This window comes from Scyliorhinus canicula, chromosome 7 (assembly GCF_902713615.1).
Source record: "Scyliorhinus canicula chromosome 7, sScyCan1.1, whole genome shotgun sequence".
In the NCBI taxonomy this organism is placed as follows: domain Eukaryota; kingdom Metazoa; phylum Chordata; class Chondrichthyes; order Carcharhiniformes; family Scyliorhinidae; genus Scyliorhinus; species Scyliorhinus canicula.
In genome coordinates this window covers 166,941,677-167,013,765 of record NC_052152.1, presented here as the reverse complement: position 1 = coordinate 167,013,765, position 72,089 = coordinate 166,941,677, and positions in this window count along the sequence as shown.

Genomic DNA, 72,089 nt, shown 5'->3' with positions numbered 1-72,089 from the left:
TGCTCCAGTTTCCTCTCACAGTCCAAACACGTCAGGTTCGGTGGATTGGCCATGATAAATTGCCCTTAGTGTCCCAAAAAGGTTAAGAGGGGTTATTGGGTTACGGGGATAGGGTGGAAGTGAGGGCTTAAGTGGGTCGGTGCAGACTCGGTGGGCCGAATGGCCTCCTTCTGCACTGTATGTTCTATGTTCTAATAAAAGTCAAATAACAACTCGAGTCCAAATTCAACTGAGCCTAGACTATAGCACCATCTATGTGTGACTGGAGTATCAAATAATATAAGATTCCCATCAACACTTAAGCCATGATATCAGTTGGGCCTAATTCTAAATAGTAACTATTTAGATGCCTTTGCCCTAGATATTTGTCAGCACCCATTTTTATGCTATCTCATCTCGAGAATGCTAAGAGGATACTAACCTGCAAATGGGCCAAAGATCTACCTCAAAATATCATGGAAGGGAAAAGGAGGGGAATTTTTCACCCCTGTTTTTGGCAGGTGGAAATGGCGGTGGGGGCGTAAGTTAGAAGGGGCGTCCAAAAACTTTCTTGTATTCATGTTTGTTCATAGTTGGAACACGGTTACTTTAAGAGTCCAATCATGTGACTAATTGATGATGTCATTGGCGGTTTGGGTAGGCTCACAGTCAGTTTATCTTTACAGCCTGTTGAATAAACACCTTATCAATAAAACCATTTTGTTTGTTTGTACTTTTGTGGCCTGCAGGCCTATCCTTTAAAAATACAACACAAATGGCTTTCACCTCGGTGGAATTTCCCTGCTCAATTATCCCCTCACCCTGGCAGTGATAAAACGTGGTTCCCGCCACGCAATGATGGGAACCACATTATAGTACATTAACAGATATTTAGTGGGCCTCCCTGCTGCATCAACCCACTCATAAGAAAGTGCCCTGTACCCCGGAAATTCCCCTGGCGGTAACCTCCCCCATCCTAGGGAGCAGTGCTAGAAGGCAGTGTCGGGGAGGGGGAGGCTTCCATTGCGGAGGTTTGGTTAGGTGGTGGGTTGGAGGGGGAGGGGTGGAGTCCTGTGTTCATGGGGAGATTCCCTCGGAAGAAGGTTTCCTGGTTGGCGGGCTGGGAGGTTCCTATGCCTGTAGTGGCATTCTGAATTCTCCCTTAGTCTACCCAAACAGGCGCTAAAGTGTGGCGATTAGGGGATTTTCATGGTAACTTCATTTCAGTGTTAATGTAAGCATACTTGTGATACTAATAAAGATTATTATTATATTATTATTATTGTTGTTACTTGGTCAAATGCAGCCTTGATGTCAAGGGCAGTCACTCTCACCTCACCTGTGGCATTCAGCTCTTTTATCCATTTTGACACAGTGGTTAGCACTGCTGCCTCACAGCACTAGGGACTTGGTTCAATTCAGGCCTTGGTGATTGTGTGGAGTTTGCACTTTCTCCCTGTGTCTGCGTGGGTTTCCTCTGGGTGCTCGGGTTTCCACAGTCCAAAGATGTGCAGGATTAGATGATTAGCCATGTTAAATTGCCCCTTAGCATCCAGGGATGTACAGGTTAGGTTATGGGGATAGGGTGGGGGAGTGGGCCTAGGTAGCGTGCTCTTTCAGAGGGTTGGTGCAAACACGATAGGCCGAATGGCCTCCTTCTGCACGACAGAGATTCTATGGTTAACCCTCTCAGGTGTCCTGATTCAAACCCAGATCCCCAGAACATTAACCTGGAGTTAATATCATGACCTGAGTGACGCTGGCGGAAACCAAACTGAGCGCCCGTGATAAGGTTATTGCTGAGTAAGATAACACTTGATGATTCCTTCCATTACTTTGCTGATGATGGAGAGTAGACTGATGGAGCAGTAATTGGCTGGGTTGGATTTGTCCTGTTTCTTGTGTACAGGACACGCAGGAATCGCTTAGCTCTGTCTATTACTTGCTGCTTATGCTGCTTGGTACACAAGTAGTCTTGTGTTGCAGGTTCACCAGGTTAACATGTCATTTTTCGGTATGCCTGGTGTTGCTCCTGGCATGCTCTCCTGCAGCCTTCATTGAACCAGGGTTGATCCCCTGGCTTGGTGGTAATGGTAGAATGGGGGATATGCGGGCCATCGGATTGCAGATTGTGGTTGAATACAATTCTGCTGCAGCTGATGGCCCACAGATCCTCATGGATGCCCAGTCTTGAGTTGCTAGATCTATTCGAAGTCTATCCTATTTAGCACGCTGATAGTACCACACAACATGATGGAAGGTGTCCTCAATGTGAAGTCAGGACTTTGTCTCCAGAAGGACTGTGCAGTGGTCACTTCTACCAATACTGTATCTGTAGCAGGCAGGTTGGTGAGGATGAAGTCAAGGATGTTTTTCTCTTGTGTTGGTTCCCTCACCACCTGCTGCAGTACCAGTAGGGCAGCTACGTCCTTTACTACTCGGCCAGCTTGGCTTGTGGTGGCACTACTAAACCACTCTTGGTGATCAACTTTGAAGCCCCCCACCCAGAGCATATCTGTGTCCTTGCCATCCTCAGTGCTTCTTCCAAGGAGCACTGATTCATCAGCTGATGGTGGTCGGTATGTGGTAATCAGCAGGAGGTTTCCTTGCCCATGTTTGACCTGAAGGCGTGAGACTGAATTGAATGATTCTTACATGTAAGGGAATATTCCTGATGTCTTGTCAAATTGTGGCTGGAATATTATGGGTCCTCAGGGAGTGCAGTGGGAGTTGGGGTGGTGGGTTTGGGGGGAGGTGGTTGGTGTGGGAAAGGGAAGCAAGTGGAATGCTCAGCATCTCCTTGTCACTGCTGGCATGTTACCAATGGTGGAGAAAGTGGTGGATGACCCTCTTGCATTTAGACTAATTGATCAAATTGTGGTCAATTAAGGGCCATTTAAGGGAATCTTCCGGCAACTGCTTGTATTTAGCCAATGATGGGTGGGCCCTCAATCATGCGAGGAAATTGGACACCCTGTCCACAGACTGGCCCCTGATGACAAGGCTGCCCTCTTGGAAGAACCCCCCCCTTTTCTCTCCCTCATGGTTCATCTCACACCCAGGGCCTGCCTGACTGATTGCACACAGCCAACCCCATTCACCTCCATTCTGAGGCTTACTCCAGCATTGCTACTCCTGTCTGGTTGCAGTACCAGCTGGGGTCATCCTTTCCAGTGGCTCTGCTTGAACTGCTGAAGAGCCAGCCCCTCAATTGTCTGACAGCTCTTGGAGGCAGAAATGTGTCTCTTCAAGGGGTGGACGCCCTGACTCTAGGTAGTTAAGGTTCACTAGACTTGTTCCGGGGATGGCAGAACTGTCTTATGAAGAGAGATTGGGAAAATTAGCCTATATGCTCTCAAGTTTCAAAGAATGAGAGGTGATCTCTTTGAAACCTACAAAATACTTAAAGGAATAGACAGTGATGATGCAGGCAAGATGTTTCCCTTGATTGGGGAGTTTAGAACCAGGGAGCACAATTTCAAAATAAGAGGGATGCCACTTAGGAGATGAGGCAAAATTTATTTACACAGAGGGGTTGTAAATCTTCACAATTCTCTACCCCAAAGGGCTGTGGAAGCTTAGTCATTGTGCATGTTTAAGGTAGAGATTGATAAATTTCTGATTAACATTAATGTTTAAGAGTATGGGGATAGTGTGTGTTAAAGGCATTGTAGTGTCCAATCAGCCATAATCATGTTGAACGGCAGGGCAGGCTTGATGGGCTGAATGGCAAACTGCTGTTCCAATGTTCCGAATAACTGCCTACTACAAATAAAATCAGGTTGAGTTTTCAGAACCAGCCCTTGACTTTCCAGCCATTTCTACCTTGTTAACTCACTGGCCTGCATGTCTGATAGTTTTCTGAGAACATTTTTTAATGAAAAACGTAAAGTTAAGCTTAATGATGTATTCTTTGGACACGATCTACCGGCCACGCTGTGTCTGAAAAGCAGCGTGCTGTGGTGCAACGTGGCCGGTAAATGACGGGAGACCCCCGATCCCGGGATAAACCCGGCACGCTATGCCTCAGAAGATCTAAAGCGATCTTGCGAGACGTCATGATGTGAAGCCCACCCATTGAGGGTGGCATCACTTTGTGAGAAGTCCGCATATTAGAACAAGACAGCTAGTCTCACTTGAATATGCAGTTCCCTAAGGTAACCAAAGCGTTGGGATCGAGCCCCGTTGCCTTGGAGACCTCGGACGAGTGCCGTTCAGTGTTGGCCCCCACAAACGGGGACCAGATGGAAGGCACTCGTGGGGGGTCTCCCATGGGATCGGAGGCCCCAAGGTGCTTGCTCTCTGGACAGGGTTGTACCCTGGCACTGGTGGTGCCCCTGGCACTGCCAGCCTGGCACTTTGGTACTGTCACCTGGGCACCCTGGCAGTGTCACATGGCGCCAGCCTGGCACTGCCAAAGTGCCCAGGTGGCATTGCCAAACTGGCATTTTTTGCACGGCGGTGATTAGGCTGGGGGTTGCACTACACAGGTAAGCAATAAGTTGGGGCATGGGGGGGTGGTGGCTGGGGGCCGTGTCGGTAGCTCGAGAGATTGGGAGCCCATTTTAAAATAGTGTCCCGAACTCTCGCTGCACCGAGGAGCAATGCAGGAAATGGAGCTGAGTGCAACCTCAGGTGCATGTTGCCCACTGAGGTCCCTTATCTAACCGGATGGGCGTTAGATAGCGGGGTGTTTATCGCGCTGCGAGCAGCGGGAAACACACAGCTTTACATACTCGCTGTGGGATTCTGTTCCCATTTGTTTAGATTGGGCCCTTCTTGTGAGCTTCTCTGGACTATCTCTTTAAACAACAAAATTGGTAGAATTATTTTTCGAAATCCCATAAATTCACATGTTTAATTCTTCGAGAATATGTAAAAAGGAGGCTGGAATGACTTTGTTCTGAAAGCATTACCAAATGCCAGTGTTAGCACATCTACATCACAGCACACTTTTCTAACCAAAGAAAGACATGTATCGTACGTATATTTAGTATCCTTTGCCATGAGGCTACTCTAGTGACATCACTAACAGAAAGCACCTTTAGATCATAAGACGTAGGAGCAGAAGTAGGCCTGTCAAGGCTGCGCTGCGCTGCCATTCAATGAGATCATATCTGATCTGAAATGATAATCTCATAACTCCACTCTGCCTCTTTGAAGCAGCTCCGTTGGAAACAGGGGAGGATGGAAGGAGGTGCAGCTCCTAATCAGCTTTTACATTTTCTCCAACCTTCGCGCTGAGAAATCATGGGCTGGATTATCCATCTGGTCCATGCTACTAGCTATGGGTTTCTAGCCAGTACCATGGGTTCCCGGAGTGAGGTGACTCCCTCTACCACCTCTCCCCCATCAGTACCAATGAAAGCGTTGAAGTGAACACTGGAATACCAGTCACTGTGCAAGTAAGAATCTTGAAATAAAATCAATAAAATTGCAGTTAAGATTAATATTATCTTCTATGAAAAGAGGATGTACCGATACTCCATGAACCTTAATTTCCCAATAGTCTCATGTGGTGAACTTAAAAATCCAAATAAACTACATATAATTGATTATCCGCTCAAAATGTTCTTGTATGTGTGCAAAGAATGACATTTTATTACATTACATTCAATAAAAGGATGCTGATTGCTCATGAAAATGTCATTTAAACGTTCATGATATGGAGATGCCTGCATTGGACTGGGGTGAGCACAGTAAGAAGTCTTACAACACTAGGTTAAAGTCCAACAGGTTTGTTTCGAATCACTAGCTTTCGGAGCACTACTCCTTCCTCAGATGAATGAAGAGATAGGCCCAGAAACATATATATAGACAAAGTCAAAGATGCAAGACGATACTTTGAATGTGAGTCTTTGCAGGTAATTAAGTCTTTACAGTTCCAGATGGAGCAACTGGAGAGAGGGATAATCACAGGTTAAAGAGGTGTGATTTGTCTCAGTTGGTAGGATTTCACAAGCCCAGGTCAGATGGTGGGGGTGGATGTATTGCGACATGAATCCAAGGTACCACTTGAGGCCATACTCAAGTGCGCGGAACTTGTCTATAAGTTTCTGCTCGGCGATTCTGTGTTGTCCTGAAGGCCGCCTTGGAGAACACTAACCCGGAGATCAGAGTTTGAATGCCCTTGACTGCTGAAGTGTTCCCCGACTGGAAGGGAACATTCCTGCCTGGTGATTGTCAATGCTTTTAAGTTTGGTTCAGCGTTTTAAATTAATGTGGTGAGTGAGGCCTGACGACTAGAGGAGCAGTGGTAAGAGAGGCTGCTGGGTCGGGTGGGGGGAAGTGAAGTTGTGGGGAAGCAAGGCCAGCGATAGCAAGGCAGGACAGGAGATGAGGCCAAGGGAAGGCAAGGTCGGGTGGGAAGCTTTATCAGACACGAAGCGAGGCTGGTGGAATGTGAGGCTGGGTGGGGGGGGGGGGGGGGGGGGAGGGGAGAGAGAGGGGCTGCAATGTGCGAGAGAAGCTGCAAGGCTAATTAATGCTTCCAATGGCTAATAACGCTTTTGACGCTAATGAATGTTTCTGAATTATAATTATCATTTCAAAAAGTTGATGATCGCTTTCATAAATTTACCAAAGCTATAATGGCCTTTGAACACTTCTGACTGTTTTCATGAATCCATTTTCTGTCAATTGAGAGCATATTTATTGGTAAGAGTGCGGGAGGAGATAGAATTCTTTCAAAATGTTGTTCCAGAACTGTTGCCTCTTTAAGCAGGTTTCTTCCGAAACATCATTAAGACCGCAGTCTGTAGATTGGTTCAACGCCACCTCCTATCTAGTCACTTTCGCCTTTAGTGTAGCCTGTGGTGTCTGTCTCTCTTACCTCCCCTTCTACCTGCCCCTGCACTGCCTCAATCAAAAAGACGTCTTCAGATTCTCCTGGAGAATGCCACGGTAAGAACACTAGGATCAGAACTAACAAAGTCAAAGGGCGGGATTCTCCGTTAGTCAATGCCAAAATCGGGAAATTGCGATTGGGCGGAGAATGGCTTCCGAAGTCAAAATCATGGCAGGCGCCTATTTGACACCAAATTGCGATTCTCCATCACTTCGAAAATGGAGTCAATGTGTTTCACTCCACACGTACAGTAGACACCGTTTGCATAACATTAGTGGGCCCAATCCGATACTCTCCAGGGCCTCTGCAATTCTCCGCCTCGACTGGGCTGAGTTCCCGATGGCGTAGTTCACTTGTGTTTTTAAAAATCATGAAATCGGTGTAGCGGCTGAGGAAGGGAGAGGGCATTTGAAAGGTGTCCAACATCGCCATAGTTTGCTGACAGTTATGCTGCTGGCCAGGGGACTTCTTCGAGGGCTGGGGGAGTAGCAGGATTGCCCAGGAGGTGGGCTGTGGGTTCGGGGTGGTCGGGAATGGAACATCATTGACGCAGTTGGCAAGGCAGCCATGTCTTGAACCTAGGGCCGCAGGTCGTATAGGTGACCCCACCAGGGGAACCCCTTGGGTGCCCTCTGGCCCCCGCCGACCCATCAGCTGTATGGGCGTGCTCCAGCACAACCAGCACCACCTTGTTGGCTGGGATAAGGGTGTGTAAGGAGTGTAATGTGATTGTGTGGCTGCACCTTGTCAGCCTCCTGAGTGTCGATCGCGGACCCGGCGAATCCCGCACCTTTTTTCATTGGAATCGATTGTGTTCCACGTGGCATCGGTGCTAGCCCTCAACTGTAGCAGGATCAATCCAGATGCGGCGCTGGTTTCTCTGTCAAAGTCCACAAATTCTGCATTGGCGTCATCACTTTAGTCTAAGTAACAGAGAATCCAGCCCATTATTTCTGAAAAGCAGTTTGCTGAATCCTTTCTTAATTCCACAGCAAAGACTATCGAATCACTTCTGTTTCATACAAAATGTGAGGGTTATCAAGGTGTGTTTCCTTGTTTGACAAATCACTTACCTTCTTTTACTTTTTAGCCAGCTGTAATACTGATGTAAAAGGTAAAAACTTTGGACAGCAGTTTTTGTATTAATTATTCTGGCATTTGCAGATATCCACCACTTTGGGGGACAAGCATATCTTCTGTCATTATTAAACAAGTCTAAGGGAATTTACAGGTGTCTTTTGAAACAGATATAACTCAAGAATATCGGATACGCCCAAAATCTAGTCCCTTATGTCAATGCCGCCTCACATTCACATGAAAGTTATTCAAACTTTGTGCCAAAATGTTTCTTGGTCTTAAGTATACTGCAGTTTACAATAAAGAAATACAGTTTTGCTGTCTGATTGCTTTTGGGACTTTTGCTGAATCCAAATCAGATTAATAAGATGAAGTTTTATGTTAATTTTAGCACCTTACACTAGTGTGTGGACACAATTGAATCAATTTCCCCAGATGTTTTCCTAATTGTCTGTCATAACCTCAGCAGAGGAACAGTGGAAACTCTGGAAAGGCAGCGTGGACATCAAGTATGCCTGACTTTCCAGGGTCCTCACTCCACCTCCCCAGCTTTGGGAACCTGCCTTTTCAAAATGGCTGCCCCAAAGTCAGAATTTCAGTCCAGGGAAGGCAGGCTATATTAGAAGTCGGGTGAGAGACCGCTGAAGTAGTGAGGAGGATGGCCATTGTGGAGGTCAGCTGAGTGGAAGGCACTGTGTCCAAATTTTTTGTTTACAACATCCCTCCATCCCTCACCCCCTACAACTCTTCATGCTCCATCCATGCTAATCCATGGCCTAATATACCCTGCACATAACCTATGATTCCTCATACCCTCAATGCCCTTGTACCTCCCATGGTGTCTTATAGACGCCATGTCAATTAATGTCTTTGTACCCACTATGATCCTTTAATAGTTTGAATACCAACTTGATAACACCACCCTTTATTCTCACACTTAGCATGACAAATCACGCATATCCATCCTGGGAAAACCTCAGGACCCATGCTGAGAGGAAATAAAATAATGTTTTCAAAAATAAAGTTTTATGTGCCTATTGTAGGATTCATTATATTGAAAAACACTCCTATTCATAAAAACCCATTTACTATGCTTACATCCCTTCAACTGCATAAAGCTGTTTAACAACGAACATTTGAAACAATTTCATAACTTCTTATAACAACAAGCACGGGTATTCATAATCCCACTTCATTGAGTCTATAACCACTTGCTGCTTTCAATCAAACTGTGAAATGGCAGACACCCTACTGTGACAACGAATGGTTACGAAATCAGTTTGAAAACTAATGCAGCACTGATCCAGTAAAATAAAGCCTCAGTTTTATGTCAACCAACAGTGAAATTGCAAGAAATAATTTGTTTAACACTCCAGACATTTTTTTTTCAAAGATTTAACAGGCAGGACTTTTAAATGTCATAATAGTTTGACAGCCGCAGTGGTTTAGCCCTGCTGCCTCACGGCGCCGAGGTCCCAGGTTCGATCCCGGCTCTGGGTCACTGTCCGTGTGGAGTTTGCATATTCTCCCCGTGTTTGTGTGGGTTTCACCGCCACAACCCAAAGATGTGCAGGGTAGGTGGATTGGCCTCGATAAATTGCCCCTTAATTGGAAAAAATGAATTGGGTACTCTAAATTTATAAAAACTAAATAAATAATAGTTTGACAACTGCTTTTGACAGTTCTGCTTGTCAAGCCCTTATGACAGTTTTTGACAGGACTGTTGACAGTACCAATGGGCTTGACAGTTAATGGATTTATGCACTTCTTAGACACATTCACATCTACTTTTAACAATTCTAAAGAGACATCTTACCTCCCCAAAGGGCATCTGACCTGTTGCAAAGATCTCCCAAGACCAGATCCAAAGAACAGACCTCTACAAAGGGATAAACTGGCTGTCCAAAGAAATGTAAAAAGGTCAGACCTGTTCTTACCAGGCCCGCCCTGCACACATTGCGTTTCACACTCCTGGGATACAAAACTCCAACTTCAGTGGAGGTAGCTGGTGAATTAAATGGCAAGATGACTCCGTGAACCGCACATGCGTGAAATAGGAACTATCCCTATCCCCACCACTCCAGGAGTGGGGAGTGCTGCATTTGGCCATGGCACTTCCGGTTTTTGGGCACTTCTGCCATTCTCACCACCATGGGGAGGCAATGGCGAAATTCCATGCCAATATTTTCACTTACGTTCCACAATTATCTTAGTTCGCACATCCTGTTTATGAATACAGTTAACACTTTAACTTTTAGGTGTTAAATGCTCTGAGTGGAATGTCAGCCTCAGCACTTTGAAAAGGCTAAAATGGCAAATTATAAACTAGGACTGAAATGACAAAACCTCTTTGAGAAATGCCTCAAGCAGAACCTCTGACTGTGCTGATGAAATCCAAAAAGGTTCAAGGGTAAGTTATACATTCCTGGCACTAAGTAGAAAGACTAGAGAAAGTGAACTCAGCTGCTTACTGAACTTCCACCAGAGTGACCTTGCAGGATTTTCTATGGACATCTCTTAGTAAGTATCCAAAATTAGCTGCACACTGGACACTCATTGCATATTGTGGCGAAAAGAACTGTTTCAGTCTAATGGAAGGCTGGAAATATTTTAAAGGTACTTTCAGCTTTTCCAAAAGGCAGTGTGAGGGAAACTGAAGTTTCAGGCAAAACTGTGGAGGCAGGAAATGCAGTCCATCAGCCAAAGTAACAAAATGCTTGGGTGCAAGGAAAGTTTCCACATTTGGAAGTCCAGGCCTTCCTCGCTGGAGGACAGTACTGTAGCATGTCAGCCACATAATGTGTGCACTGTACATATGATCCAATAACTGATGCACAGGATGGCAGGAATTGCCAAGTTAAAACTACTCATCTACTCACTGAAGTGACAATGGCAAACCCAATATAATTTACCAAATCTGTGCCTGAGGCTTGCATGTCTCAATATGCTGTCTTTGACCTGTTCAGCCCGTTTACTACTCACCCAATCATAACCTTGTCGCCCTTTCATTGTTTCTCGTGCATATCCATATTCCAGCAGGACACGTAATCAAGTGTAAGCTACAATGGAAAGCCTTAACATTTTTCCATTTTTCAAAGACTTCATGCATAAACCCAACCTAGCTACATAATATAATGCTGCTCATTGACTCATGGATGGCCACCAGATTGGGAAGTGAATATGCACCATTTCAGTTTAGAAGATGTCAAAACTACACCTCTGTTTGCACAAAGGAGGCACAGTGACATACTGGCAATGTCTCAGGACCAGTAACCCAGAGAACCAGGCTAATTCTCGGGGGACGTGTGTTTAAATCCCACCACAGGAGCTGGTGGAATTTAAATTCAGTTAATAAATCTGGAATTAAAAGTTAGTCTCGGTAATAGTGACCAGGAAACATATCTAATAATAATAAGAAGAATCTTTATTGTCACAAGTAGGCTTACAGTCAATGAAGTTAGTGTGAAAAGCCCCCAGTCGCCATATTCTGGCACCTCTCCGGGTACACAAAGGGAGAATTCAGAATGTCCAATTCACCTAACGGCATGTCTTTTGGGACTTGTGGGAGGAAACCGGAGGTCCCGGAGGAAACCCATGCAGACACGGGGAGAACGTGCAGACTCCGCACAGACAGTGACCCAGCGGGGAATCGAACTTGGGACCCTGGCGCTGTGAAGCAACAATGCTACCCTGTACTGCCCATTTTACTAATCTGTTTTATCTGTTTTACTAATACCATTTAGGAAAGGAAATCTGCCATCCTTACCTGGTCTGGGCTACATATGACTCTCGGCCCTCAGCAATATGGTTGACTCTTAAGTTACCTAGGAAGCTGCACATTTATATCAAAACTGCTACATAAAGGAATGAAACTGGAAGGATCATGCTGCAATGACCCAGGCACTGTAATGACAACGGCAAACCCAGCCCTGACAATCCTGCAAAGTCTTCCTACTAACACTTTGGGGGCTGCGCCAAAATTGGGAGAGCTGTCTCACAGATTAGTCAAGCAACAGCCTGATGTAGTTGAAATCATGGAATCATATCACATAATGACCCTGACATCATCATCAGCATCCCTGGGTATGTCCTGTTCCACCGGGACTGACCCAGCAGAGGTGGCATCACAGTGGTATACAGTTGGGGAGGCAATTGTCCTGGGCGTTCTCAGAGGTTAGAAATCCTGCGGCGAGGAACTCACCTACTGACTCCCCAAAACCTGTCCACCATCTACAATGCGCAAGTCAGGAGTATGTTGGAATACTCTCCACTTGCCTAACTGAGTGCAGCTCCAAAAACACTTAAGAAGCTTGCCACCAACCAGGACAAAACAGCCTCCTTGTTTGGCACTCCTTCCACAAACATTCACTCCCTTCACCAGCAACACACGGTAACAGCCGTGTGTACCATGTTCAAGGTGCACTGCAGGAACTCACCAAGGCTCCTTCGGCAGCACCTTCCAAATCCATGACTACTGCTATCTAGAAGGACACGGGCAGCAATACATGGGAACAGCAATACATGGGAGCACCACTACCTGGAAGTTCCCCTCCAAGTCACTCACCATCCTGACTTGGAAATATATCACCGCTCCTTTACTGTCACTAGGACAAAATTCCTAGAACTCTCTCCCTAACAGCACTGTGGGTGTACTTACATAACATATAGTCTGCAGCAGTTCAAGTAGGCAGCTCACCACCTCCTCCTCAAGGGCAATTAGGAATGGGCAACAAATGCTGGCCTAGCCAGTAAAACCCACGTCCTGTAAAAATAAATCAATTCTGAACTCCATGAAGCCAAACATGGGCAAGGAAAGCTCCTGCTGATTACCACACACACCCTCCTCAACTGATGAATCAGAACTCCTCCATGTTGAACACTCCTTGGAAGAAGAATTGAGGTGGGATAGGGTGCAGGACTGCAATGTCCATAACCAAGAGAAACTTGACTGAACTGGCTGAATTCTAAAATATATAGCTGCTGGATTGAGTCTGCTGCAGGTAGTAAGGAAACCACCTAGGATGAAAAAACCTACTTGAACTTGTCTTCACCTATTGCAGGTGCACCTGTCCATGACAGTTTTGTTCGGAGTGACCGCCACACCCTCCAAAATGTGTGGCACTACCACCGTGCTAAATGGGATAGATGTCAAACCAATCTCAAGACTGGGCATCCATGAAGTGCTGTGGGCCATCAAGAGCAGCAGAATTGGAGACAACCACAACCTGTAACGTCATGGCACGGCATATCCTCTATTTCACCATTATCATCAAGCCAAGGGGAAAACCCTGGTTCAATGAAGAGTGCAGGAGGGCATGACAGGCGCAATATCAGGCATACCCGAATATGAGATATCAACCTGGTGGCGTTATAACACAGGGCTACTAGCATGTCAAACAGTGAAAGGAACATTCAAGAGACAGAGCTAAGCGATCCTAAAACCAATGGATCAGAACTAAGCTCTGAAATCCTGTCACATCCAGTATTGAACGGTTGTGAACAATTAGACAACTCACTGGAGGAGGAGGCTCCACAAATATCCCCATCCTCAATGATGGGGGAGCCCAGCACATTGGTGCAAAAGGCAAGGTTGTAGGATTTTGTAATCTTTTTGTAATCTTAAGCAAGAAGTGCTGAGTGGATGATCCATCTTGGTCTCCTGCTGAGGTTCCTTGTATCACAGATGTAAGTCTTCAGCCAATTCGATTCACTCCAGGTGATATCAAGAAATGGCAAAAGGCATTGGATACTGCAAAGGCTATGAACCTTGAAAAAAATCCAGCAATAGTACCGAAGTACAGAACCAGTTGCACACTTCGCCAAGATATTCCAATACAGCTACAACACTGGCATTTACCTGGCATTGTGATGGATAGTGTCATCAACAGGATTTTCAAGTGGCATTTACTCAGTAATAACTTACTGACTGACACTCAGTTTGGGTTCCAGCTCACTACCTCATTATAGTCGTAATTCAAAAATAGATAAAAGAACTAAACTCAAGAGAGTGAGAAATACTGGGCGGGATTCTCCCATATGGGGAGAAATCGTAAGGCTGGCGTCAAACCCGGGTGGGTTTGACGCCAGCCCCCCCCTTCTCGACCGGGAACCGATTCTGGTCCCCGGTCGGGGCTAGCAGCCCGACGCCGTAAGCTCCGGCATCACGGGCTTAACGAATTTCGTTAAGCCCGCTTGCCGGAGTTAGCGCCGGCTGACGCGTCATATGACGTCATCGCGCATTTGCGCGAAACCCGCGCATGCGCGGGCCGGGTTGCCCCTCAGCCGCCCCGCGAATGGATACTGCGGGGCGGCGGAAGGAGAAATAGTGCGCGGGCATCGGGCCCGCTGCCCGCGATCGGTGCCCACCGATCGCGGGCCCATGGCACCCTTGGCACGGCCATGGTACTGCCGTGCCAATCGGTGCCATGGTTATAAAATGCAAGTGTTTACGGCCGTTTTTACGAACGGCCAGACCAGGTGTGTTTGCCGTTCGTAAAAACAGCCGTAAAGGGCTGGGAACTCGGCCCATCTATCAGCTGTGAATCGCTGCCGGCTGTAAAAAAACGGCGGCAGCGATTCGAGTCGGGAGTTGGGCGTGGGGGGGGGGGGAGAATAGCGGGAGGGCGTCGGAACAGCGTGGCCGTAAAATTTTACGAGCCACGCTATTCTCCGCACCGTCGGGAGTGCGGAGAATCTCACCCACTGTCTTTGGCATCAAGTTAGCATTTGGCTGCATATGACATCAAGGAACCCTAGCAAAACTGGGGTCAATGGGAATTAGGGAGAAAACTCTCCACTGGTTGGAGTCATACCTAGGACAAAGGAAGATGGTTGTTGAAGGTCAATCATCTCAGAGATATTGTTTCACGAGTTCCTCAGGGTAGAGTCCTAGGCCCAACTATCTTGAGCTGTTCTGTCAATGACATTCCCTCCATCATAAGATCAGGGGCAAAATTCTTCCCTACCTGGCGGGGCGGGGGGTCCCGGCGTAGCGGAGTGGCGTTGGGCCTCCCCAAAGGTGCGGAATTCTCCGCACCTTTAGGGGATAGGCCCGCGCCGGAGTGGTTCCCGCTCCGCCGATGGTGCCAAAATGGCAGCAATGGCCTTTGGCGCTACGCTGCCCGGCATCGGGGCTGGCCGAAAGGCCTTAGCCGGTCCGGGCATGCGCCGGAGCTTCAGCGGCCGCTGACGTCACCACCGGCACATGCGCGGTGTAGGGCTCTCTTCTGCCTCCGCCATGGTGGAGGCCGTGGCCGCGGCGGAAGAAAAAGAGTGCCCCCACGGCACTAGCCCGCCCGCCGATCGGTGGGCCCCGATCACGGGCCAGGCCACCGTGAGGGCACCCCCCGGGGTCCGATTGCCCCGCGCCCTCCCCCAGGACCCCGGGGGCCCGCTCGCGCCGCCAATCCCGCCAGCACAGAGGTGGTTTAAACCACGTCGGCGGGGTTGGTCTGTCAGCGGCAGGACTTCGGCCCATCGCGGACCGGAGAATCGCCGCGGGGGGCACACCGATCGGCGCGGGGGGGCACGCCGATCGGCGGGGCGTGATTCCCATTCCTGCTGATTCCCGGGTAGCGGAGAATTCCAGCCAAGGCGGGGGCGAGATTTACGCCGGCCCCGGGCGATTCCCTGACCCTGCGGGCGGTCGGAGAATTCCGCCCCAGAAGTGGGGATGTTTGCTGATGATTGTTCAGTACCAATAACGACTCCTCAGTTACTGAGCAATCAATGCGCATTTGCAGCCCAGTAATTAAGAAGGCTAATGGAATGCCAACCTTTATTGCTGGAGGAACTGAATATAAAAGTAAGGATGTTATACTCCACTTACACAGGGCATTGGTGAGACATCATCTCGAAGACTGTGTGCAGTTTTGGTCTCCTTTTTTAAGGTAAGATGTAAATGCGTTAGAAACAGTTCAGATTGATACTGGGAGTGAGCGAGTTGCCTTATAAGGAAAGGTTGGAAAGGCTAGGAGTTTAGAAAGGGTGGCTTGATTGAAGTATATAAGTTCCTGAATGATACTGACAAGGTAAACATGGAAATTATGTTCACTCTTGTGGGTGAGATCAGAACTAGGAGACACTGTTTTAAAATTAAGTTTTACCCTTTTAGCGCAGAGATAAGGAGAATATTTTTAATGCGAAGGTAGACAGATTATTGTTAGGAAAGGAATCAAAGATTATCAAGTGTAGATGGAAATGTGGAATTCAAACACAAACGGGTCAACCATGATCTTATTGAATAGAGAAGCAGGCTCTTTGGGCCAAATGTCCTACATCTGCTCCTATTTTGTATGTTCTTATGATAAGCAGCAAGTAACATTCATGCCACACAAGTGCCCAGGCATTGACCATCTACAACAGGAGAGAATCTAACCATCTTCCTTTGACATTCAATGGCATGACTATCGCTGAATCTCCCACGAGCAACATCATGAAGGTTACCATTGACCAGAAACTGAACCCGACCAGCCATATAAATACTGTGGCTACAAGGGCAGGTCAACGACTGGATATTCACCTCCTGAATTTGTAAAGCCTGTCCCCCGTCTACAAGGCACACATCAGAAGTGTGATGGGTTATTCTCCATTGTCTGATGACAGCAGCTCCAACAACACTCAAGAAGCTCATCACCATCCAGGACAACATAACCCACTTGATTGGCACCCATCCATCATCCTCAGTCCCTCCACCACTCTATATGGATAGAGGATTGGTTAACTAATAGAAAGCAAAGAGTGGGGATCAATGGGTGTTTCTCTGGTTGGCAATCAGTAGCTAGTGATGTCCCTCAGGGATCAGTGTTGGGCCCACAATTGTTCACAATTTATATAGATGATTTGGAGTTGGGGACCAAGTGCACTGTGTCCAAGTTATCAGATGACATTAAGATGAGTGGTAAAGCAAAAAGTGCAGAGGATACCGGAAGTCTGCAGAGGGATTTGGATAGGTTAAGTGAATGGGCTAGGGTTTGGCAGATGGAATACAATGTTAACAAATGTGAGGTTATCCATTTTGGTCGGAATAACAACAAAAGGGATTATTATCTAAATGATAAAATATTAAAACATGCTACTGTGCAGAGGGACATGGGTGTCCTAGTGCATGAGTCACAAAAAGTCGGTTTACAGATCCAACAGGTGATTAAGAAGGCAAATGGAGTTTTGTCCTTCATTGCTAGAGGGATGGAGTTTAAGACTAGAAAGGTTATGTTGCAACTGTATAAGGTGTTAGTGAGGCCACACCTGGAATATTGTGTTTAGTTTTGGTCTCCTTACTGGGATGTACTGGCGCTGGAGGGTGTGCACTAGGTTAATCCCAGAGTTGAGTGAGTTGGATTACGAGGAAAGGTTGAGCCGACTGTACTCGTTGGAATTTAGAAGGATGCGAGGGGATCTTATAGAAACATTTATAATTATGAAAGGAATAGATAGGATAGATGCGGGGAGGTTGTTTTCGCTGGCGGGTGAAAGCAGAACTCGGGGGCATAGCCTCAAAATAAGGGGAAGTAGATTTAGGACTGAGTTCAGGAAGAACTTCTTCACCCAAAGGATTGTGAATCTATGGAATTCCCTGCCCAGTGAAGCAGCTAAGGCTCCTTTATTGAATGTTTTCAAGATAAAGATAGATAGCTTTTTGAAGAATAAAGGAATAAAGGCTTATGGTGTACGGGCGGGAAAGTGGAGCTGAGACAACAAAAGATCAGACATGATCTCATTGAATGGCAGAGCAGGCTCGAAGGGCCAAATGGCCAACTCCCGCTCCTAGTTCTTATGGTTCTTATGGTCAATGCACAATGGATAGTGCAGTGTGTACCCTATTCAACAGCACCTTCTCAAACCCAGAACTTCTACCATTTGGAAGGACAAGGGCAGCAGATGCATGACTCTTCTGTGCCGCATACCATCCTGACTTGGAAATATGTTACTGTTCCTTCACTGTCGCTAGGTCAAAGTCATGGAAATCCCTCCTATCAGCACTGTGGGTATACCTACACTACATGTACTGCAGCGCTTCAAGATGGCAGCTCACCACCACCTTCTGAATGGGAATTAGGATGGTCGATAATTGTTGGCCCAGCCAGTGACACCCACATCCCATAAATTAATTTTTTTAAAACATGCCAAGGGAACAAAATCAAACAGCTTGGTGTTTCATAAATCCCAATAACAAAACTAACAGAACATTTTTAACACTGAATTTTGTTCCAATGATATTGCTAAATGGCGTATTCCTATTTAGCAGAAAGCAAGCTGAAGTACTGTTCACGCTTTCCAAATTGTCTCTCAATTTTTTCACTATTCTGGTCAATTCTGGTTTTAAAGATTCCAGCACCTCTTGAGGTTCCAGTCTCAAATCCACTCTATTGAAAAGACTGACAAATGCCACCTCCATGGCATTGCACACTGCTAGTCTCACCTCACCCAATGTGCGGAGAATTGCCGGATCCGTGGCCGCGCATGTGCATGGACCTGGCCTGTGAAATAGTGCCCCCCCTTTGGCCGGCTCACAAGCCCCGGACCACCACCTCAACAGTGCCCCCAGCCCCTGACAAAGTTCCCCCTGCCCACGGATCGGCCCTCCCCCAACTGTGGCGGCGCTGGACTGAGTCTAGCTGCCAAGCCGAGTTCCCAACGGGTGAGAGACCCATGCTGTCGGGAACTTGGCCGGTCGTGGGCGGAACATCGGAGGGTGGGCCTCAGGGAACGTCCTGAGGCCATCGATACGGCATGCGGCGTACTCGAGTACGCCATTTTGGGGGGGACGGAGCATCGCGAAAGCGGCATCGCCCCCGAATTGGGCGGAAACGGGTATTCTCCCGGCCGATTGGCAAACGCGACCGGAGAATCCCGCCCAGTATTTATAACATTTTTTGAACTAAAGATTAGATTCTGTCATGGTTTTGATGCAGGGGTTGTGATTTACCACCTCGCCGGGCAGGTTCCAGTTGTTGCTGTTACATCTTTCTCCCGATTGTAGCATAGAGTTAACATCTACCTCACTACCTGCTGCCTTTACTCTCAGCATGGAGCTGATAACTGCAGGTGCTGCCTGCCTTTTTCCTTCCCAAAGGAAGACTGCACTGAATTACTGGAGACTGCTACTGAATATCAACGCTGTCATTTGAAAGAAGAAAACTGGAATACCAGGATCAGAGAGAGGGTTTGGGTCATGTGTGCAAGACTGGAGGCAGTGGTAAAGGTGGACAGGAATAGAGATGCCATGATCTTGCAAGGTACAGGAGGACCTTAAGGACCACCCACTAAATGATTGCCGCAGATGGCCAGGGACATTTAGTCACAGTGCCAGACTCTGAAGACCCGGCAACAGTGTCACAAGAAGTCATAATGATCTCACTCAGATAGTGAAGGTCAGTGACGACATCTTTACATGACATCTCCTAACCACCATTCCACCAACCTCTCATGCTGATCAATGGTCCCCTCCAACTCCAGTCGCACCTCCCCCTACCCACCCCCACCACCCCCAACTGTCCTCATTCCCTTAACACAACGTGCCGAGCATTTTGATAATCCACCTCACCATCGCAAACGTATCAGCGGTCCCGTGCTCACCTCTTGCTACTTCCAGCTATTCAGCAAAAGCAGGCACATCACATTAACACAATTCCTGATAATCACTGACATTCTTCCCTCTCTCTTGCAGACAAGAGGCCCATGGGAGAGATGACAATGGGGCCAGCTACAAAACAGCCTGTGACATCTGGTGTCATGACATCATTAAGGTTAATGGCATGGGTTCTGCTGCTGAGAAGTCAAATGAGAAACTCGCCAGGCCACCTTATGTGTATGTACATTGAAATGTTTGGTGCATCGGCTGGTCGACCAGGCAGCCTTTTGAATCTGTCAAGGAATTTAGAGGAATCTGCCTCTAACATTGCAGACCTCTCTGCAGCTTCTGTTCACCTTGCTGTCATTCTGCCATCTCGAGGTACTGCAGCCCCTGTAACCTGTGCAGCCATTGCGTGAATAGGTCGCCAAGTCCTCTACCCTTCCTGTGAGAATACAGAGATACCCCCATGTCAAACCCAGAAAGTGGCCAGAGCATCTCCAAAGATGCTCCAGCGTATTTGCAGATACTTTGCAACGACAGATGTTCTTCAAATTACCTCACCTCAATTTTGGGTGCCTGGCCCTTTAAAATAACACTTTTAAATAATGTTAGTTCTATCTTTCAGCTGAATGCCTGTTGTGAGTTATGTGAAAATGAAATGAAAATCGCTTATTGTCACGAGTAGGCTTCAATGAAGTTACTGTGAAAAGCCCCTAGTCGCCACATGCCGGCGCCTGTCCGGGGAGGCTGGTGCGGGAATTGAACCGTGCTGCTGGCCTGCTTGGTCTGCTTTAAAAGCCAGCGATTTAGCCCAGTGAGCTAAACCAGCCCCTATGTGCAAATTTATTGAATTGACCTGTGTGGTCCAAATTTCGAGAATTGGTGTAATATCAGCCAGGAGACATCAGGATGTCACTCGTTCAGTTACTAGAAGATACCAGTGTGAGAACTCTTCTCAAAATCATGCACATAGGCCATGTTGGAAATGTCTAGTGAAGCAGAATTCACCCCTTGTTAGGCTTCAATCGCACCACCTCCAACGCTTCTGGTGAAGCTCCTGGCCTGAATTTCATGTCCTTATCTTCTTACTTTGTCACTCTCTTCCCAGACTGTGGAGGTGGGCGCACAGGACTCTAAACTATATCAATGTTGGACTTTCTCTGTGTATGCCAATAATGCCTTCTTGCTTTCTCACCCCCTGTGGCTCGAGGCATAGATATCTATTTCTCTTGTTAAAATTTTTCTTCGTGGTACAGCTTCTTTGATCGCCTGGGAAGGATTTACTCAGATGAAACTGGCAGTTTTGTTCTGTAATGTTGGGGGCGATTCTCCGATATGGAGTCCAAGTGTTCGCGCCGTCGTGAACGTCGTCGCGTTTCACACCGGTGTGAACCAAGCCCTGGCACGACCGATTCTGGCCCCCACAGGGGGTCAGCACGCCGCTGGAGTGGTTCATGCCGCGCCAACCCGTGCATGCGCAGTTGGGCCGCGCCAATCTGCGCATGCATGGAGAACTTATTTAGTGCGCCGGCCCCGACCAACATGGCGTCGGTGTTCAGGTGCCGACCGCGAGGGGAGAGGCCGGCCCACCGATTGGTGGGCCCCGAACCAGGATCAGACCCCATCGGAGGCCCCCCCGGGGAAGGAGCCCTCTCCCCCATAGGCCGCCAACGACCGTTCCCGCAGGGTTCCCGCCGGCAGCGACCAGGGGTGAACGGCGCCGGCGGGCCTCTGTCGTATCGGCGCAGCTGCTCGGCCCATTTGGGCCGGAGAATTGGCGGCCCTGGCGCCGTGCCAAATGTGCCGGTGCAATTGGCGCCGATACTCCGCACCTCAGAGAATCGCACGCCGGCGGCGGGGTGTTGTGGCACAGTTGCAGCGATTCTCCGGCCTGGCGCGGGGCTCGGACAATGGCCCCCGCTGATTGTGGCTAATCCTACTCCAATAGGCGCAATTTCTGAACGTGAGGTTCCGCATGTTAGACCCTCACTGTTTTTAAACAACTTCTTACCTTCTTTCTCACTGATTCTGGATTTTATTATCCTTTTTTCTAGTTGGATAAGATTCTGATCCATTAACAGCATAAGTGAGGGAGAGATGAACGCCTCATTTATGAGGGCACAATACATTTTCAGAAAATTATCCTGCACACAATGCCTAATCCCTGACTAGTTCAGTATAGGATTAAGTGTAAGAGGAACAAGCTTGTAAAACGTATCCAATTCAGAGAAACACATTTCTTTAAGACCATAAGACCGTAAGACATAGGAGCAGAATTAGGCCACTTGGCCCATCGAATCTGTTCCCCCATTCAATCATGCTGATATTTTCTCATCCCCATTCTCCTGCCCTCTCCCCATAATCCCTGACCTCCTTATTGATCAAGAAGGAGCAAGGGGAAAGCAATGATTTTTTTAAAATGAAGAGACAACAAACTCATTTCAGAAAGTTTGGTAACCACAAATAATTTAATCTTACATTAAGGATCTGGATGAAATTGTAATGCTTAGCAAGATAAACTTTCTCCAATATAATTCCATTGCTGAATGGTGCGCAACAAACCCAGTTTTTTTTAAGTGGTCTGAAACCAATCAATAATATTCCGTCCCAACATTACTATTCCCTGTTGCATATAATTATTTTTAAACGTTACACAAAATGTAAAGAGTGCCTGTGCTAAAAAGAGTTAACATTGAATGTGTTTATAATTATGAATAAACTATTATAAGCTACTGTTGAGTGATACAATAAAGCAATCTCTGCATTACAGCCCATTCGGCTATTCATTTCTGGCCTCAATCAAATCTCAGTGTGACAGGCATTAATGGATTATGCCTACAGCCCACACGCTCAGGATCTATCACTAGCCTTAAAGCCTATTAGCAGAGAGCTTCAGAAGCTTGCTATGCATTAATGCATCAACGCCAATTTTGTGGCCTTTCCAATGAGTCACTACGGAATAACGAACATTCTGAGTGCCGATTGCGAAGATAACATTTCACTCGATATCGCACCAGGTACCAAGCTCTCTGACATTAGCATTGACTAAAAAAGGAGTTCCATATGAATCAAACTGTTTACTGTAAAACAAATTTGTTTGCAAGTGTGTGATTTGATAGCTTAATCAAAAGGCCTCTCAGGGTTGCTGCAATACACAATAAAGGCAGTCATGAAGGCCCTCGCACAGAAATGCTTTCTGTCTAATTAACCTTGCTAAACTTACAAATGCTTTAGTTATTTTATTTATGTGATTTGAGCATTGCAGGACAAGGTAACATTTATTGCCCATCTCAATTCCCTTGAGAAGATGATGGTGAGCTGCTTTTTTGAACTGCTGATGTCCATGCGGTGAATTTGAGATATAAGTGTTGCTAGGTAGTGTGTTCAGGCTCTTGAACCAGCGATGAAGCAATGCTATGTTTCAAAGTCAGGATGGTATGTGACTTGGAGGAGATCTTGCAGGAGTCAATGTCCAATGCACCTACTGTCGTAGTTCTGGGTGGTGAAGGTTGTGCTTTTGGAAGATACTGCTGAACAGATGCCTTGGTGAGTAGTTGTGGTGTGTCTTGTTGATAGTACACACTGCAGCCAAAATGTGCCAGTGGTGGAAAGAGCGCCTGTCAAGAAGGTTGTTTTGTCTTACATGATGTCGAGCTTCTTTTGCCTTGTTGGAACTGCACTCATTTAGCTGAGTGGCGATTATTCCAGCACACTCCTGACTTGTGCTTTGTAGATGTCGCACAGGATCTAGGAAGTCAGGAGTGAGTTACTCACTGCAGAATTCTCAGCTTCTGACCTGCTCTCGTAAACTGTTGGTGGGATTAGCGGCTCCATTAATTGCGGGGGCAAATCCAGCCATGGCTGCAAAATTTTGCGAGAGGACAAAAAACGGGATTTACATCGCCGAGATTTCCGAACGCAGTCTTCCTGGGCCCTCCCTGATGGTGCAATCAGATTCATGCCCAGGAAGGGCAGGAACCTGGATTGCATCAATTTGAATGCATTTTAATGTACTTAGCATGGTTATCGTCGCATCCTCAGCCCTCCCAGCCACAGAGGGCAGGTAAGGGGTCTGGTCTCTGGGGTGACTATCCAGGAGTCTTAAGTGTAGCAGTATGACAGCATTCTCTGAATGATGCATCCTGAGTAAGAAAGGTGCCCATTAGCTTTCCCAACCCTAAAGCGGAAAGCAATTGTGTCCTCTAACTTGCAGAGACTCATGCTCATCAAACTGATTAGCCATCAAGGGCCAATTAACAATGTCAGCTGCCCATGGATAGGTCACTGAACTGCTAAATCACACACCTAGAGTAATGCTCTGGGGTTCCATGTTCAAGGCTCACCATGGAAAATGGTTTAATTTGAATTCTGAAATAAATCAAATTTGAGGAATGGGATGAATGCTCAGGGTTCAAGGCTCAATGCGTTGTTAAACAGGATCAAGAAGCACTGGGTTTGCTTATGTGCCAGACCCCAAAGTCTGCCAGTGAGCCCCCAAGGCAGACATCACCATCAACTTGACCCTGTCCATTCGGAATGTGCGAGTATATAACTTTCCTGTCAGAGCACCCCTTGAGGGAGAGAATAAGGGAGGGGCGAATCAGACAGGAGGCCAAAGGCAACTCTGACTGGGCGCGGGCATAGGCAGGAGTTAGTAATGCCATGGAGATGGGACGGCAGCTGAGCTGTGAATGAGCAGTAGCTACCAGATAAGTTGTGGGGCTGGCTGTTTCCAGGTCCAGGAGGCCAAAGGGTCGGGGAGATACTGATGCAATGCGGTTGCAACACCAACTGTCTCTCTCCCGCTTTCTAATTTTCTCTCCCTCACCCCTCGCAGTCACTGAGTAAGATCAGTGTGGAGCCAGTGGAGCTGGCTATTCTTCTTATCACTGCAGTGGAGGAGCAGAGATTCCAGCAGTAATGAGGCACCCAGGGAAGACCCAGGGGCAAGAGACCTGGGGGCGCAGGGTAGGTTCAGGGGCGGGAGGCCGCACCAGCCATACAGGGGGCACGAAGGCACAGAAGGAGACCGAGGATGTGCAGGACCTGAGTGTCCTTCATGGAGATGTCGGAAATCATGTGCCAAAGAGGAGAGGATGTTTCCACTGGTAGGAAAAACTAGAACCCAAGGGCACAATCTCAGACTGAAGGGACGATCCTTTAAAACAGATGAGGAGGAGTTTTTTCAGCCAGAGGGCGGTGAATCTGTGGAACTCATTGCCGCAGAAGGCAGTGGAAGACTTTGCTTCACCAGGGAGACTGTGTGGTACCTGTGTCACATCCTTGCCGACTTGGTGCCATAAAGGATAGTCCCAGTCCCTGTGCTCTTTGCTGATGATGCCAGAGGGGAGGCCAGAGAATGCAGCTGAGGTTCATACAACAAGATTCACAGTGCCACCCGGTCTGTGTTAGAGTGGTGCATCGGCCTGCGGAAGATACACTTCTGCTGCCTCGACAGGTCCGGAGAGGCACTCCAGCACAGTCCCCAAGGGTGTCCTGCATTGTGGTGGTTTGCTGTGCCCTACATAACCTGGCTCTGCAGCAGGGTGACAGACTTCAACAGGATGACCTGAAGGAGTGGTACATGTCCTCTGATGGGGAGGACTTTCAGAACGTAGTTGAGGACAAGGCCACTGAGGGCCCAGATGGTGGAGGCCAGGCGAGAGCAAGGGTGCACATGGGCAGGATTCCTTCATCTCCTCCCACTTCATGGACTAGCACCAGCATGTTGTCCAACAGCTCAGCACCCATCCCCCACTGCCCCACCAGGACCCCTCTGCGACCAGGAGTTGGAAGTTGAAAATATCTAAATCATCAGGGGGCTGGGGGGTCTTTTTGGGTGCCTGCTTTCCAGTCATTGCAGGAGAGTGATGACAACTAACAGTGAGGAATGGTGAGGAATAAACTACTGCTTATGTCTGATTCCTGCCTGTCTGCTACCAGCAGGCTGACTCCCCGACTAACTTCTGAGTGCGTTTCACCGTTACATTCCTTTGTCTCTTGGCTCGACAGTGGGATTAGGGAGGGTCTTGGGTTCACTGAATCATGTCCGTGTCCTATCACTGCGAATGAAATATTTGTAATGAGTGGGCCTAACTGTCTGCCTGACCAGTGAGAAGAACTCTGTCCTGATGGGGAGAACGCTATGCCACTGTGAGAAGGGTTCAAGAATGTGAGGCGTTAAGGTAGTGAGAAACAATAGCATTTAATTAGGGACAAGTGCAAATGTTACAAGTTATAATTACCCCAAATTACCTGTGCCTAACTTCACCCATGCCCACACAGTGCCCGGACAACTCTCTGCCTTGCAAACCCTCCCATTACGTCTGATTGTGTTCCCAGGATTTACATCACATTTGGAGGGGGCCTGCTGCCGTCCACGCCCTCTTACACGAGTTGCCATTGTTGGGTATCCTCTGGGTGGGCCAGGATCTGGAGGGCCCTGGGCTACCTTTGGGTGGCACTTGTGCTGCCCGCTGTGCCTGAGTTGCACCAGTTTGAGGAAAGGGGGATTCAGTTTGGCTGGACTCTCCAAGGGTTTCCTGGGTGGGAACCTCAGTTTCCTGAGTGAATCCTCAAACACCCGAGTGCTTATGGGCTCCTGGGTTGCTCCATGGAATGGAGGGGCAGCTGGAGTGAGATCCAGAAGTACCAGCATCATCTGTGGCTGCCAATCCTGGAGGCCTGCCGGGGTCTGCAACATGCAGTTGAACCCCTCAATGATGAGCCATGCTTTGGAGTTCTCCTGTCATCGATCTGACCTCTTGTCCCCAGGCTTTCCATTGCGGATCCACCCTTGCAGTGTTGGCCTGGATACCACACATCGCCGCCAACATCTCCTGTGACAGAAGGCTTTGGGCTTCCTCCCCAGAAGACTGGGTCCTGGTCCAGACACAGAAATGTCACTGACACCCATTACTGGTATTCCCAGCTCTGCATTAGCATCTCCAGAAGCTGAAGGATGAACGTGCCAAAGGCATGGCAACTGGTTGGGGCACAGCTGAGCCTGGGATCCAGTAAACCTCCAACTGTTCCAAACATGGGTCTTTCTTGCCTCCAGCTGCTGTGCATCAGCAGCTGTGTGATACTCACCAGATAGTGACCCAGAAACCTGTCTGCTAATTTACCCCACCAAGGTTTGTGTCTCTTCAATGATGAATGTTGCAGTGATAGCTGTCATGCCTCTCTGAGATCTTCGCTGAGGTGATGTCAAGGGTAGGCAATGGGATGCTGCTGGTGATCGATCCAGGCTCTTCAGCAAGAAAGGGACATGTTATTAGTACATGGCCTGGTCAAGGATTTGGACTACACAGAACCCAGTTGAGATTGGTCATCTGGATGCGCTTCAGTGGTTCCTTACTTTTCAGTCACAGGCCCACCTGGTTGTCAGTGCAGGCCCACTGCTGCTCCTCCTCTGTGAGCTTCTTGGCCTTCTCCTCAAATGGAGTCAGAATCCTCAGTTTGGGCATCCCACCACTCCTTTTCTCCCGCTCGTGACAGTTGTGGATGAGCTTCTTCTACAAGAACACAAATGGGGATAATGTGATCTGGACGCCTGGCAGGTTAGATGACGAGGACACTGGGATGTTTTGGCAATGCACTTAAGCACAGAGGGGTAATGATGAGAATGATGAGTGCGGGGGGGGGGGGGGGGTGGGGTTGAGGATGCTGATGCAAGGCCCAGTGCTGGTGGTGGCATGTGTGATCGAGGTGACATTCCGCAGGGTGACCTAAGTGTAGAGTACAGAGAGGAGACAGCGAGTACTTACCCTGGGTGATTGGAGTAGGTCAATCATTTTTTTTTTCTATATTGAACACGCGTCCTCTTGGTCAGGCTGCTGACACTACCCAATGCTGCCACCGTCTTCTCCAGGGCATTCAGCAAATGGCTGAAGGCTCGCTCCAAGAATCAAAGTGCAGGTTCCCTCGCTTGAGCCTCTTAGCTTGAAAGCTAGCAAGTGCTGTGCAGCCATTTAAATACAGTGCCCCTTGATTGAAGTGCATGATGACCTCCAGGGTAGGCAAATCAAACACTACACGCCTCAGACATACCGTTTCTCACAAGGGGAATTTTTTTTCTCGAAATGCCTGAAAACCGCAGAGCGGATTCTCAGCAACTTTCCTACTGAAAATGACACTTTGCCAATTTTGGGTGTGGGGTGGGGGGGGGGGGGGGGGGGGGGGGGGTTCAACAATGGTAATGCCAAGGGGAACTGTTTCTCTCTTATTGCAGTAGTTGGTCATTGCCTGGCACCTATGTGGTGCACATTTTACTATCCACTAAACAGCCCAAGGCTAAATGCAGTCAAAATCTGCTGCCTGGATGTACAGAACTCTTCACGATCTGACGAGCTGTGAATGGAACTTTGCAATTGTCAGTCAGCATGACCAGTTCTAAATTGATGATGTGGTGAACGTCATTGATGAAGCAGCCAAAGATGTTCGGGCCTTATACAGTACTCTGAGGAACACCTGCAGAGATGTGCTGAGGCGTAGATGATTGGCCTCCAACAACCACAGTCACCTTCAATTGTGCTGGGTATCGCGAAAAGAATCTGGCTAAACTCATAACTGCTATTTTACTGGTACAATCCCCTTTTTAGGTGACCAGCATTTGTGGAATCAGATGCTGGAAGGAATTTTGCAAATATTAATAAGGTACAATTCGGAGAAGAGAGGTTGAACATTCCAGAAGCTCTAAAATCTAGGTGATGGTTAACATTAAAAAAAAAGTTTTTGACTAAGTAAGTGCTGATAACATGTTCATCCTCTAAGTGCAAGTTTGGTTATTTCCAAACTTATCTCCATCTCTGTACTGGGTGTTGCATATGTTGGAAATTAAATCCCGTTGTGTGCCTTTTCACACAATGAATTATAAAACAACAGTCGCCGATATAAAAAGGAGTTTCAAATCACAGGGTTTAGGTAACATGGTATTCTGAATGTGAAACAGAACTTTTTTTTAAAAGTTCAAGTGGAGTATTAACAACCTAAGATATACAAACGCTTATTACTTATCTGTGTTCAGTCATCAAGCTGAGGAACGAGTGTCAGCAGCATTCCTGTTAATAATTGATCCTCTTTATCAAAATCTATGATTGATTTGCAAAATGGTTTGGTTTAAACATTTAACAGTATGCTCACTTTAACTTTCTGTGTACTCAAACTGCAATTTTTAAGAGTTCTAATTAGATTATGACAAAGTATAGGATTGTTGTAGAAATATTTGTCAGCAGTAATCCATGTTATATTTGAATGTTATATGTTGCATTTTTGACACTAAGTTATCTGACTCAGCATTCACAAGCAAGACAATTTAAAACTTTTGTTTAGTTAAATATAAAATGTGGTGCATGATTTATTGATCATCCTCTGGTGTTCTTTTTGGTCACTTGTGCCAGCTTGCTTCTACTAAATTTATAATGATTTACCAGAAAGGACAATTGTGTTTCATGCTTGTTATGATGAACTTTATTGGTTCACAGGTCTTAGACATTTAACTCTTTCAGCATCACACTGCATTTACGTTAAGGTTCAGTCTGGGATAAGCCTCCAGCAAAGCTTATTTTTTTTAGAATATTTTAGACAGAGAAATCTTGGAAGAATGGCTTCTCATTTGACATTGGTGACAGCATTTTAAAAGCAATTTAAAATGCCTTGATTCTGTCATACTTCAATTGCCACAAGTAGAAGGGTTGTTTTAATTGGTTCATACAGCCCCAGTTCATTGGTGGTGCTGTGGTTGCCAAGGAAACATTTGTTTAGCCTGTGACTTACCTGCAGCATATGGATAAAAGAACATAGCATTTGAAATTTAAAAAGGAAATAAATGGTGCTATAAAAAATAATTTGTGACTGGTACTGTCTCCAGAGCAGGGCGCAAAGTTGCAGACCCTGTTTTGTCAGACCATATGTTATTTTCCAAGCTAGTGGCTTGATAAGATAGTGGCCAAAACACAACAAGTAAGGGAAGATTAGCTGAGATAGCAGCATTTGTTATTGTCAAGAGTCCTATTGATTAAATTCTTTGAGTAACTTTAATTATTGAATGTATAATAAATTATATTTTTAGTTATATTTTGCACACAATACTTTATTATTAAACACGTCACCTCTCTTTGTACTATTACAAATGTTAATCCTTTCCTCCCAATTCCAACAGTATCTCCATTTCAAAAGTACTTTGTTGGTTGTAAAGCACTTTGGTATGGTTAAAAGTCATGAATGATGCTTTATAAATGTATGATTGTTCATTAATCAGTTGTCTAACTTGCCTTCTTTGTTAACTATTAGACTCAGGGCACAGTAGATTAAACATGAAACTTCCATATTCCTTGTTCCATATGAACCAACCATTTTCCATTAGGATTTACTATACAAACTATTTATCCTCAATACTATACCCTATATTTGGGTAGCACAAGTGAATAGCATTGTGGCTTTAGAGCGCCAGGGTCCCAGGTTCGATTCCCTGCTGGGTCACTCTCTGTGCGGAATTTGCATGTTCTCCCCGTGTCTGCGTGGGTTTCCTCCGGGTGCTCCGGTTTCCTCCTACAGAGACGCGCAGGTTAGGTGGATTGGCCATGATAAATTGCCCTTAGTGACCAAAAAGGTTAGGAGGGGTTATTGGGTTACGGGGACAGGGTGGAAATGAGGCTCAAGTGGGTCAGTGCAAATTTGATGGGCCAAATGGCCTCCTTCTGCACTGTATGTTTTATGTACTATTTTGTACTATTGGTAGCATTTAGGCACTATTATGCCCTGGGGTTGAAATCATTGCTGGGGTCAGCTTGGGACAGAGGCAGGCAATGAGAAAAAATGGCATTGACACCATGCATGGAAACATCCTGCCTCTGTTCCCGACCCATCCAATATTCACAAGGCCAAGAGAAGAGTGGATGGAGGGCGGGAAAGTGAAGTCCTCCGCATTGCTGATGAGCGCTTCTCAGTGCTCGCCTTCTAATGTCTCAAAATGTTCAGCAGTCGGGCAGGCATTGGGATCTGTGAAAAGCTGAACAGCTCAAGCCTATCAGTTTCAGGGTCAGCAGTGTGGATCAAGTTATATTGTTTGATAAAAGCTTTATTTGATTGAAAAAATAAGGATGTTTTGAAGGAATTCGATTCTAAGGCAATGAGATTTTAACAACGTTAAGATTTCCCTACCCTAACCCAAGTTCCAGCTCTCCATCTGCCCTGGCCCATTTAAAGATTCAGATGCTTGTATGTTTCCTAAGCCATGCACTGACGGCAGCCACATCAATTGTTGTTGACATGGACCAAACATGGGGCAGAATTCTCCATCGCCCACCGGTGGTATCAGGGTTCCCGATGTGTTGGAGAATCTTGTATATGGGAATAAAACTAATCGGTGCTGGCTTTGTGTCTGCGCGCCAGCAAAAGGATGCACGATATTCTCCGGGCCCTCGCGATTCTTTGGTCCTCCATACCGGGAATCACGTGGGCGCGGATTAGTACTGCCATTGCCCAGAGTGACCCTACCATAATGGAACTCACAGTGGTCCAAGGCGGAAAGCCCTTAAGAGAGTTACCCCCAAAGTCCATCCAAGAGCCACCCTCCGCCCACCCACAATGCGAGACCTGCCCACCCTGCCCCCGCCAGACTCCTGCCCCCAAATAAAGAGAGCCCCCCAGAGACACCCGAAATAAAGAGACCCACCTCAGAGCCCCCTAAATAGGGAGATCCCCCCACAGAGACCCCAGGAAAGAGACCCCTGTCATGAAGCTGCCCCAGAAAAGAGAATCATAGAATCCCGACTGTGCAGAAGGAGGTCATTCAGCCCATCAAGTCTGCACCGACCCTCTGAAAGACCACCCAAATCCCCTGCCCTAACCCTGAAACTCTACCTAACCTATGACACTTACGCGGAAATTTAGCATGGCCAATCCACCTAACCTCCACATCTCTGGCCCGTGAGAGAAAACCGGAGCACCCTGAAGAAATGCACGCAGACACGGGGAGAATGTGCAAACTCCACAAAGGCAGTCAACTAAGGTTGGAATCGAACTGGGGACCCTGTTGCTGTGAGGTGCCACCATGTGCTACCGTGCCACCCACAAAACCTGTCTGGAAGCAGTCCAGACAGACGCAATAAAAACATTTACTGTTGTCACACTCTCCTGGGGAAAACACCTGCTGGCTCAGACAGAGGAAGAACCATTTGTCAATTCCTGGAAAGAGAAAGCACTGACCTGAGTTTGAACCCCTCAGATCCTTGAGCTGCAAGTCTCATTCATTTCCCTTAGTGGGCTGTGATTGACAGCTGCCACACACACACAGCTGTGAGCCTTGCCTCATTCATGTTTTTCATGGTTCAGTAACTCTCATGTGATGGAACCACAATGTTCACAAACATCAACCACTTCAAAGAGAATTAAGTACATCCAATGACCCCCTTCATGCCTGAGTGATTTTGAAGTGCTCAGCTGGAAATAGACAGCATTTAACTCTCTTTGAAGGCAAATAGGGCTGAATATTAGTTCTTGTCAACTGGCACCTTGGTTACCTCTGAGTGGGATAGATTTTTCGCAGCTGAGCTTGGGGCTGACAGGGACACACCAGTACAGAGTTTGACCAATTAGGCTCATTTAAAGCCTAATTCAGGCCAATTAAAGGAGGCCAACTGGAATTTTCCAATCGGTCTCCAAATTCCAGAGACAGGCCAGTTCAGGTGACTGGAAGTGGGCATTTGTTTGCAAACCCGGGTGATGCAGGTCTACAGACCCTCTTGTATGCATGGGTGCAGAAGCAGCAACAGGTCACCCTGTGGAGATGTGCCTCCTTCCCTGCTGTAGAAATCCAGGAGGCATGAAGATAAAGGTGTAACCAAATTTATTTTAACTCAAAAGTGAAGCCGCACCCGTGACATACAAAACTAGTGTCCCAGCCCGGAACTAACAAGAATTCCAGTCCGGGTCTGGACAGTATTTAAAAGGCTCAATAATAAGTCGCAGCTGGACAGGCCTCTGCCCATGGGAACTCGTACTCCACGAGCCCCATGGAGAGATCAATGAGTGATCCTCGTGGTCCTCTTGAGGGTTATCATATCTCTCCCCGCTCCCCCTCACTCCCGCGACTATGTGGATTCCATTGCCGCTTTGCAAATGGCCTTGAGTCCAACGTCAGTGGAGTCGGATCTGGGGGCCGCAAGCAGACAGGGAAACGTGGCTTCCTCACTGAGCATCGAAGGGTCACTGATATGAGCTCTACTCCAATGTCAATTTTCGGCTGTGGGTCCATCACCTCACTCTCCAAGTCGGTCCAGAGTCTTCATCCTCCTGGGGGGCGGCTCTTGGGTTTAGTCCCCTGCCCAGTGGTATGTTCCAAACATGCTGAGGGAGTCACCCACCTCGAGTAGTCTCTGCAGTCGAAGGTTTCCTGCTCCAAAGATGTTCCACGTGATTTTTATAACAGTCCTCTCCCTAGTCTTGATCTGGTACGATACGGGCCAATCTTCTCAACTACCACTCCCAGGATCCAAGGGGACCCGTCTCCGAAACTGGGAATATAAACGGTATCTCCCAGCTTGAATTTCTTATTGGGAGGTCGGGTGTTTCCTCTTTTGACACCACGCTCCCACTTAGGTTAGGAGGCGTTGGTCCATCAGTAATTCCACTGGCACAACCCCCGTCATCATATGTGACATGGTCCTGTAGTTGAAAAATAACTGAGCCAGTTTGGTTTCGATCAAGCCGGTGGTCTGTATCTTCGTACCAGCTGCTCGCTTCGGCCAAACCGAAGATGGTGCCGTCCTAATGGGGACTTCATCCCATTGGACTTCGGGAATGCCTGGAATTTACCGTTGGTAAGGGGTCCTGTTGTCAGACATGAGGACTGGAGTGTCCCACGAGTGCAAAATGTGCTCTAACCCGAGTTAAACCACACTTGGAATATTGTGTCCAGTTCTGGTTGCCTCATTATAGGAAGGATGTGGATGCTTTGGAGAGGGTGCAAAGGAGATTTACTAGGATGCTGCCTGGACTGGAGGGCATGTCCTATAAAGAAAGATTGAGGAAGCTAGGGCTTTTCTCACTAGAGCGAAGAAGGAAGCGAGGTGACTTGATAGAGGTGGACAAGGTGATGAGAGGTGTGGATAGAGTAGACAGCCAGAGACTTTTCCCCAGGGCAGAAATGGCTGTCACGAGGAGACATACTTTTAAGGTGATTGGAGGAAGGTGTAGGGGGGATGTCAGAGGTCGGTTCTTTACACAGAGAGTGGTGGGTGCGTGGAATGCACTGCCAGCAGAGGTGGTGGAGTCGGAGTCATTAGAGATATTTAAGTGACTCTTGGACAGGCACATGGACAGCAGTAAATTGAAGGGGTGTAGGTTAGGTTGATCTTAGATTAGAATAAATGGTCGACACAACATCGTGGGCCAAAGGGCCTTTTCTGTTCTATGTTCTAAGTCGTGGCGAGCATGTCCGATTTATTGTCCACGCATTTAGAATGAGTGTCCACCAAGACAAAAAACATAGACCCCATGAATGGCCCGGCGAAGTCCACGTGTTCCCATATCCAAGGTCTTTCTGGCTAATTCCACAGATGTAGCGAGGTCAACGTCGGGATCTTCTGATTCTCCTGACATGACAGGCACTGTTTCACAAAACTTTCTGGGTTGGAATCAAGCCCGGGCAACAAGACACAGATCCTGATGAGTATCTTCCCCTTAGAGACTCCAGGGTGACCACTGTGGAGCTCCTTCAAGATCGGGCAATGGACAACCTCGGGATCCCCAAAGGATGATGCTATCTTCCACGCTAATTCTTGACATTTGGACATGAAAGGCTTCAGGTCCTCAATCGGGTGTCCTTGGATTCTGTTGCTTATAATAATAATAATAGTTATTAGTGTCACAAGTAGGCTTACATTAACACTGCAATTACATTACTGTGAAAATCTCCTAGTCGCCACAATCCGGCGCCTATTCGGAGAATTTAGGGCAAATTCAGAATGTCCAATTCACCTAACAATCACATCTTTCGGGACTTGCGGGAGGAAACCGGAGCACCGGAGGAAACGCACGCAAACACGGGGAGAAACGTGCAGACCCCACACAGACAGTGATGCAAGCTGGGAATCGAACCTAGGTAACTGGCGCTGTGAAGCAATAGTGCTAACCACTGTGCTACCGTGCTACCCCGACATGGGGTCTTTCTGGGTCCATGTCTGGATCTGCTTGGTGGATGCAGGCAGATTGATCATAACATTAAAAGCCAGGATGACCTTGTCCATTTTTGGTGGGGAGCAAGGGGGCAAGCTTGTCGATAACATAGGCAACTTAGGAATCAACTTTGGTTACGTGCATTCCCTGGCAGTGCGCAAAGGAATATTCATATGCCGCCAACAAGAGTGCCCATCGCTGAATCCAAGCAAAGGTGAGATCGCCTTGTTCTCCTTAGAAAGACCTAACGAGGGTTGGCCATAGACATATATATGGAATTTCTTCGCTCCAAATATCACGGCCAGACCCTCTTTTTCAATTTGTGCGCAGCGTCTCTGCATCTGCCAGATTTCGTTATGAATGTGCAATTGGTCACTCGGTGCCATCATTCCAACGATGGGGAAGGACTGCCCTGATTCCGTAGGGAGAGGCATCGCACATTAATGCCAGCAGCCTTGTGGGGTTGTAGTGTACCAATGTTGGAAGACAGCAGATGTTGCTTCACTTTCATGAATGCTTCGTCGTTTGGCACCTGCCAAGACCAATCCTGCTTTTTTCTTTATCAAAGCTTGAAGGGGTGCCAGTAAGGTTTAGCATAATTTCCCATAATAATTGATGAGACCGCGGAATAAATTCAATTCCATTATGTTCCGTGGGGTCAGTGCCCCTTTTATGGCCTTGTTTTCTACAGGGTGCAGGCCTTCTGTGTCGATGTGATAACTGAGTGAAATCACCTTGCCTACCTGAAACACGCACTTCTCCCTCTTGAGAATCGCCGCAAGACTTCCTCCAAGTTTTCCAGGTGTCCTTTGTCGGTGGCTCCTGTGACTAACACACCATCGAGGTACACTGCCACCCTAGGCAGCCCTCGAAGGATATTTTCCATGACATGCTGAAAAATGGCACTTGCCAATGACACTCCAGAAGGCAGGCGGTTGTATTCGTAAAACCCCCTTATAGGTGTTGATGGTGACGAATATCCTGGATGTGGTATCAAGCTCCAAAGGAGATACACATGGTTCATGCCCAGCTTGGTAAACATGTGGTTTCCAACCAGCTTTGTGTAGAGATCTTCGATACGGTGCATGGGGTTCCGGTAAAGGCCGGAGGCTATGTTGACCATCAATTTATAGTCTCATCCAAGGTGGACTGACTTGGCTGGTTTTATTACCAAGACCATAGGCGCAGCCCATTCCACAAACAGTACCAGGCGTATTATGCAAGGCGCTCCAAGCGCCTAAGTTCGGCCTCTACCTTGATGAGCAAGGCATAGGCAAGGCATGCCCTGAAATATATAGGGAGGGCCTCCAGGTCCATGTAGATCTTTGCCCTTGTTCCACTGATCTTGCCAAGGCCCTCCTGTAACACCTCGGGATATTTCCTGACAACTTCATATCGGCCCGCTGTTTGCATCCTGAAAACCTGCTGCCAGTCCAATTGGATTTTTGCAGCCAGTCTCTGCACAGAAGACTGGGTCCCGGTCCTTGCATGATTATTAGGGGAAGTCAGACTATTTGTTGCCCATGAGCAACTGGGGTCACAGTGATTGCTATGATTCGAGAGGCTCCCCTGTGTAAGTGGCCAACCTGGTGTCCCACAGACTCAGGGGCGAGATGACGGCTCATTGGCACCTAACAACTTCTACACAATGGAGATTGTGTCACCCGTGTCCACTTCCATTTCCAATGGGGTGACCATTGACCCGACATTTAATTTTGATAGGGGCAACATTGGGGGTGGTGATGCAGCTCAATTGCATGAGTTCATCCTGTTCAGGCTGGTGGATTTGCAGGGTCTGAGCCTGAGGAGACTTTGGCTTCCGACCTGGGCGGTATGTGTACTGGCAGCCTTGTCATGGGTGTATCCTTCGGCTGCTCCCTGAAGTCTGCTGTGGGAGCTTTGCTAATAGTCCTGGAGTTTTATGGCTGTCGGTACATTTCCTTGTGTGCTGAATAGTGAACAGGTGGTTGACGGGGGGGCGGGGGCAATGCTAGTTCTATGGCTCTTTTCAGATCACGGTCAGGCTCTGAAAGCAGTTTTTTCTGTGACGCAACATTGTTTATCCCACATAGTAGCCGGTCCCGTAACATCTCTGGCAAGGATGGCCCATACTCGCAGTACTCGGCATGTTTCCTGAGCCTAGTCAGGAACTCCATTACAGGCTGTCCAGGGATTCTTCCGGCTGTATTAAATCTGCACCACCAGAGAATAACCAATGGTCTTTGGTCGTAGTGGTCGGCCACTAAGTCTACCAGCGATGTAAATGATTTGCAGTCCGGGGGCGACAGGGTAAGTCAGGTTCTTAAAGATGCCTAATGGCGGGGCTCTACAGGCAGTCAAAATGATCACCTTCTGTCAGCCGTCACCCTCCATTCCATTTGCACGTAAGAAATAGCGCATTCTTTCAGCCTACTGGGGATAATCCTCCACGCTTGCATCATGTGGTTCAAGTTTCCCAATTATCAGCATTTCTGTGTCTCCTTCGTAGACTTCTTACCAGAGGCTTTTCTTTTTTGGCAGAGCTGCCCAGAATCCCATTCTTGCTCTTCATCGGCAGTAGAGTAATCCAGGAGACACGAAGATAAAGGTTAAACCAAATTTATTTTATCTCAAAAGTAATGCCGCACCCGCAGCATAAAACACTAATGTCCCAGCCCGGGACTAACAGGAACTCCCAATCCAGGTCTGGAACGGTATTTAAAAGTCTTGATAATGAGTCCCAGCTGAACAGGCCTCCACCTGTTACTATGGGAACTTGTACTCCACAAGGCCCTCTATGACTGATCCCTTGTCGTCCTCGTGAAGGTTATCACAGCTCCACACCCAACAATGGTGGCCTGGCTGCCGAAAGTATTTTTCAATTAAAGATTTGAAAATGTTGCAGAGAGAGAGAGCACTTCCATTTTGGAGCTGTGATAACTTTTCCGAGGACCATGGGGGATAGCTGATTGATCTCCCCTTAGGCTTCGTAGAATACGGGTTTCCATGGTGAGCGGGTGGAGGCTTACCCAGCTGGGGCTTATAAGTGCGACCTTTAAATATTGCTCCCAGACCCGGATGGGCAGCTCCCGATCATCCTAGGCTGGGACATTTGTTTTGTGTGCCGCAGTAGTGGCTTATGTTCAGTTTAAAATAAACCAGTTTGGCCTTTCACTCCGCACCTCTTGGAATTATTACATTGGCGACGAGAATCAAGCACAAGATTCTGAGCAGCCTTTACAAAACTCCCCGATGACAACTCTAGTCAGAAACAAAGCAGAAAGAAAAACCCAGAAATTCCCTTGTTTGCGAAGCTTTAGCCTTGTGATGCGAATGCGGAGGAATGGCTCCAGTATGCTGACCACAAATGTAACTTCTTCCACACCAATAGCATAGGTGGGGATGACAGACATGAAGTAATCTTTCTGACAGCATGCAGGGCCTTGACATTCAGCATTATTAAGAGTTTAACTTATCCTGCAGCCCCTGACATTAAGACGTTCAACGAGCTTGTGGATCTAGTAAAGAAACATTAAGACCCGCAATCCTCCAGCATTACCAGTTCAACATGGCTGGGGGGACCCCTGGGGAACACTTAACAAAATTCCTGGCTAGATTAAGGAAATTGGCCAAATACTACGAGTTCGGCCCATCCCTGTTCGAGATGCTACGTGAGCGGCTAGTGTGTGGGATCAATAATGTTTCAGTACAAAAGAGGTTGTTGGCAGACCCAGCCTAGACCTCAAAAGGGATAAAGAATTAGCACTATCCTTGGAGAACACTGAGAAAGGGGCCCAAAAGCTCCAAGGGATGATGGACAGCAGTATCCTTGGCTGGGAAGTGAGGCAGGACCCTCATACAGAAAAGCCAGCATTCCCAGCAAAGGCTCCCACATGCCTCACCTACCACTAACTCAACATTCAGCCAGAATATTCTGGCATTTCAAAAGAAGGCTCAATAACCCTAGAAGTACCAGAGAAGCTGCTCCAGTGAAGGACAAGTATCAGCGTAAGGTTGCTATAAGTTTCGTCAAAGGACATGACCCAGGCAAGGTTGCCTGAATCAGCGTGCCGCCCAGGCTCGTAGCCAAAGCCAACTCAGGCCCGAGCTTTGCAAGTCTATCAGCCCGTAGAGGATGAAATGATGCAGCTAAACTGCATCATCACCCCGAAGGTTGCCCTGGTAATACAACACTCTTGGTCTACGGCTATTCCCTAGAAATGGAGGTGAATACAGGAGCTGCAATCACCACCGTCGAGGAACAGACCTTCCGGTTTCTCTGGATGGGCATCTTGCCCCTTAGCCTGTGAGACACCAGGGCCAGGTTGGTCACGTATACAGAGGAACCTTTGAAGATTATGGGGGCCATTATGACCCTGGTTACCTGTGGGACGCCGAAGGCCTGACTACCGGGCATACTTGTACGAGGACCAAGACCTAGCCTCTTGGGCAGAGACTGGCTCCAGAGGATCTGTCTGGACTGGCTACACATTTTTAATCTAGGAACCAGTAGTGTGTATGAGGTCATTGGCAAATACACAGGGGTATTCCAAGAAGGCCATGGTAGAATAAAGGGAGCAAAGGCAAAGATTTATATGGACCCTAGCACCCTACCCAAAAATTTCAAGGCACAACCACTCTCACACGCTTTACTGACCAAGTAGAGACCAAACGCGAGCGGTTAGATAACCTTGAAATAATATGACCAATGCAGTTTGCAGAATGGGCTGCACCAAAAGTCCCTATCATCAAACCCGACAAGTCAGTCCATCTTTGCGGGGACTATAAACTAATGGTTAATAAAGCCTCATGTTTAGACCAGTACCCATGCCATGCATAGAAGATCTATATGCCAAACTGGCATATACTTCACCAAAGTAAATATGAGCCATGCCTACCTCCAGCTAGAACTAGACGAGCCATCCAGAGAGCATGCGATGTTTAACACCCATAAGGGTTTATACAAATATACACGCCTGTCCTGCAGAGTCTTGTCGGCATGCATAATTTTTCAATGCATGATGGAAAGCATTCTAAAAGGGCTATCTAAGGTGGCAGTATACTGAGACAATGTACTAATCACAGGAGCCATGGCAAATGAGCACCTAGCCAAACTGGAGAAGGTTTTGAAATGATTTTCTTGCGCAGGTGTCTGTCTCAAACGAGAAAAATGTGTGTTCCAGGCAGGCGGAGTGATCTACCTCAGGTACTGAGTTGCTCAAAAAGGCCTGCACCCTGTGGAGGATAAAGTCAAGGCCATCAAAGAAGTACCGACCCCGCAAAAAGAACAGAATTAAAAACTTTCCCATGTCTTGTAAACTATCTGGAAAATTGACCCCAAACATGGACATTTTATTGTCACCCCTGCACACACTGTTTAAAAAAAATACCAGATGTGGGCGTGGCAGGCACCGCAGGATGAAGCCTTCGGGAAGGTGAATCAGCAGATACTATCATCCAATATCCTGGCTCATTACGACCTCAAGAGAGAACTGATGCCTCTCCATATGGAGTAGGGGCACTCCTGCCCCATCAATAGCACATAGAGACATATAGCATGTGCATCCAGAACCTTGCGGACGTGGAAAGACTATTCTCAGATCAAAAAGAAAGGATTAGCTGTTATTTTTGGGGTGAACAAATTCCACCCATATATCTATGACCGACTTTTCGCAATCATAACAGACCATAAACCCTTGCTGGGCCTTTTCAAAGATATAAAGCAATTCTCTCCATCATCTCGGCTCAGACCTAAGTGGGCATTATAATTAGCAGCCTACGAATACTCTCTCAAGCACCACCTAGGAACACCCATTGCTAACACAATGCCACAAGACGGCATTGGAAGAAGTCATCATGTCCTTGAACTTCCTGGGTAGCTTGCCAGTATCCACCAAGCAGAATCAAGCACAGAGCCAGAAAGATCCCACATTGGCACAATTGTGCCATATGATCCTCAGTGACGGAATCCAAGGACGCCTCATGGATGGCATGAAACTCTTCCTCACTAAACGACAAGAGCTGAGTAGGAAACGACATCATCCTGTGGGGAGCCCGAGTAGTTTACCCCCACCCAGGTCAGCACTCAACCCTGATGGAATTAAACAATGGACACTCCGGGGTATCCAAGACGAAAATGCTCACAAGGAGCTACGTCTGGCTGCCAGGGCCCGATACAGACATTGGGAATCTGGTGAAGCTGTGCTGTTTGTGTCTGGAAAACTGAAGCTCCCACCTACTGCCTCTATACACCCATGAGAATGTCCAGGAAGACCATGGATACGGGTGCACATGGACTTCGCTGGCCTCTTCTTGGGCTCGACGTTCCTTATTATGGTCGGCTTCCACTCAATGGTAAAAAGTACATCGTATTTCCTCCACGTCTTCTCAAGCAACAATGTACCTATAACATAGCAGAGGTCCTTGTATCCAATAATGGCACCCCCTTTACCAGTGGAGACTTTTAGGCATCCCTGGTCAAATGGCAGTAAACACATCCAAATGGCTCCGTACCATCTATCATCTGATGGCCTGGCTGAACAGGCAGTTCAAGCATTCAAAACCAGAATGAAAAAATAGCTGCTGGTTCCCTGGATATGAAATTGGCTGTGTTCCTTTTTGATTAGAGAACCCAATGGGAGTCGCACCAGCAGAATTGTTAATGTGACAAGACTGGGCACCAGGCTCAGCCTTCAGTTTCCCAAATTGACGGAGGGGGGAAGTGAAAGCTTCTATGAAAATTCCAATAAGTCACTGTTCCCCCGCCTCCATCCTCTACCCCCACTCTAAGGTGGGTTTGGGATCTGGAAACAGTCCCAATATTTATTTCCTGTCTCTGGCCTGCAAATCCAGTCCTTGGACTCATTAATTGACACTCAATAATGCCGCAAGCCATTTACTTTTCTACAAGCTCCAAACAAAGATTCTACTCATATGTCGAGTATAGTGTCACACAGTACTTGGGTCTTGACTAAGAGTTTCTTAGCTTTATCAATTCTCAAAAAACCACTACAATCCTTCAAAACATCATGGGTGGGATCTATCGGTCATGTTGCACCCGGAAATCTGGGAGGTGCGGCGCAATGCAACGGGTAGATGGCGGGAGATCTACGTAGCATGCCATGCCTCGCGAGATGTAACGTGATCTCCTGAGACATCGCCATGCGGGATTACTTTCTTGCAAATTTGCATTTTAGAATGAGACAATTAGTCTCACTCTAATATGTGTTCCCGACGTCTAACCAGGGAACACCCTATAGTGCGTTGGGGCTTGGGTTGCATCGGGGTTCAAGGGTTGCATCGGGGGCTTGAGACGCCTCAGTGCAGAGAATGGGGCTAAGTGTGGCCTTCTTCCCTACTGAGGCCCCCAATCTACCCAGATGGGCGTTAGATAGCAGGGTGTATCTTGGCGCTCAGAGTGCCGGGAAACACCCGGCTAATCTCGCACGCCATGAGACTCTGTCCCCATTCGGATAGATCGCGCCCCATAAGTTGTGTACCACTGCAGAGTCTCCAAAAGTTCTGGGTGTTCTCAGATGCAAAGACAATGGCTGATGGCCCAAATCAACTACAAAGCATTCCAAACCCTAATCATACTTTTATTCTCCGATGGACAGAATAACATTATGTAGAATTCCACACGTGATTCTGTTAGTTTGCACAACTCACGTACTATGATTATTTAAGCAGAATAATAAATGTGAAGATAGTTCTTGGGCAATGAAAGGTGTGGTCTGGATAACTGGCTGATGGCATCAGCATAAAACCCAAAACTGAAGATTAAATTATAATCAAGCACATCAGGAAAGCTAATCAGCTGACAAGGATCTCATTGCAACACTGAAACATAGAAGTTGCACTGCTGCTGTCTCGATGAATCTAATTGTACTGAAGTTCAACAGACTTTTAAGCCATGCAGACATGCAACCCAGCAATAAAAAAGAAGGGGTCTGTTTCAGATTGATGCTGAGGCAGTCGGTTGTGTAGTTGAAGTAAAGAGGCTAATTATTGTATCCAAGAAGGTGATGTCCTTACAATTGACTGGAGACTGCCATAATCACTTGGGTGTAAGTACATTTGCAAAAAAGAAATGAATTTTGTCCAAATGGCAAGCTGTCCTGTTTTGCATTGCTTGGCGAAACAATGGTTATCTTGGATTTTATGAAATTACCAATTAGATAATTGGAACTTCATTCTCCTCATAGTCTGAATGAGGATTCACATCAAAGATGAATCTTATGGATTGTTTATTACGAAACCTAAAACATCCAAATTGGGGACTTTGTGATCTGGTGGTCATTTTTTTGAGTTCCTAAGGTCTGAACGATAATTGTGATAAAGACCAAATAACAATGCTTGAGTGATGTAAATGTCATTGCACGTTATAATAATTACTCTCGGGGTTCTATTGTTGACAGAAAGCCCCGCGTTCAGAAATGTTCCACATTGTTGTATGTTCGTTTATACTTTTCTCACTGAATGTGATGTAAAATGTCATTCTAAATGAACACTATAAATGATAAACTTACCAAGTTTACTGAAGTTACTCATTTCACTATTCCTATAACATGCAAGGCTTTAGCAGTGTCACAAGAATTTTCCATTACCCTCGATCGTGCTTTATGGCGCTGGGTTGCCTTCTTTTCATTTTTCAACAGCCTTTTTGAATAAAACAGCATTTTAAAATCAGTAAACCATCATTGTGTATTCTGATGGGTTTATTGTGTGACGGATCTAATTGTTTTGGAAGGTAGGGGCATGAAAAAGGTCATTCACCCCTTCCAGCCTGTTCCATCATTCAATTAGATCAGTGCTAAACTTCGCAAACCACTCAAAGTTCACTTACCTTTAATGTGAATGGGGAACCTGTTTGGTCCTCACAATCTCACTCCAATCAGGTTCACAGGAGGAGAGGGCAATCCGCATATCAGGTGCAGACTTCAGCCAGTTTCTCTTGACCATCTTCGTCGTGAAAACCAACCTTGCACATGCAGGTTGTTGTGAAAGGCAATAGCAACAAAATGCATGTTTTACACAGCACTGGATACTCCTCGGAGATGCTACTCCAGAATGCTGAAAGCCTCATGGGCATTTGGCGTGTTTTGAATGTGCTATTACAGTTCAGGTACAGCAGGTTAGTCTTTTCATTTGGAGTCAGCAGTAAGTTAATACTGACTCAGGGTTTTCAACCTCAAAAGGGAAATTTTTACCCACCAATTCTATTTCAAAATCTGAAACTTCTCCTCTCATTTCCAGTTCTTCCTTGCATATAACACACATGGGCTTAGCATCTATATTTACATTGGCACAATAGACAAAAGCATAAATCAAGAAATCATCTTTATTCTGCTTTGTTCCTGGGTTAAGTTTCTTCTTTGTAGGCTGTTCATCAGATACCTTGGAGCTCTGTACAGAGCTAACACTAGCACTGATATGTCCTGTCTGGACTCTCCGAGCAACTCTTTCCAGCAGATTCAGTTGTTAGATCCTTGCCACAGCTAGAAAATGGTAGAAGATCTCCCCCGTGATTTGTGCCAAAGGTACATAAATACAGGGCGTTTGACGTCAAGTGTACATTTGGGGCACATGGCCTGTTCACTGCGGCAGCTTCTGACCGGATGACTGCTCACAACTTAATTCCTTTTCATTTAAAAGGTGCCAGCAGCTGCCATTCTCAATGAAAATGCAGGGCGCGGCCATTGGGCATTTCTCCCGCAATTGGGACCACCGCAGGAATGCCACGACTGATCACAACTTCCAACAACATGGGCTCACTTAGAAAAACCATGAATTAGATCATGTATCCATCCTAACTCCATTTCCCAGCTTTAGATCTGTAACCTTTAATGCTCAGTTTTGAATTTTCAATTAACCTAACCTCAACAGGGAGTTCCAGATTTCCACAGGTCATTGTACGAACGAATGCTTTCTAACTCCATCTTTGTACAAATAAAATGTTACAGTTGTCTTCCTTGTTCTGTGCTCACCTACCAGAGTAAGAAGTCTTACAACACCAGGTTAAAGTCCAACAGGTTTGTTTCAAACACGAGCTTTCAGAGCACTGCACCTTCCTAAGGTGAATGGAGAGGTATGTTCCAGAAACATTCATATAGACAAAGTCAGAGATGCCAGACAATGCTTGGAATGCGAGCCTTTGCGGGTAATCAAATCATTACAGATCCAGAGATAGGGGGTAATCCCAGGTTAAAGAGGTGTGAATTGTTTCAAGCTAGGACAGTTGGTAGGATTTTGCAAGTCCAGGCCAGATGGTGGGGGGTGAATGTAATGCGACATGAATCCAAGCGGAACTTAGCTATAAGTTTTTGCTCGGCAATTCTGCGTTGTCGCGTGTCCTGAAGACCGCCTTGGAGAACGCTTACCCGGAGATCAGAGGTTGAATGCCCTTGACCGCTGAAGTGTTCCCGACTGGAAGGGAACATTCCTGCCTGGTGATTGTCGCACGAAGCCCGTTCATTCGTTGTTGCAGTGTCTGCATGGTCTCGCCAATGTACCACGCTTCGGGGCATCCTTTCCTGCAGCGTATGAGGTAGACTACATTGGTCGAGTCGCACGAGTATGTGCAGCATACCTGGTGGGTGGTGTTTCCACGTGTAATGGTGGTATCCATGTCGATGATCTGGCATGTCTTGCAGAGATTGCCCTGGCAGGGTTGTGTGGTGTCGTGGTCGCAGCGAGACCACGACACCACAGCGTGCTGTCCAGGGCCAGGTTTTTTCTGAAAACAACAGAATCCTCCCACCCAGAGCAGCGGAGGAGAGCAGATCACATGCCCGTGTGCTACCATCACGTGTTCTGGGTGCAAGAGCAATTCCTCCATTTTGCAGCTGCCAGCAGTACTGGTATAAACTCCTGGGCCTCTGGTGAACAATCCATGAAGAAGAAGCTGAAACCAGGAACAAAGCAGCATAAAGATGATTACTTGAGGTTATTAACTGTTCCACTGCAAATCAGGATGCAAAGTTCATGTGCGTTATATTGCAGGGAAGCATTGACAAATGAAAGTTTAAAACCCTCAAAACTTCAAAGATATTTGAAGACTAAACATGGCGAGTTCGAGGACAAACCTTATTTTTTTCAAATGCAGTGAGCTCTTAAATCATGTTAAATCAGCGGAAGTCATTACCAGAAATGTAGCATTGAATAACAAAGCAAGTGACATTATGAGTACGAAGCAGGTTCATCTGTCACATTAAAGGTAAGTGAAAATGGTGGGTCGCAGAGGTCAGCCGGCATGGGTTGCAAAGGTCGGCCGGCGTGGGTCACGAAGATCGGCCGGTGTGGGTCCCGGAGGATGGCGGGTTGGCAAAAATGTGTCCCGGGCAAAACAATTTGCAAACCACTGCTCTATTTAGTGTCTAACCAAACTTCGTATCCCTACAATCTAACTTCTGATTCTTTGTATTCAAGTCCCCTTAAAATAAATGTCAACAATCTATTAGCCTTTAAATTATATTTTGTGGGCAGCACGGTGGTGCAGTGGGTTAGCCCTGTTGCCTCACGGCACTGAGGTCCCAGGTTCAATCCCGGCTCTGGGTCCGTGTGGAGTTTGCACATTCTCCCTATGCCTGCGTGGGTTTCACCCCACAACCTAATGATGTGCAGGGAAGGTTGATTGAACACGCTAAGTTGCCCCTTAATTGGAAAAAAAATTGAATTGGGTACACTAAATTTTTAAAAAATATATATTTTGTATTTGTTAATTGAAGTGAATGACATCACAGTTCCTCACATTAAAGTTAATTTGCCTCAGTCTTGCCCACTCACGTAATCCATCAAAGTCCATTTGCAACTTTCTGCGCTTATCTACGGTATTTATTGTGCCACCTAACTTGGTGTTGTCGGAAAACTTGGATATATTGCTCTCCATTCCTTCACCTAAGTTATTTTTAAACAAAGTGAAAAGCTGAGGTTCGGATACAGATGCCATGAGTCACATACTGCCAATTTGAGTACATACCTATTAGCTTTACTTTCTATTTTCTATCTCTTAATCAATTCTTACTTAACTCAATACTTACTTAACTCAATAGGTTACCTCCAATTTCATGCATAAGACCATAAGACGTAGAAGCATAATGAGTGAGCATCATTCTGCCCATCGAGTCTGCTCCGTCATTCAATGAGACCATATGTGATCTGATTTTCTCACTTTTTCCCCATAAACCCTTAATTCCCTTACTGTTTAAAAATCTGATCATCTCAGTTTTGGATTTGGATTTGTTTATTGTCACGTGTACCGAGGTACAGTGAAAAGTATTTTTCTGCAAGCAGCTCAACAGATCATTCAGTACATGGAAGAAAAGGGAATTAAACACAATTCAAGAAAATACATAATAGGGCAACACAAGATATATTGAATATATTTAATAACTCAGCTTCTACAGCCCTCTTCAATAAAGAATTCTACCGATTCACTATCCTCTGAGAGAAGAAATTCCTCCTCATCTCTGTTTTAAATGGGCAACTCTTTGCCCTGAGATTATGCCCTCAGGTTCTAGACTCTCCCACAAAGGGAATTGACCTCTCAGCATCGACCCAGTCAAGCCCCTGAGATTCCTATATGTCTCAATAAGGTCCCCTCTCATTCTTCTGAACTCCAATGAGTACAGGCCCAACTTACTTAACCGCTCCTCATAAGAAAATCCCTCCACACCCAGGAGCAACCTAGTGAACCTTCTCTGGACTGCCTCCAATACCAGTACATCTTTCTTTAGATAAGGAGGTTAAAACTGTTCATTGTATTCCTGTTGTGGCCTAACTCGTGCCTTGTTTAATTTTAGCAAGATCTCCCTATTTTTATACTCCATTCTCTTTGAAATAAAGGCCAACATTTCACTTTCCTTGCCTATTACCTGCTGAACTTACATGCTAGCTTTTTGTGATTTACGCACAAGGATCCAAAATCCCTCTGTGCTGCAGCTTTCTGCCGTCTTTCTCCATTTAAATAATATTCAACTCCTTTATTGTTCCTAGCAAAGTACATAACTTCACATTTTCCTACATTATATTCCATCTGACAAGTTTTTGCCCACTCACTTAACCAGATTATATCCCCTGAAGACTCTTGGCATCATCCTCACTACTTGCCTTCCTTCCTATGTTTGCGTCATTCACAAACTTGGCAATAGCACATTCACTTCCTTCATCCAAGTCATTAATACATATTGTAAATAATTGTGGCCCTGGCACTGATCCCTGTGGCATTCTACCATTTACAGGTTGTCATGCTGAAAAAGCCCCTCTTATCCCAATTCTCTGTCTTTTATTAGTTAGCCAATCCTCGCTCCATGCTAATGTACAACACATGGGCTCGTATATAATTAGATAGCAATTGGGGCAGCAGGGTAGCATGGTGGTTAGCATAAATGCTTCACAGCTCCAGGGTCCCAGGTTCGATTCCCGGCTGGGTCACTGTCTGTGTGGAGTCTGCACGTCCTCCCCCTGTTTGCGTGGGTTTCCTCCGGGTGCTCCGGTTTCCTCCCACAGTCCAAAGACGTGCAGGTTAGGTGGATTGGCCATGCTAAATTGCCCGTAGTGTCCTAATAAAAGTAAGGTTAAGGGGGGGTTGTTGGGTTACGGGTATAGGGTGGATACGTGGGTTTGAGTAGGGTGATCATGGCTCGGCACAACATGAAGGGCCTGTTCTGTGCTGTACTGTTCTATGTACCTTATCGAGCCCCTTTTGTCAATAGTTTTCAATTGTCAAAAACCATCTGGTAGACCTAATAAATAACATCCAATCACACTCCCTTACCCATTGCTTGAGTTACCTCCTCAAATTATTCAACTAGATTTGTTTGACATGACTTCTTTGGCCTGATCAGTTCATATTTCTTCTAGTGTCCTAAAACCTCCACTTTATATTTGCTTTCCAGTGAAATTTGTTACTGCCTCATATTGCTACACTTCTAGTCTCAGTACATCCAATACTGTTTCTGAAAACTTGAGATTAATACACAAGACATTCTGCCAGATTTATGAACAGATTTCTGCCAGTGCTTATCCACATGTTCTTTAGTGCAGCCAGTGATCTACTATCCACTTCATTGTGCTGCCTGATTAATTATTGGTGCTCACATGATTTTAAGCACTCCGCCAGAAAAAAAACTTGTGTTGTCACAATGCATCAGAGATGATGGGCAGAAATTGTCTTCAATGCCAGTTAAAAATACACAAAAAAATGCTCTGTCATTCCAATCCAGAGGAAAATCCCCATTGTTGCTCGGGACCTATTAAAATAGAGAGAGAGAGAGAAGCCTCATAAGATTTATAGACATCCCACATGATGCCTTGGAAAGAATCATTCAGAACTTCCAATAGCTCCACTGGGATTTGGATATGCTAGCTCCCAGCATTGTGTTTAGTTTCTTCAGTGATCTGTTAAAGAACAGTCCTGCTGCTCATTTGTAAAGGTGCACTTTCACAGACTTCATTAGTGAATACAAAAGGTATTAATCCATAAGAATTGTACACGGCCTCCTAAAACTAGCTCCCAAAATGTCTCTGCCTGGGAGCCTTTCTCACCATGGGGTGATCCCACACTCTTAGTCCCTTACTCTGCTGTGTTGCCCTTGAAGGGGCAATCACCACGCTATCCCAAACAAGGCATTCATTATATATAGGGAGAGATTCACTACATCAGGAGTTTCTGCGCCGCTGACTTTCAAACCAGGTTCACCTCCTTAATATTGCAGTTGTGTGACTATTTGAGTATCTCAGCCATGATTGTGGCCAGGAAAGATTGAAATATATATGTTTCAAACTTGAATATGGTCCCCTTATGTTATGTATCCGAGTAACACCGTGACTAATAATAATAATAATCACTTATTGTCACAAGTAGGCTTCAATGAAGTTACTGTGAAAAGCCCCTAGTCGTCACATTCCGGCGCCTGTTCGGGTGGCTGGTACGGGAATTGAACCCGTACTGCTGGTTGTATTCTACATTACAAGCCAGCGATTTAGCCCACTGTGCTATACCAGCACTGGCTGGTATAATGTCATGTGTTACGTAATGATCAGAGTGATTTGCAGACTTTTGTGGAGTCCACCATTGTACCCTGTTTGAGCAGCATCTTGTAAATAGACCCATTGCACTTTGTTATGCGAACTCGACATGTGCCACCTCTGATTCTTTCTCTTTGTGGCTACAACAAAGAAGATAACAAAAGAGAAATTGGCAACGCGAACTGGGCCGTAAGCAAAAAAAACAGCAGCTAAACAACTTTTGACGATGATTTTGTGACCCAGAAGAAGGAATCACCGATGGAGATCCAAGTCCATACGCCATCGGGAGTGAGGTCAGGAAAAATATCATTGGGCGCAATTTTTCGGAAAAATTTCTCTAAGTGTGGTAGCCATCGGTAATTGCCACGAGCTTCCCGGCATTAGGCCCAGTGAGGCCGGCAACACAATTTAACGTTAATTGGTCCACTGAATGAGGCTTCACAGACTTCTTGTCGCAAATGAAGGTCTGCCAGCTGATTCACCGGGACTGCGCTCAGCCCTTCGCTAGCAAGGTCAAGCAACACTTAAGCTGCACTTGCTCACTCAAAACCAGCCAGCTCGTAATAATGGCGCCGAGGAGACTATGGTAGTCACCACTGATGTATTTTACTGTATATATATATGGGTTTTACGGTAAGGCCCCTATACTACAGGTACGGGGGTAGATCCCTGCCTGCTGGCTCCGCCCAGTAGGCACGGTATAAATATGTGTGCTCTCCATACAGCAGCCATTTCGTCAGCTGCTGTAGGAGCCCACACATCTCTTTGTAATAAAGCCTCGATTACATCCTACTCTCGTCTCGTCGTAATTGATAATGCATCAGAGACCGGCCTCAAGATTTGGGGATGCTGGCCTTGCGAGGCTCCTAGATGTGGTGGTGGCCAGGAGGGATGTCCTGTTCTCCCTGAGGGTCCTGGAGAGTTAGCCACAAGGCAGCCAGTGCTGTCTGGGATGAGGTGGCAGCCACTGTCAGCTTGGGGAGTGTGACCAGGAGGACTGGTCTCCAGTGCCGTAAGAAGATCAACGACCTACACTGGGCAGTGCAAGTGAGCAGACACCTATGCCCCCCCCCTCCTCTCCCCAAGTGAGCATCCACCCCCAAGTCCCCATGCAACCCCCAACCTTCCCTCCAACCCCCTCCCCCTTCAACCTCCCAACCCTGCTTTCACACACAGTCACTCCCCACCACTGTGAACCACGTGTGTGGCTAACGATGCCCTCTCTCTGTCTCCGCAAGAATAGCTCTCCCACAATTGGCGGTAGAGGGCCCACAATGACGGTGGGGTTCCGGAATAAGAATCCTCACCTCACCAACGCGGAGTTGCAGATGCCACAGCGGTGAGGAACCACTGGGGTCTCCCCAGAGGAACTGTTAAACGTGAGTTGTTATTGACTTACTGACTGTCTCATCCCTCGCACTGTCCACGTGTCCATTCTCCCGCAGGTCCCCCAGCCGACAGCGACGGCCCATCCCGGGCAGCCCCTTCTCCTGACTCCAAGGAGAACACCTTAGAGGAAAACTCCAAGGATACAAGTGTTATAGTTGCAGCACAGCTGTCATCCCCACCCTCCACCAGCGCAGATACACACACCTCGGTGGGAGATATTAGTGGTCAGGCTTCGGGGGCACAATCTGGTGAGTACCACACTGCTGATGATGCACATCAGGTGGAGGCAGGAACCCCCAGGCAAGACAGCAGTCGGAAGGCTGCTGGATCCCAGGACCCAGCTGGGTCCCAGCCTGATGCTGAGCCTGTGGTAAGACGTACTTGGAGCTGATGGAGCCCATATGGTGTGGCCGGTACATTCAGAGGGACATGTCAGTGTCACTACAGCAGATCCATAGCCGGTTGGAGGCGTCCTAGAGACTATGGGCACAGGAGACAGCGCCAGCAATGTGTGGTCAACACTGTTCGGGTGACGACCGCAGTGGAGAGCCTGGTGCACAACGTCGGCATCATTAGTGAAGGTGTCCAAGGCGTCACTCAGTCAGAGACAGCCACGGCCGAGGGTCTTGGCAGAATGTCCAAGTCGCTGGGGGTGTTCTTGGTGAGGTTCTGTGGGACATGTCTCAGTCACAGGTGGGCATTGCCGCGGCACTTCAGAGCATGTCCCAGTCATTGAGGAGCATCGCTGAGGGTGTCGACACAATGCTGTGGACCATGGGGAACGGCCAGGGCTGGCAGAGCCAGACGATGCAGTGGCAACCGGGGCTCAAACCAGCTTCCCCTCCATCCCAAGGTGAACCCCACGGCCCTATGGGCACCGACCAGCAGGAGGAGGTGCTGAGTTCCAACCTGGACCCTGGAGTGGAGACGGTGGCTACCAGCTCTCCCGAGTTCCACCCTTCTGCTGAGGCTGCGAATTGAGGTCAGCACACGGACAGGGCGGCACGGCTGTACATGTGCCGCTGACAACTGAGCCGGGGCCCTCTGGCCCCAGAGGTCCTGGAGGGCGCGGGCCAAAGCATCAAAGATCACGGGATGAGCTAAGCAGGTGGCAGCCTTCACCTCAGATGTGCATCCTGGGGAAACACCTAGATGTAGTGGAAGAGTTAGGAGGGCCAAGCATATTGTGTATCACTGAGGGAACCGGGAGAGGGGATAGGTAGGGTGTGGGTGGAGGGGGTTGGGGGGGCACCATCGGGTGCTGGGTATTGTACAACGCATTAAACATCTTTTTGCACGGCAATTATGATGCCTCTGTCACTTCCTTCCACAATGCAGGGTGATCTCTGGACTCTTTGCCCATCTCTCCAGGCACCCCTCCCCCCAGCTCCCCGTGGCGCTCACCCATCCTCCAGCCTTGGGCATGTCCTCGGAGCTGTATACTATTCCCTGGGTGTACGGATGTTGCATGTGTGGTGTTGCCTCCCACGTTGTCCAAGCACAGTGTCCAGGCATCAGGGTGTGATTGGGATGCAAGGCAATAATCCCCTCAGTGGTTAGCACTGCTTCTTCGCAGCACCAGAGTTTTGCGTTCCATTCTTACTTGGGGCACAGGCTGCGGAGTCTGCACATTCACCCCATGTCTGTGTAGGTTTCCTCCGGGTGCTCTGGTTTCCCCCACGGGTCCCGAAAAACGTGCTTGTTAGGTGAATTGGACCTCCTGACTTCTCCCTCTGTGTACCCGGAGCCGGAGTGTGGCGACGCGGGGATTTTCACAGTAACTTCATTGAAGTGTTAATGTAAGTCTGCTTGTGACAGTAATAAAGAACAAACAAAGAACGGAGAAAAGTACAGCACAGGAACAGGCCATTCGGCCCTCCAAGCCGAAGCCGACCATGCTGCCCGTCTAAACTATAATCTTCTACACTTCCAGGGTCCGAATTCCTCTATTCCCATCCTATTCATGTATTTGTCAAGATGCCCCTCAAACGTCACTATCGTCCCTGCTTCCACCTCCTCTGGTAGCGAGTTCCAGGCACCCACTACCCTCTGTGTAAAAAACCTACCTCATACATCTCCCCCAAATCTTGCCCCTCGCACCCTAAACCTATGCCCCCTGGTAATTGACCCCTCTACCCTGGGGAAAAGTCTCTGACTATCCACTCTGTCTATGCCCCTCATAATTTTGTAGACCTCTATCCTCAACCTCCTTTATTCCAGTGAGAACAAACCAAGTTTATTCAACCTCTCCTCATAGCTAATGCCCTCCATACCAGGCAACATCCTGGTAAATCTCTTTTGCACCCTCTCTAAAGCCTCCACATCCTTCTGGTAGTGTGGCGATCAGAATTGAACACTATACTCCAAGTGTGGCCTAACCAAGGTTCGATACAGCTGCAACATGACTTGCCAATTTTTATACTCAATGCCCCGCCCAATGAAGGCAAGCATGCCGAATGCCTTCTTGACTACCTTCTCCACCTGTGTTTCCCCTTTCAGTGACCTTTGGACCTGTACACCTAGATCCCTCTGAGTGTCAATACTCTTGAGGGTTCTACCCTTCACTGTATATTCCCTACCTGTATTAGACCTCCCAAAATGCATTACCTCACCTTTGTCCGGATTAAATTCCATCTGCCATCTCGCCGCCCAAGTCTCCAAACAATCTAAATCCTGCTGTATCCTCTGACAGTCATTATTATTATTATAATTACATGCTACATGGCCCACTCACCCACGGGAATCCACTTGGGTTGTGTGAAATGCTCACTTGATCATGATTGCCAATTCCCTATCAGCAATAGCTTTCAGCTGCACGGCCGAAGGCCTCAGCAGTCAGTGGGGGGCATGGATGGCCATTGGGGCAGACGGGCAAGGACAAGGGTTACTCCGGAATGGGTACAAATAATTCAGGGGTTGGCATGGTGGTGCCGCAGGCAGTGGCCCCCGGTTGGCCCCCCAGTGCCTCCCTCCACTCCCCAACGAGCATTGAGGTGGCAAACCCAGTGCCCCCGGGCTCTTTGCCTGTGAGCAAAGATGGCTATTCACCTCCTTGGCTGCCCACAGAAGCCCTTCCGCCAGGTTCACATTTTTCAAAAGGGGTACTAATCGGCGCCAGCGTGAGCGCTTGCTGGGGTGGCCGATGAATGACGGGAGGCTGTTGGATATGGGGTGGCTCCTGTTAATTGTATGGAAATTGGGCTGAAATGGCGATAATTCGTTTCTCGCCACGCGATGGCAAAATCCCGATTTCGCCTACGGGAGTGGGCCGGTTGCATCGCAAACTGGCGTGGATCTCGTTTTTGGCCTCTCCCGCTATTTGCCAGACTCGTTTCGCTCAAATGAGAACACAAGGCCGAAGAATCACGCCCATTGACTCCCAAGGCAAAATCATCATTGTAGCAAGTAAAAAGAACTCTCAAGAAAATACTTGGACACCGCACAGTTTGTAACGGGTTATCACCGAATCAGCTGGTCAATCGCGACAGTCGCCAGTGCAAGCAAAAGGGTTTTTAAAAAAACTAGTGGGCAATTGCAAGTTACTGGGAACTTACTTCAAACGGCGGATCAAGCCTTTCAGTACAGCTACCACTGTAGTGGGTAGAGCTGAAGAGAATGCGCACGATGCACTGAAATGGGCTGCGGGTACGCAAACGTATGCAACCTTCTGCCTGGGAATCGATAGCGAGGCCCAGAAACAGCTTGCGTGCCGTGAGGTTGTCTGCTTTAAACAGAGAAAAAATTAATGGCAGGAAAGACAGGCTGAAGCACAGATCAAGGAGCTGCAATCCAAAAATGGCGAGAAGAAAAGGCCTTGGATGATGAAAAATTCCAATCATCCCTTAAATCTAATCACACACCAGAAGACCTGCATACTGTGACCTTTCTCAGCTCGGTTGGGAGGAAAGCATTCGTGTTACTACAGAATTTCAGCTAAACCTGGAGATAAGTCATATGATGAGTTAATGACTGTCTTGCAAGAACATTTCTTTCCCTACCCACTATTAATAGCTGAAAGATTCCTTTTCACCGCCGTGCACAAGAGGAAGGGGAGACATTTCACAATTTGTTGCATCACTGATAAAGCTGGCAAAGTACTGCGAATTTGACCAGACTTTTGATGATACAATTCGCAACCGATTAGTTTGTGGACTCAGGAATAAAGCTGTCCAAAGGAAATTGTTGACTGAAGGTGCATGCACCCTAAAATCGTAACATCTATGGAATTTGCTGGGAGACCTTCACTGATTGAAGTTCGAGCTGAAGTCCGTAGGATTGAGTCTATGATGGGTGTGGTGTTTCTCGGCAACTGCATTGGTGATATTATGGCCTATATACAATGGCACTTAGTGCCAATAATGAACCCCAATTAATCTCTCTATTCTGGCTCCCTCGCCGTCTGATTCACCTGAGTCACGCGTCAGCTCGCCGGTTACAAGAGGAGCTTCTATTCAATGGTCACTCACCCAGTCAATGCACAAGCATGGCAGCACGCAGGCCTGCTCCTCACTTTGGCGATGCCAACCTGACCAGGCTTCTGGGCACCATCTTCAGAGTGAGGGCACCCTGTTCTCCCGAGGGGGTTGGAGAACCAGTGGCAGGGTCAGCGATGCCGCCTGGGAGGCTTGGCAGCTGCAGTGTGTCTGGGCAGCATGACCAGGAAGACCGCCGTCCAAAATTGCAAGAAGACACTTGACCTCCAACAAGCCGCAAGGATAAGTTAACACCTCTCTTCGGGCATCAGTTCCACACTTACTCCCCCCAATCCGTTGGCTGACACCTCGCACTCTCCCCACATCCAATCTTTTTTTTACATAAAGCTAGAATACCCAATTCATTTTTCCAATTAAGGGGCAATTTAGCATGACCAATCCACCTACCCTGCACATCTTTGGGTTGTGGGGGCGAAACCCATGCAAACACGGGGAGAATTTGCAAACTCCACACTGACAGTGACTCAGGGCCGGGATCAAACCTGGGACATCAGCGCCCGTGAGGCACCAGTGCTAACCACTGCACGAACGTGCTGTCCCCCCACCCTCCCCCCCCCCACATCCGATCTTGATGCTTGTTCCTCAGGACCCCCTGCACCCACCAGCACAACCCCTTCATGTCTAGGTGTGGTACCCATACATCCAACTTGCTATAGACCCCCCCGACCCATCAATCATGTGGCTCACAATGTCATCTCTTTGTCCCTGCGGGAGAAGTTAGCCCATTATAAGAGGGAAAGAATAAAGATAGGGGAAGGAGTCCCAGAGATCCAATTCCTTACCTCCTATGAGGAATGGGCCCTGGAGATCGCGAGATTGCCCAAGCGAGAGCAGTGACTGACAGCGCGTTCTGACTGTGCTAAAGAGGTGAGGATGCACTGCCCCTTCACCCAGATGACCTGCCTCAAGTGAGTTGTTGATGTCCAACAAAATTAACCTTTCCCTTTCACTGACCAGTCAAGAGAACACCTCGGAGGAGAGCTCCGTGGAGAACACTGGCGATGCATCACAGCTATCACCCGCACCCTCCATTAGTGGACCTCGGTGGGTGATATTGGTGGACAGCCCTTGGGGGCACTCTCTGGTGAGCACCACACAGCTGCTGAGGCATATCAGGTGGAGGCAACAGTCAGAGGTCTTCTGGATCCCAGGACGCAGCTGGGTCCCAGTCCGATGCTGAGCCTCTGGACAAGGTTCTCCCAGAGCTGATGCCGATGATAGGCCAGAGCCGTGAGATTCAGGAGGGGTGTCAGCGACATTCCAGCGACTGCAAGGCCGATTGGAGAAGTCCCAAAGCGAACCCCGTGCACTGGGGCAGCAACTCCAGTGCCCTTGCATTCCATTCCGGAAAATGGAAAGGGCTACTCACTACCCTACAGCAGCCATTGCAACAGCTTCACGTTTCTGAAAAGGGGTGCTAAATGATGCCCATGTAACTTCCTGCTATGGAGTTGGGTAATTCCCAGTATATCGATTTAAATTAATGCAAATTAAGATCAATGATATTCTCGCCATTGTTGGGCAAGATCCAGAACTCGCCATCGGGAGTGGGCCGGGTGAAGCGCAAAATGGTTTTCACCCGTCGTGATTCTCGATTTTGCCCTCTCCCATTATTCACCCAGAACTGTACCGGGCACAAGGCGGTCGCTGAATCGCACCCAATATGCATTGATGACTGGTGCCTTTTCTGTGGATCTGCTGTAAATATGGCAGTCAGTGAGGTTGCCCTCCTTCCTTTTGAGATCTATATTCTAATGCTCAGAGTCACCAGGTATCAAATGATACCACCACAAGATTCAACCGGCTATCGATCAAAGAGCCAAACACCAGTTAGTTAGTTCCAGGTCAAGGGTACTTTATTTACACACTCAATTAATCATGCAACATAAACACTACTAGTTAAACTACACCTATCGACTATGACAACCTGTATTTAACTTCAGGCTCCCGGCTTCGGTCAGAGGAACAGTGGCCGTTGTTCGATTCTGGATCTATCGGGTCTGTAGAAGTAACTGCTGCTCAGCTAGGCTCATCCATCTGGTAGCGGGCGTTGAACTTGACCTTGCTTCTGGTGTTGCTGCACTTGGAAGCAGACATTGCCGGGATGCCAGGTCCAAGAGAGGCCGAACACATGGTTGACTCTCTTTTTATGCTTGGGGGTTTTCGTGATCTTTTGGGCGGTCCTTCAGTTTGGACCCCATTAATTGGGTGATCCCTGATCGCTATGTTCGATTCAAACCAATAAATGGGTGGGTGCCTTGATGGCTGGGTGTGTCGCAAGCGGTCATTGACGCTGTTGTTTACGCTTTCCTGGTACAGGGAGTGGCGCCAAAATGTCTGGGACTGTACCGGTCGCTCAAGTACCTTTTGTCTCGCGGAGATGGGCTATCAAATGCTAATCGATCCGTCAAATGCTATTCAGTTGAGGTTTCGATACCATCTGGATTCGTTACTTCAGGCTCTGAGCCTGCCTGAATCTCGCATTGTCCATTTTCCCGCGATGCTTTGCGACCTTCCCTGTTCCGAGTTGTAAGTGGCCATCCCAGATGGCTACACGACATGGATGAGGGAATTGAATGTGCTATTGCCTAGTTTGTGGATGACTCAAAAATAGATGGGAAGGCGGGGATGACACCAAGAGAAAACAGAGAGAGTAATGAAATACTTTTCACTTATCTAAATGGAAACACCTGCAACAACATGCAAGAGGTTCAACACCATCCACCACAAAGCAGCATTGGCACCTCATTCACCAACTTAAATATCCACTCCCTCTACCACCACCATGGTTGTAATGTGCCCCATTTAGAAGATGCACCGCAGAATGTTACCAGAGCTTCTTTAAAAATAGATCCCAAACCTACGACCTCTGACTCCTAGAAGAAAAATGGAAACTTGTGGGGCCGGATTGTCCGTCAGTGGGATCCTCCGCTTCGCCGGCAGCGCACTCACACCCGCGGATTTCCTGGCGGCATGGGGGTGGCCACAATGGGAAACCCCATTGGCCGGCTGCTGCTGCTGCTGAGGTGCTTTATCACCTCCAAGTTTCCCTCTGGGTCGCACACCATCCTGAAGAGAGAATATCTCACCTTTCCTTCATCAACAATCCTCCGTCAGTGGGATCTGTCAACAACACCGACATCTTAAGAATGAATTTTAAGATATATCCTAGCTATAATATATTTTTGTCAATTATTCTTCATAATCATCTTAATGATAAGGGGATCAGGGTTTATGGGGAGAAATCGGGGTCATGGGGAGAAAGCAGGAGAATGGAAATGAGAAACATATCAGCCATGATTGAATGGCGGCTCAGACTTGATGGGCCGAATAGCCTAATTCTGCTCCCATGTCTTATGGTTATGGTCTTATATGCCACTCATATTAAATTCAGGATCCAAAATTGCCACATGTTAAAACAGCGAGTACAGCAGGTGACACGCTCGATTAGCAATATAACAGACACACCGTTAGAACAGAAAGTGTAATGTTGAGGGTAAGCTGCATTCAATAGATTATTAACACCAGCAAAATGCATCAGACGTTTGTAATAGCTTTCGTACATTGTGCAAAAAGAGAAGCTATTGCGTGGTTATGATCCAGAAAACATGTATTAAGCAATGACCAATCAATCTTATTTTGGGAATATATTGTGAAACTGTTGAACCACATCCAGTAGTTCATAATTAGCCAAAGTTCCACATGAAAATCACTAAATTGTCAACACATAAACTGGACTGGACTAAATGATACAGATTCTTGTGAACTAGGCCCTGAAAGTCTTTCCAATTCTGTTACATATGTCTCTGCTTAACCATTTGGCTGCCAAACACGTTTTAGAACTGTTGGAAGTCTTACATTGGTATTGTTAATGCTAGTATCCAATACTATAATCTGCCAAATAAAAATACACAGTACAATAATTACCTGATGTGAAATGTAGATCCAGCTACATCAGGAGCTCACTTTGGACGTGGCTTACTCATTGTCTGAAAACTATTTACATCCCCTGTAACCTAACGCAATCTCCCTAGCAGCAAATGATGCAACGAAAGACAAGCCGACCTTCACATCTCTCTTTCATTCAGCAATTTAGGAGGGAGCCAAGAACAGCAAGGTTCATGAATGAATTCTGTAATCATTGAAATGGATAAACTCAAAATTAACAAAATAACAGATATAAAAAAACAATGGAGGGAATGCTTACTTGCATTCAAAAAATAAACAGTGACCGGGCAATGCACTTATCTGCTCCATCCAGTAGACAGGAACATCAATCCACCCTTTTAAATATCAACTCCAGATTTTAAGAGCTGCAATATGGGCTGCATGGTAGCACAATGATTAGCACTGTTGCATCACAGCTCCAGGGACCCGGGTTTGATTCCTGACTTGGGTCGCAGTCTGTGCGGAGTCTGCACGTTCTCCCCGTGTCCCCGGTGCTCCTGTTTCCACCCACAAATCCCAAAAGGCATGCTTGTTAGGTAAATTGGACATTCTGAATTTTCCTCCAGTGTACCCGAACAGGCGCCATAGTGTGGTGATTAGGGGATTTTCACAGTAACTTCATTGGAGGGTTAAAATAAGCCTACTTGTGACACTAATAAAGATTTCTGTTAATTACACACTAATTTATGCTCCAACCTCCTCCAGACTCTACTTCAGAGTGAATTTCTGCAGGGAAGGAGATTTCCATGAATAGATACTGAGGGTGGCTTCAGGAAATTGAGTTATTGACTCACACTTATTGCTGTAAAGCCTCTCTGCTTAAGTGCAGGAATCAGAAATTTACCCTCATGATGAGGGAGAAATGAGAATTGACCCTGGACTAATGACCAAAAAGCTGAACTGAAACTGTTCTGATGATACAGGAGACGTTCCTTCCATCTCTTTGTCATAGATTTGGAATTAGGGGCAGGATTGTCCCAGCCCTGGGCCGGGCTGGAGATTCCCCGCGACCGGGCCCCGCCGCCCCGCCACTGGCACGCGATTCTCCGCAGAGTGGAGAATCGACGCTGTTGGCGCCGGCGTGGTTGGTGCGGCACCGGTCACGGGCCGCTCTACGCGGCCGGCCTACTGATTCTCCGGCCCGGATGGGCCGAGCAGCCGTTATAAAAAATCGAATCCTGCCGGTGCCGTCCACACCTGCTTGCAGCCGGCGGGAACTCTGCTTGCAAGAGTCGAGTGGCAACCTGTGGTGGGCGAGGAGGGGGCTCCGACCCCGGTGGGGGGGCCTCCGATGCAGCCTGGCCTGCGATTGGGGCCCACCGATTGGCGGGCCGGCCTCTCTGTCCCCCAGCCTCTTTTCCTACGTGCCAGCCCCTGTACGCCTGCGCCATGTTGCGTCAGGGCCGACGCATTGAAGGAGGCCACCGCGCATGTGCATTGGTGCCGGCGCCACTGCGCATGCACGGATCCCACGGCGCACAGTTCGCACCAAGATCGGCAGCTGGAGGAGCGTGAACCAGCGCCGTGCTGGCCCCCTGTAGGGGCCAGAATTACTCCTGGCAGCGGCCCGTTCACACCGCCGTAAAACGCGACAGCGTTTACGACAGCGTGGATATTCTGCTGCGGGATGGGAGAATCCCGTCCTAGATTCCTGCAAGAATATATTGGAACATATATTAAATATTACTATTTTTCATTTTTGGAAGCTAAAGTACAAATGAAGATTAAATGTGTTCGATATGCCTAGTTCCCATTAACTTATCTACCATACACATGGTCCATATATGAATATCTATGTTTAATCCTCAGGAATACCTGAACCGTACTATCATCTGCACTACCATCCCACACTCACAAACAAAATTTATTACCATCACATACTATAGCCTCTCAGTAGTGCCATGTGTTCATTACAATTGCACTTTCTATGGGATTGAAACATGCTCAACATATAGGAGGCACCTCAAAGCCCATGAACACTGCCTGTGGAAGATCCTACATACTAAGTAGGAGGATAAATGCATCAACATTCGTGTCCCCTCACATATAGGCACCATAAGCATTGAGTCAATGATCACCCACCATCAGCTTTGTTGGGTTGGTCACATAGTTTGGATGTCAGACACCAGGCTCCCAAAGCCCAGCTCAGTCAGGACGGGTGCACCAGAGGAGGACATAGGAAGCGCTTCAACGACGTGCTGAAAGTCAACATGAAGAAATGCAACATTGGCATCAGCTCCGGGAAATCCATTGCCTTGGACCAAGCCAGATGGGTGGCTGAGTCTAAGAGTAGGATGCTGGCATTTTGTGATCCAGCGGTGACAAGATGGAGAGGAAAAGTGAAAGTGGCGAAAAGAAAACACCATGATCCAATCTGACAAGATCTCCAACATGATAACAAATGTCCGATGTGCCATGAAGTCTGAAGATCCCACATCAATCCCATCAGACATCCTCAGACTCATGGAAGACAGTCAGTCTTGCTGGCAAATGAAAGCCAGTAATAATAATTTCATGGGTCTTAACATGAAGCCAAAATATACAGCATGCTCTGCAATGCACCTGAGGTCTATTTGAACAACTGTAATCTCCTTAAGCAATCAGTTGGATAAATTGTTAATTGAGCAGCACAGCTTCTGTACAAGAAGAGGAATGAATTAACTGCCAAATTAGGTACAACATGCAAAACAAAGCGTGGAAATGGAAGACTGGATAAAGAGACAGAGAAAAGGAACAGAAAGTAAACAAAGGAAACATTTTTTTTGAATGAATAAGGCCCACACTTGTAACTTTTACATTTTCTTTGCCAGGCGAGTTGTTTGACATTAATTAAGGATTACTGCCCCACTAATAGGATACTTCCACCAGAAGTGAGAAGTCCTCACAATTTCTGATGAGTTTAGTACATGTCTATGTAGTAAGCAAAGACCTGCACACTGATCAAATGCATTTAAATGGAGAGCCAGGTGGCAAGATGCCATTTTCGAGAAGCGTTTGGAGGAGCATCTCACTCAGGCAGCAACTTCAAGATTTCCATGTTTCTGTGCAAGTGAACTTAGAAGTTGCTGTCCCATTTCCACAGAAATAATGGTTAGCACTGTTTATCTCTCTGTTATTTGGAATGCAATATACAGTCCAGCTAACAATTATATAAATTGTTTATTTTCGGATGTTATTTTTCTCCCTTATTAAAGTTATTATTATTACCATGATGTGGAGATGCCAGCATTGGACTGGGATGAGCACTGTAAGAAGTCTTACAACACCAGGTTAAAGTCCAACATGTTCGTTTCAACCCCCACCATCTTTAACCTGGTATTGTAAGATCTCTTACTATTATTATTACAGCTAATAAGACGTTCCCAACATGCTATTAAATGTATAACTATGAGTGATCGGTGACCCATGACTTGAATTATCCCCATTTAATGTAAAAATCCATCATCTAATTAATGACTTGGGAGGCAAGGTTCTAAAACATCTATGATATTTTTGACTGTGACTGTGAGCTGCTCAATCAATGGACTTTTCAAACTTAAGTGATGAGTGCAGCTCAACCATGACAGGAAGCTATGGGAGAGACTCAGACGAGACTGGGTGATGCCTGTCTCACATGTTGTTTTCTTTCGAACAGAGGAGGCTAAGGACTGGCCTAAGTACGTTCATTGAGTCCATTTTTAATTTATCTAAACCCATTGTTGAGGAATTAAGTCAATGAAAGAACAGAATAATAATTATTTAATGTAAGATAGAGAACAGACAGCATTCTTCTTTCAATCATGGCAAGTCTTGAGCTGTGAACTGAACTGAATCACTTACTTTTGTGGGATACAAACTAATATATTAGATCCTGGATCCTAAACCCACAGGATGACAAATGATACCAGGTTGAGGTGATTGATGAATATCATAAAGATCTGCACAACTTATTGTCAGTAAGAGCTATTTCCATCCTATCTTATCAAATGGCCAAGCAGGCTCAGGAGACGAAATAGCCTATTCCTGATCATAATTCATATGTATTCATATCCTGTTAGCAGTGATTCAATTTGAACCCAAAACATTAAAATTATTGTCTGTGTTTCTTCCGTCTGTTATTCAAGAAAAGTGTAAACCAGTTTTCATTAACCTCACCAGAAAATGTTTTTTGCAAGCATTGAGTTTTCATCCACTAATACTCCTATTTCTATTCTCAAAAACTATGGGCGGAATCTTGAGTCCCCACTTGCCGTCCGCGGAATCAGCGCCGAGGGCTGAAGATCTTGCGAGAACCGAGGTACACAATTTGCACCAGACAAATCGTGTTTCCCGATTTTCCCCGCCCCATGCCAGCGATGGCACATGATTCACACCCACAAAACCTGTGATACATTTTTATACATTTAAATATAATTAGCGCCCACACTAAATGATCCCCCTCAACAAACATTGAGGTTCACAATAGGTTTGGCCACTCAAGAGGCAGTTGAGGGGATCCAACTGGGGACACATAGGAAGTATAGCCCCTGGGGAGGTCGAGGGACATGCATAGCTCTGTCCCCTGGCACCAGTTGGCACTGTGTTTTGGGGCAGTGTCGGGGCAGACCCTAGGGGGAGGTGGGTGGAGGAGGTATGCTTTGATGTATGGTGGGCGTGAGGAGAGAGCGGTGATTAAGGGGGGGGAGAGAGCAGGGCTGCCAGTGATAATTGTCGGGGGGTTAGTGGGGAAGGGGTATGCCAGCAATGAATGTGGCGCGGGGGTAAGGAGCTATGCCAGCAATGAACGTCGTGGGGGGTGGAGGGGGAAGAGCTATGCTGGCAATAAATGTCAGTGCGAAGGGAAAGGTGTGTCTGGGGGTGGGAGTGATAGTTTTGCCTGCGATGAATGTTGATGCAGGGTGGTGTGAGAGCCCCGGGACCTCCGTGATGTGTACTGGGCACCATTCGGCTGCAGCCCTGGTCAGCGGGCTCTTTAAATATGGCATCCCAATCTCTTTGCAGCCGGTTCAAACCAGAGCCAAGAAATATATTTGTTATTTTGCTAATAGTCGATTACCACAACACACATGATTATCACAAGTGTAAAAAAATCATCAGGTAACATAAAAGAAAATACTTTTATTATTAGAATCGTATTCACTGCAAACCTGGCCCATTTCTGCCTGGAATTTAAATTTTGAATGTTCACCTAATAAGGTCTGAATTCAACTTTTTCAACAAGTCTTCTACACCTGTGCCCCGTTCAACCATCAGAGAAAGATCAAACTACTATCTAAAATTGCAGCACTAAAAAGCAATGATGAGTTGGGATTGGGATCAAACTATTTTGAATCAGCCTCCATCTTAACAGAAGGTTTTTATCTTTGCTGCAGAGTTAATTTTAATTAGGAATTATCTTGTGAATGGGGGTCAGTTGCAGAAGCATTGGGTATGATTCCCCAGAACGGAAACTAAGTGCTCCCGCCAGAGTGATTCCAGCTGGTGCTCGGAGCCACCCTGACGTGCCATGCTGTGGCACTTAGAAAGGTTTTCTGCTTAATTGGCTTTTCAGTGCCATTCCATGGCATTCCTGTGTCCATGTTGCGACTGAGAGGGGTGGGGTCTAATCTCTGTGACAGGTCCCGCACCTCTCAGATCAGAGCTAAAGGGTGCTCCAATCTCAAAACACAGCCACAGCACCCCCCAGATTGCTGGTAGGATACCTCCCCACCATCCTAATTGCTGGCAAGGTCCCCCTCCCTCAAAACCCAGTTCAGCCCCCCTCAATCACCCCCCAATACCATAGTCCCCCTCCCCCATAGTACCATTCCTCATGGCAGTGCCAACCTGGCACTTTGCCATCTGAGGGGTGGTGACGTGGTAGGTACCCTTCCAACAGTTGCCTTCAGGGTGCTGAGGGGGGGGGGGGGGTGGGGGGGGTCCTTCATGGAAGTTGGGGGCCAAAGGGGCTTTTGTTGGGCTGGAGGGGCTCAAGTCAGGTGTCTTTCCTGGGATAGGGCTCGTTTGGCTGCTCTCCCCATCTGCAGCCTTTAAACTCTTAGAATATTGCCCGTGGAATGGTATTTGCCCCCTTGCCATCCCTCGGACTGCAAGCCATCAATAATAATATTAATCTATATTATTGTCACAAGTAGGCTTACATCAATACTGCAATGAAGTTATTGTGAAAATTCCCTAGTCGCCACACTCCGGCGCCTGTGCGGGTAAGCACCACGTTCCTCAATACTGGACCAAATCATGCACGCATGACTCCTGGCTGGGGGCTGCAAAGCACCACAGAGAGGAGGTGAATCGGGCTTCCAGCCTGTTAATTGCGTTCAGATAAATGCTTATTAGTGATTTGCATGTTGCAGCTGGTGCGGGGCAGGAATTCCGTAATGGCCCGCAGGGCGGGCCCAGAGACTCGCGAAGGGTCTGATGCCCGGAAGGAATCCCGATTTTGGCCTGACGTGCTATTCTGCGGCTAATTGTGAATCCCAACTTTAAAGGGCGGATCCGGAGTATCATGGCGATTAAAAATTGTCCATTGGGTGTAATGTTGACTTCTACTGATATTATATCGGCCAATTATACTTCTCAGGATTTGCATTTTCTTAAGTCAACGGGGAGAAATGTAAAAGTCAGCTTTTCTTACACAATTGATAAAAGTTAAAAATATTCCCCTTAAGCTTAAGTCATAGCATTTTGAATTGTTTCAAAGGTGCAGCACAAATCACTATCTGAATTTTCCCATATTCTTCACCGTGATTCATGTAACTTTGAGTCACATTGCAAAGGTGAATTCCTACCAGTGTTTCACCTGTAAGTGTTCCAGACTTATTTTGCGTTACAATGAAAACACGTGGTAAGGACCTTAAAATTTCACTATCAACGATTTAAAATTTGCATTCTTGTATGAGTGATTGATCCCAATGCAGCAAAACATGCTTTTGACAAACCTCAAAATTGTGTTTTGGGGGGGATCTCAGACGAGTTCTGATATTCTCAAGCCGAAAATCATTTGTGGTTACTATTTGTTGTGAATTCTTTGTTCAACAGCACGATTGGGAATGCAGAACCTGTTTGCTTTTTGCAATTAATGTCACTTTAAGTCACTCTCAGCCAGTGGCGGACTGGGTCTAAAAATATTGGTTGCCAGGAGACAAAGGGGCCCCACCCACAAATGCAATGCTATCATTTAATTTTCATAACGAATAAATAAAATTTTCAAAAAATACATATGGAACAAAGGGTACAATTAAAATTTTTGTGGAAAAAATGTGTATTTCTTAGTAATTACAGTGTACATGTACTGTACATATTACTGGCAGTAGATACCAAATGTAAATACAGAATGTTATAATTGAATTTTTAATTTTTTTTTTAATTTTAAGTAATTGGTTGATATTTTTAAATAGTTTACTGCACAATTTACACATTAACAGATAGTTCAAAAGCACAATAGAGCATTGCATGCAGTTCACTATATTAAGAGCAATCGTTTGTGTTCGCTAGATGATTTGTGCGAATCTGCCAATAATTGCTTCTGCATCCAATTCATCTAACAATTCCTTTTCAATGGATAGCAACATGTATGATTCCAAATTCTCCTCAGACAGCGAATTTCTTAACCTTGTCTTTATGATCTTTAGCTTTGAAAATGTCCTCTCACATTGGACTTGAGTAACTGATAGTGTGCAGATGACTTTATAAAGTTCATAAGGTTATCATATGCCTTGTCATGAAGTCTGTTGGATGCCTGAATTTTTAGTACACACGATGGGCAAGTGCTGCAAATTTTACAATTGTTGCAACTGGAATCCATATTCTCACCATCATTAAGCAATAGCTTTAATACATCAAAGTTTGAAGCAAAAGAAAACAATTCCAATATTACTTGATCTTTGCTGATTTGTGGAAACAGCTTAATAATACCTTCCAATGCTTCATCTTCAAGGCCCTTCTCTGCAATAGTTTTAAACTTTGCTGGGTCCAAGCAGGACAAATCTTTATACAACTGTTTGTGTTGCACAAAGTGTGATTCTAGTGACTGGACAATGCGATCCATTATTAGGTTAAACACATTTACTCGAAAATCAGCTAGAGAATCTGAGGAATTTCTTTCATCATCAATAAGCTCATCTGCCATTCTTTTCTTTTTCCTCTGCCTCTTAACTGGTAATGCTGTTTCCAACGCATCAATTCCCAATGTTTGATTTTCATCCATATTCATCTGTGAAATCCTGACATTACATTTATTTACAAATTCCAAAGCCTTGCTGTGAACGTTATCAAATGTTCTTGTCTGTTCCTTCAACTTTGTTGTAGCTGAATCTACCAAACTCCATGCAGTAAACATATCTAAGCCACTTATCTGTAGATAACTTGATAACGGGGTTGTAGTTTCAAATATATACAAGTAAGTAAATGCTGTCAATATGGTTTCAAACTTTAGAAGACGTTGAAGTAAAACATTTGCTTCATGTTTTGTTTTTGCATCAAACTTTTCTGAATCTTGTATCATTGATAAGCATGTCAATAGATTTACGAAAGTACTGGCAGCGGCATCGTCAAAACGTCCAAATATAGTTGTTGCTGCATTGGATTTTCCTGACCATCTGGTCTCACCAATTAGCTTTAATTGTTTCATTTTTTCTTTTCCTAGATGTTTTCCAACAACTTCTATCCATACAGCCATTCTCTTGTATGATGCTTTCACAAAAGTTGCTATATTCTGGAGCAAATTGAAAAAAGAAACTGCAGGCACACAACATTTTGTTGTTTCAGTTATCACCAAATTCAAGACATGGGCATAGCACCATATATGAACATGTTGATCAGCCACATCAGCAATTTTACTTTGCAAACCATTATACTGGCCATGGTAGCTTGCAGCGCCATCTGTGCTATCAGATAAACATTTTTGGGGGTCAATTTTAAGATGCTGTAATGTTTCAATCAATAGATCAAAAAGTCCCTGTCCTGTACCATCATTACTTGGCACAACTGAAAGTAGTCGCTCACAGATAATACCTTTAAGCACATACCGAATAATAATGCTAAACTGATCGATGGATGAATTATCTTTTGTTGAATCAACCTGAATAGAATAATATTTTGCTTGAGAAACTTCATGACTAATTCTTTCTTGTGTCATATTCTTCATAATTTGGATTAACATGTTTATAGTTGTTTTACTCAGGTATGTAACAAGTCCACCACGGCCTTTACTTTGAGCCTTTCCTTGTTGCTCTAATCATTTGATTCTTTGTTTAGACTTGTTTTGCACTGCAGAAACGTGAGCTGCCATAATGGGGTCATATTTTGCCATCAACTGCACTGTAGCTAAAAAATTGCCATGATTCAGAACCTCATTATCTGGAGTGTAGGCCGATTCATTTCTGTGACCTCGAAAAGGAAGTGCTTGCTTGCCTAACATCTTTATGATGTCTATAATCCTCATGACAATACTTCTCTGCTTCAATACTTCTTTCCTTTTAATTAGTGATGCTGCAAAAAATTTATCTAAGGTGCCATCATTAACCACACTGATATATTGCTGAGCATTTCTGACATGTGTTGTTGTCGATTCATGTAAACTCAAGCTCTGGCTAATACACCTGTAGTCACTAAAGCCACGTATAAAGGGTGATGGATTACAAGTGTTGGGAAACTCAAAGGCTAAGCAGTATGAACAATATAAGCATCTATTTTCTTTGTTATATGTTAGCCATTTTCTTGGGACTGAGTCATTCATAATTTTCCTGTCATACAAACGAGCATCAAATGGCAGATCATCAAGTGGCTGAAGTGGATGTTCAGCAAAAAACAGTTTTAGCTTTGCTCGTGATGGATATTGGAAGATTCCAGTAATTGATCTTTCATTTTCTTGCGTAGGTTCATTTACAGGATGTGCTTCAGAAACCAAGTCATTTATGCTTGAAGGGATATCTGATTCCCTGTCACTAGTTGAAGCTATGTGTTCAGATGTTGCAACTACAGGCAGTACAGATACCGGAACAAGGAAGCCAGTAGAAATATTGGGCCTGGGTTGATTAGTAATGGATGCACTTGTATATGTCTCTACATTCAAAGTAGCTCTTCTCTGTTCTTGTAACTCGCATGTCATTGCATCATCACCATGAGCATTGTTTCTTGCTTCTTGATTATTTGTTGCAGAACTGGATATTGATGTGGATTGTGCTTGTGGTATTATAAACTCTGTAATAGGCCTGCATCGCTTGGCTGATTCCTTCCTTTCTGCTTCTTTTTGTTCTTTGCGTTTTAGTGACCCAGATTTATGCTTTTTCTTTTCCATGCTGGTAGGGGTAATATTCCTGAAATAAAAACTTAATTAAAAATAGCCCACATTGGGAAAAATGAATATTGATGATTGCAAGAATAACTTGAAGGAACGCCAGATAAACCCCTACTTGATAAAAAATATAAAATAACTTACTTACACTTCAATAGGCTATGTTCATTAGTCAATACTACTGTGGCCTATGCAGCTTCAGAAGAGGAGACAATCCATTGTCCAGTGTTCACACCAGCAAGCAACTGAGACAACTGTTGGAACTTAGAAGTTTGGTCCGACTATAGTAAGACATTAAGAATGGTCCCACGACCAAAGTTAACATGTCCAGTTTGATACCAGTGTAGTGTTACAAGTCGCAACCCTTTGAGTTTACCGATCATGGCTTATCACTTCAATATCTTTGACCTCATGATTCACGGTCAAAGGTACCGCTACTCCTTTTCGGTGACCTCACGACCCTATGTACTGCTTGATATCCTTTCAAGTTGCCGACCATCTCAAATCACGAACTGTAACTTTATCTTTAAATTCACACACTCTTGCTGAAAACGTGGATTTCCAACTATGTCCGACCCGGGTGAACCAGCCCCCCCCCCCCACTCCTTTTCACATCCATTTAACACTGCTTCGTTTCTTCATACACTGAGTGATTATTTGTTTGTTTCTTTATTGCATTTGTATTTGTTATTGCTCTTTTTAAAAACAATTATATTTTATTAAGTTAGAATACAAATCTCAGGAAAGAAGTTGGAGATTTATTTATCTAATTAATTATAATTTTTAAGGGCCCTTCAGAGATTCACGGGCCCCTTCTTGGCTCTCCGGGCCCCGGACCGATGTACCGGCTGAACCAAGACTACTGCTTGATATCCTTTGAAGCTGCCGACCATCTCAAATCACGAATTGTAACTTTATCTTTAAATTCACACACTCTTGCTGAAAACATGAAATTTCCTTAATTATGCCCGACCTGGGCCCCCCTATTCCACATCCTTCCACTACCTCCCCTGCTTCGTTACTTTTCATGCACTGCTTATTTGTGTCCTGTTCTCTTTTTTTTCTTCTTCCTTTTTATTACTAAAACAGTTGTCTGTGTTGTTTCTTTATTGCATTTTTATTTGATATAGGGGGCCCACTTCATCAGGGGCCCACTTGCCATCGGGCAAGCTGACACCCTGGCCAGTCCGCCACTGCTCTCAGCTATGATGTGGCTTGGGTCAGTTCTGTGAATGTAGCAACATCTAAAGTTGAATGAATGGATAATTGTGGATATCATGTGCCTAAATTTCGGTGTGTCTGATAGTTGAGATTCCCTCAACTAGAAAAGATGCTTTGTAAATTTACTCCAATAAATTTCACAATAGTTGAGCACCAAACAGAGATTAGCTATGCTACTTAAGCAAGTGCCCATCGACTCTCTGCCACAGTACTACAACTGCAATTTTAAAACCCAAACCTTGGCAATGGATCAATTACAATCCACACCTTGCTATTGTCAATTCAAAAATAATGGGAAGACAAAAAAATCACACCCCAGAGTGTCAAATTAAGGTCTAGTATTTAAAGCAGGAAGAAATGGTTTATGTTTTCTTTCTAAGATTTGAAATATCTTAGTTAAGGAGTGATTGGCTGGCTCCACGGGTTACTTTTACTTTTCTCAATATGATAACCACCTAAATGCATAATTTCAACAAGAGGCGACGACAAGTGAAAGAGCAGCAGCAAGGCTACACTGTGTTCTGCCCCAACAAGTGAGCAAGATGGCAAGGTTAGTGGGAGCATTAGTAAAACTGGGAGCAGTGATGGCAAAGTGAGATGGCCAGCATTATCAAGAGGTCGATATCAAAGCATATGATAAAGAGTTTGAGCATGCAAGCAGAACTGATGCTATAAGTAATCACCGAACCAAAGTTTTGAAGGGCTGGGCAGAATTTTCCAGATTATCAGCAAAAGCCCTAAGAGAGCAAGAGGAACGGCTTTGGATTCACTGGCACCAATGGCAGCTTTGCCCCTGCCTCTCTCTGCCCCTGCCTCCCAACCCAGGTGACATACTCACCTGAACTCCTCTGGGAGGACTGCACACCAAGTGTACACCTTGGGAGACCAGCCAGGTTTCACGCCATTCTACACTCATACAAATGTGAATTAACTTTCTTACGAGGGGAATGATTCAGGTGCAGAGGCTCAATAATGTATGGAAATGCAGTTCCCAACAGGAACAATTGCGGCATGCTTTTACGTTGGGGTGAAATGCGATTCAGACATCTCGTGAGATCTTCCGCTCCCGCACCTTTGGGGAGGCCCGACGCCGGAGTGGTT